General features: G+C 40.4%; 1 protein-coding gene across 1 annotated transcript; it reads left to right on the top strand.

Annotated features, from left to right (window-relative positions):
- The first annotated feature begins 46,044 nt into the window (after positions 1-46,044).
- SLC38A2 (solute carrier family 38 member 2) lies at positions 46,045-58,035 on the top strand. Its single transcript, XM_075209085.1, has 16 exons — positions 46,045-46,296; positions 48,004-48,245; positions 48,474-48,552; positions 48,663-48,778; positions 49,949-50,022; positions 50,131-50,223; positions 50,314-50,395; positions 51,264-51,346; positions 51,525-51,583; positions 51,689-51,865; positions 52,210-52,289; positions 52,379-52,479; positions 52,605-52,729; positions 53,277-53,421; positions 53,616-53,713; positions 55,106-58,035. Exons 2-16 carry the CDS (start codon positions 48,127-48,129, stop codon positions 55,202-55,204), a joined length of 1,530 nt encoding a protein of 509 aa, XP_075065186.1. The 5' UTR covers positions 46,045-46,296; positions 48,004-48,126; the 3' UTR covers positions 55,205-58,035.
- Positions 58,036-72,089: the final 14,054 nt, after the last annotated feature.

Here is a 72,089-nt window from a genome sequence, read left to right as displayed (position 1 = left end):
AATTTAAAATAAAGGATAGTAGTGGATATAGGGTAAAAATTGGATTGCAATATTGAGTCTGGGGGGATTTTTAAAATTGAAACAGATGGGCGGTTGCCTACTCTGGATTAAATTTCAAATATAAGTGCAGGATCGCAGGAGATCCAAAATAGGTTGAACTTGATGGACTGGTGTCTTTTTTCAACCTCATCAACTATGTTACTATGTTACTATGTATGGTGCGGAAAATATACATAAATTTGTATAACAACATCATTTTAAAAGCCGCTATGCGGCCCAGCCAGGAGATATCATGGTTAATCCAATTCTTGGCCAAAGTAGTGATGTGGAGGGAAATCGGAAATAAGTTTAAAATATTGTGGATAAGGTAGGTGGCATGTGTTTACCCATTTGGCAGAGATTCCTTTACCCACACAAAGGTGAATTGTTTTTGTAGAGTCCTCATGAGAGTTGAGGTTTATTGATAGGAAGGGCCTCAGATTTAGAGACATTTAGTTTATAGAAGGAGACCACACTATAACGGTCCAAGATGTGTTTCAAGGCTGACAACGAGGTCTCCAGGCTGGTAACAAATAAGAATACATTGTCTTTATTGGAGTGGAGAGTGATACCTGGAAAGTCGAGAGCCTGTCAAATTGTGTGGGCCAGAGGTTCTATGGCAAAAACAAACATCAGGGGGGAAAGGGAGCACCCCTGCCTAGTACCGTTGGTGATATGGAAAGGGGAAGATAGGAAGCCATTACTAAATATCTTCGCGGAAGGTCCTTGGTATAAAGCCAATATGGAATGTAGTATATTTTCTTGAATACCAAATTTAAGTAAGACCTATTTCCTGTAAAGCCAATGGTGCCTATCAAAGGCTTTTTCTGTGTCTAGCGAAAGCAAAACAAGCTCCTCTTGGGTCCCAGACAGGAGGTTCACAACATCCAGGATACAAAGTGTATTATCTGACGCCTAACGACCCAATATGAAGCCTACCTGGTCCGGGTGGATCAACTCTGGTAAAAGAGGGTTCAGACGATCAGCTATCAACCTTGTGTAGATTTTCAAATTGGTATTAAGTAACGCTACGGGTCTATAATTCTTACAGTCGTAATGGTCCTTGCCAGGTTTAGGAATAGTTATAATTTGTGCTTCCAGCAATTCAACTGGGAAGCTACCACCCGTCAATACATTGCTATACAGATTAGTAAGAAGTGTGGCCAACTCTGACCTAAACGTAGTATAAAAAGCATTAATAAAGCCATTCGGACCAGAGGCATTGTCTTTCAGGCATCTGATAACATCCTCGACCTCTCACTGGGACCAAAAGAGGTTAAGTAGTTCCAAGCTATTTGCATCTAATGAGGGGAGGTTCAGATGGTGGAGGACCGCAGATATGGAGGCTTCTGTTGGTTACACAGTATCTGTGTCGTCCTGCAAGTTATATAGTTTGGTATAATATTTAGTGAAGTGATTGTCTATCGCAGCGGGGTTGTAGATCTTGCTACCTTTAAAGTCATGGAGGGCTTTTACTTGATTTCTGGCTTGTTTACCTCTGAGTTTACAGGTCAGGTGCCAGATGGCTCTTTGCCCATGGAGTAAAATTTCTGTTACAGTTTGGTGAAGAATGATTTCATGCGGGATATAAAAGGGTGTTGAGCTGTTTCCTAATGTCATTTATTTCTCTTTGAAGGGTTTTAGAAGGGCACGTCTGGTTTTGTAGTTCTAGAGTAGCCAAGCTAGGCTCGAGGGTCCGTTGGTGGGAGAGGTACTATTTTTTAGGAGGCAGCCTATTTGGATGGTCAAACCATGGAGGGCTGCTTTCAGTGTGCACCAATGTGTGGAGAGAGAGGTGTCATCTGGGTTGTTGGTCTGAGTATATTGTGATAATGCTTACGAGAGGACGACCCTACGTTCCAAGGAGATAAAAGATTTGCCGGCATACGCCAAGGTCTCGGGGGTCTCTATTAAGGACCACTCTATCGGAGCATGGTCTGACCATGTGATGGGGGAGTATGTTCAGAGTGCCATTGTGCTGAAGTGTCGATTTGTCTGTCAGCACCATATCTATCCTAGAGTATGTGTTATGGACCATTGAGTAGGTATATTTCTGTGCACCTGGGGATTGGACCTGCCAGATATGATATAAATCGTGTTTCGCTAATAACTTATGAAAGGCAATAGAGGGGCTGAGGGTAGGGTCAGAGCCTGCTGGTCTCTGAGGTGCGGACCTGACTATTTTGGGAACTAGAGTCAGGTTGAAGTCGCCCATCATAACCAGGTGGTCCCTGTGAACTTTATGTATCTCATCACATAGCGTTTTAAGGAAGAGGACTTTGCGGGAGTTGGGGGCTTACAGCAAGCCTATAGTCAACCGTTTGTCCTCTAGAAGTCCAACCAGAATTATAAACCCACAAATTTTTTAATTAATTAACATAGTTATTATTGGCAGATATAATAAAGTAGAAGGTAAAGTATCCTCAGCTACATAAATTGAACAATACACTCATTTCTTCAAATTATTTTTCGAATCCAAAACACTTCTTGCTATAAGATATATTTTAATTCACCTTTTACTTTTAAAAATGCATTTTTATTCATTTAAATAGAAATCTTAACAAACAGACCATTACATAGTGAAGCAAGCTGTACTATCAGTTTTGTACATGTTTGATTTTTCAAGGATGAGAAAGGGCAGCTTGCTCTAGTGCTATAAGATATTAACAAAATAAAAAAGATCTGGAAACTTATGGCCATCTTTTGGTTCAAATACCCAGGTGAACTTTAGATCGAGTGAATTAATCATTTTCTTTTTGAGCTATTCATTCAGTGACCGAGCAGTGGCTCTCATAACACTCAGTAGAGCTACAGATCTTCACAGTGCCTTTAAAATACTGATTAGTTAATAGTTCCGTTTGTCAGATGGTTATCTTTATTTTTTGGCAACACCAGGCTACAACTTTATTCTGTCTATAAGGAAATGTGTTTCATGTAGCAAGATTCACCGTAAATTTCATAGTCTTGCTAGAAAACTTATCTAGAGTGAGTGTCAAGTTCTCCAATTTTACTTTATTACCCCATCCTCCAAGTTGTAGATTCTACTATACTACCATTCATATTAATTATCACATGGTATGTTGATGCTGGTGGAAAGAATACAGTGCTTGGAGATCCAAATTACTGCAATAAATACTGTGTTTATATTTAGAAATGCAATCCCTCTCCAGACGTCATCTCATTAACATGCAGGATATGTTAAACCATAGACATAATCAAATGAACAACTAAAAAAAACCTGAACTAGAATTTTAACTTCCCTGTTAGGATTTTTTCACTGGACACAGTCCAGAACCCCCATCTCTTTGGAGACCAAAAATTAATTATTTTTTTTTGCATTCTGCATCAGACTTAGCCAAGAGGTGAAGAAGATTTGGATTACAAGTCGTGAATAGGAATGTTTTTCAATTTGCAGTAAACTTGTGAAGTTTTGTGATATACCAGTCTGTTAAGTATTAGGTTCCCTTCATGAGACTCCATAAGGGTGCACTTGTTCCTGAAATACTATCCTACTATCCTTTACTGTTTTCTAACTGCACGCATTTCTCTTTGCTCTGTATAGGTGGTCCTCACAGCACACACTCTGGTCATGCACACATGCACTCACTTGTATCCTTCGGTGGTAGTCAGCATATCGATGACACTTACTCCGACATTTTCAGTCCGGGTGGCTGCTTCCCGACGAGGATCCATGACGACTGTTCTGTGAACCAACTTCAACCAATCCTGATGAAGGAAGACGTCTCCTTAACATCATCAGTGCTAATTATTACATTTTGTTCTGCTCCTTACCTGAGCAATAGGTATAATTGTGCTAAGTAAAGCCATGATTTTGTATACTGATTGGATTGTTCTGATTCAACTTTGCCCTGATTGCAATAACTCTAGTTGTTCTGACATGACATTGACTATATCATTTTTGAGTCTTTGCTATATGTTAATAGCTTTTTCCTATCCCAGACCTTGGCTATTATTCCTTCAAGTCAGCTGCTGCTTTGTGGGGCTGGCCTGTTTGCTTTGTCCTGTGATATTTAGCGGCAAATTCCAAGCTCCTTTAAGTGGGCTACTGGTGGTTAATGGTTTATCAATTAGACTTCACACCCCTGGTTAGCTGTTATAAATCACTAAATCCAAAGTAGCGTCCTCATCTGCTCCAGTTGCAATAACCATACTATGTGGTACATAAAGTGGTGATATAGGTGAATAAGTAAGCAGCAACACAAGCTAACCACAATAGAGGGGCCGATCAGTGGGCAGACATGGGAGATGGAGACAGATTGATGAACACCTTTTCTGTGGACTTCTCCCAAAAACAAAAAAAAATAGACCACTATATTTCTACACTATGGGGGAGATTCAATTGGCAGCAAAGTGGAGTGCGGACATCACCGCGTTGTCCAGCTGTGCACATTTCCAGCAATTACAGTAGGAATCTCCGTTCATTTTTCTTCGCCCTCTATGTGCGAGGTAAAAAGAGCAGAGATGTCAGCCATAACATCGGCACAAGGTGTCTCCGAGGAAATTCCGGAGACACCTCATGCCAAATTGAATCTCCCTTATATATGTTAAAATGAAAAGAAAAACACTATTTACAAAAGGTTCAATGTAAGTGTCTTCAAATTGGTTCCCCATTTGTTTTGTTCTTAACTATATCACCTATAATAAATGCCAAGTGCTTTCATTCATTTAGGGAACTTCTTATATGAAAATTCCTGATTATATAATTCAATATAATCTCCTTAAAAAAAAAAAAATCAAATAGAAAAACAGACTAGGATTTCAAATGTTTCCAGTATGTTTCCATTTCTGTATTATAATGTATGGTGGTATTAACTCTGTAAAGTTTATATTAGTACAAAAGTATAGGTAGTATGTAACTGTGTATACATACAAGACATGGACATGGAACAAAAATCATTAATGACTTAGAAACACACAAGGAAAATTGAAGTCCCTATTTCTTCACAGATTGCTGCATTATGAGAGTCAAAGGAGAGTAATTTCACAGGCACAAACATAGTCAACTTCCTCACTAAACATACACAATATCTATGTCACTGAAGCTGGGCCAACAGTAACATTCAGCATTGGGATAAGAACCAGGGAATGTCCTTCAACTTCCTTACAGGAGTGACAGAGTGCATCTCATCCTCTGTACAGCTTGTTTGCTGCATATTTCTATTAATAATCCATGGCCACTCCATACTGACAAAATTACATCACTCACCAGATATGTGGCTGCTATCCTTCCCATGCTCCACTTACCCACCTGAAGTAAGAGATATAATCTGATTAGATACAATGTGCATCTTAATAACACAATAAATTGTTTCAAAACAAAGGGTTAACATTTTTCATTTCGTACAGATAATAGATTATTGCCAAGATACTTTTTATCCCTTTATGTTCCCCAGATCCCTAGGATCACTGAGAAGCATATATCAGCATGTTCAAATAAATGTTAAGCCCGCTGGCAACTGCTCTCCTTCATACACCCCAATCCTGTTTGGTCTACATTAAAATGTTCAGTGTAATATGTTTTAGCTGTGTGTTCATATATATATCAAAACTATACATTTAATGAGCTGTAGCCACCCTGGGAAAAGACTGAGCCTACAAAAACTTGCAACATGCTTCATGGGTGTGTAGGGCACCGGCTAGAGTTTATTAGCCAGTGAAGGGGTTAAACCAGAGAGATTGTCATAGTTAATTATATATTCAGTGATTAGGCTGCTTTGTTTGATATCTATTGTGGAAACATGTTATCTGTAAATTGATTGTGGGGTGGCCTGCAGACGGCAGTTAGAGTTAGCTGCACTCTAGCTCAGCTCTATGCCCTACCTTCCACTTTTCCTGATTCTCACAAACATAAATCATAAAAGAGTTCTGAATACTTCAGGTAGTGCAGAGGATTGACAACACACCTACAACATGGCTGTTTTAAGATTTACTGGACTATAATCTCTATTCATCAGCTGGACCCACCAAGCTCAATTGTCATTGCTGTTACCAATTATGTTCAGCTGCTGGACCCACAGATCTCCACTTTCATTGCTGCTGTTCTATCTGTTTGTATTCTTTCAGGCTACACAGATCTAATCTTCAGGTCTCTTAATGTTCTCACTCCCCCTCCTTATACTCCCATCTCATAACAACTACATTTTATTTATCTTTTAATTTGCTGCATTTGATACTTTTGATCACCTTCCTTTTCTGCAAACCCTTCACTCCCCTGACCTTCATGGCACAGTTCTTTAGTGTTTCACTACGTACCTCTCGAGCCACTTCTTTAGTGTGCCCTCCTCTGGCACATCTTCCCATCCACTTTCCTCTCTTTATATCTATTGTTGTCCCTCTGTTCTTGGCTCTCTGTTTGTCTCACTGTACAACCCTTCTCTTCTGGAACTTTGCTCATTCGGTCTCCAGCACCACTTCTATGCTTATAACACCCACATCTAAATCCCTCATCAAATCCCTCATCAATAAAACAACTATTTCCTCAGACACCCAAAAACACTGCCTTGGTGTCAAGCTTGACTCAGCACTCTGCTTTATCCCTCACATACAGTCTCTCAACCAGTCCTCTCCTCCACCTTAGAATTATTGGCAGAATGCACCTTTTTCCTACTCACAATGCTACCAAAACTCTTATCCACTCTCTCATCATCTCCCGCCTTGACTACCACAATCTCCTCCATCTGGCAATTCCCTCACCCATATATCCTCTCTTCAATCCATCTTTAATGCTGCAGCAAGACTGATCTTCCTCTCTTACTGCTTTACATTTGCCAGACCACTTTGTAAATCCCTACACTGGCTTCTCGTGTCCTCCAGAATTTAATTTAAATTACTTACGGTCTCCGAAGAAACCCATAGTATCTCCACCCCTTCATACATTTCAAATCTCATCTCAACTTACTTCCCTTTAAACTTCTTCGATCTACCACTGACCTGTGTCTCCCCTGGTCTCTGGTAATCACTACCACCTACAAGAGCTCTGATATACTGCTACTCACTTATGGAATTCCCTACCATGCCCATTCAGATTCTCTCACAGACTTCAAATCTTTATATACTCTATGAAAATCCATCTCTTTATTAGAGCTTACCCTACTCCCACCTTTACTACCCACACTAAAACACCCTCACAGCTGTCCCAATCTACACTCTGGCCTACACTAGATTCATTTGTTTCAACTGTGCCCTCTCCAATAAGAATGTAATCCCTCTCACGAGCTGGACCCTTCCTACCTTTTCTGGAGATACAAGCTCGGTGTGGTCAAGATGAAGATTGTGAAGCTGAATGTCAGGCTCCAACAAAGTACTGCGAGGACCAGAAAAACTTTTTCCATTATCCTTGTTCTCCACAGGTCTTATGCATCTGAATACCAGTAAAAAACAAGTTGATATTAAAACAGGACCTGTGCAAAGCTGGCAGCTATGAGAAAGAAGCCTGGTATCATATTGCATTGTATTTATGTATTTGTGTTGTGTTACAACTGTTATAGTATGATTGATTTAACCTTTTCATAAAAGTGCGGTAATTTGTGCTAAATAAAGTTTAACATTCTTTATTCAAGTATTTGCCTGGTGTGAAAATATGTGCCTATGTCCACTGTATTGGAGGCAGGTGATAGGCTGTAAGATAGCCCAGGAAGGCCTGCCTGTGCCATAGAGGATATTCTAACTTATTAATCAGTAGATATTACTTAATTAATAATAATGCTAAGACTATATATAAAATATGCTATATATATACATTGGTATATTAAGATCAGTACACAGGCCACAATTGTATCACAGTCTTCTTCAAGTATCTATATGTACACTTTCAACAAATTTGTAACATGTATTAAATAAATCACATAAATCAGTCCATTTAAATATTTTTGCAAATATATAAATCATATAGATATACAGTTGCAGTGTCAAATGTTTCTTCTGGTTCTTGACTAACTTTTTCCACCTCAATGTAATCCTGTTATTGGAGCTAAAAGAAAGAGCAGCCATAGGATCTAACATTGTTTATTATTTTATATTTATTTATTATATGTTACAGTTTACAGGTTATACCACTACTTTCCTCTAATACTTCACTTCTACAAAGCTGTGATGGCCAGCAATAGTGACTATCACAGGGACAATGCAGCTTATTATAATTGAATGAGCTGCAGAGTCCCAGGATCCACCTATGCTCCTGTGCCATAGTGTGGAGTGAGACCAGGGTAACACCAAACATCCAGGCAGATTGGGAACTTAAAGTGGCCCTAGAAAAAATGACTGAAGTTTAGTCATGTGGGCAGGGCCGGATTAAGGGAATGGAGGCCCCTGGGCTAAGGGGGCCTCCATTCCCCCTTGAGGCCCCCCCCTGTGATCCGAGCCGCCCCCAAGGCACTTACCTTCTTCTCCTGGCGTTGCAGTCCTTCCCCGACGCGCTGTACGGTCTCGTGAGAGTGAGACTCACAAGATCTCCTCAGTAAGGAGACTACAGCGCGCCGGGGAAGCACTGCAGTAAAAGTGCTCAGCAGCATTGATTGCGCCGGGGGCGCCCCCGCCCCGACCGATCAATACTGCTGCTGAGCACTTTCAAGGGCCCCCTGGATGCCCGAGGCCCCTGGCCTGTAGCCCAGTTAGCCCTAGGGTTAATCCGCCCTGCATGTGGGCGGGACCAAAACAACTGTAGATGGGGCCAACACAAGAGTAGCATGAAGTGGAATTTAGAACTACTATGTTGAAGTTTAATAATTGGATGGAAGTGGTAATCAATATTTTCTGTACACTAATATTAGTTGCAATGCTATTAGTAGGCAATTGAATAATTAATAGCAAAGAACAACATGCAAATAAGTTTAATCTATTTATTTCAGTAAGTATAAAATACAATGTGGTAAAAAAAAAAATTACATCAAGTTTGGTCTCACTCTGTTCGCAATCTCATGAAAACATTTCCGGTGTTATTTATGTAGCGTTCGCAAGTTATAAATAATATCACTTTTTCATACACCTAATCACAAAAACCAGCTTATATATGTTTATAGGTGGGAATCTTAAGAAAAACACCTGGCAATCTCAATGAACAAAGACCAGAGGGATCCACCAATGCCACATCAAGTTCTTGGGAGGTCAAGACCCTTCGACCTCTAAATGAAGAATACTGTAACTGTGTATCTTTGTGATGTTAATGCTTTTTACAACTGTACAGTGTATAAATTGCTCACCTCTGGCTTTGGAAACTAGAGTGTTCTGATAGAAGTTTGTGTTAGTGCTAACAAGCACATGCGTATGCATACCAAACTTTTGTCTTATAATATTATTGTGAATAAAACTTTTGTACTTTGGAACCACATTGAACGCATCGGAGAATCTTTATTGCAATCAATACATACGGACGTAACAATTACAACTTGGTTGTAGTAACATTTAGGAAACCCTAGATCTGATGACTTCACTAAATCAATGCACGGCAAAAGCTGCCAGTCCTGTGGTATAAAATTACATGAATCCTTTTACATTATCTGCGACTGATTTATGCCTCTGCACTCCAACTTATTTAGTTGCCTACTAACACATCCTTCCAAAATTCCCTTCATAGAAACATATCTGACTTTGTTTACTAAGTTTAACTAATATAAAACATGTTGGCACAATCGTATTTGATCAGTCTGCCGGAGCAGCATATGAGCACCTCACTCACTGTTGCATCTTTTCTTGACATCATGAGCTGTAAACTACCAGTCAAATCTCTCTTTAATATATAAAAATGTGTACTGTGTGTTTCAAAAACTGCATTAAAAATAATCCTTATAATAAATGCCTGTCCAGGTGCGATCACCACAGAGGTGAAATGCTTCTAGCATCAGCAACAAAACACTTCTTGTATAACAATTGTGTATGAGGGGGTGGTTTGAAATAATAACAGGGCAGGGAGGGTTGGCAACGGGATCAGTACAGTGGGGTCTAACAATGGCATACGTGAAGGGGTTTGCTGGTGATATGGTAAGTGCAAAGGATGAAACGACATCTGTCGAGAAACGCGTCAAGCTTTTACATTTATAACTTTGAAAGGTTTTCTTGAAAATCTAGAGACCCCGGGGATCTCACTAGCGGATATCTGGTTTGTTTGTATCTCATGCGGACTGACGGACGAAACAACGGCTTTTCCATTCAAAGTTTTTTGCATCTATTTCCAACAATCGTCTGAGGACGCTCTGGAAGATGAAACTTTGAGGTTATATTACGCTAAGCTTCAGTGAGCCGCAATAACCGTCTGAGGACACTCTAGAGGGTGAGAGATCAAAACCACGCTACGAAAAGTGAGTTTCTTTTTTTCAAAAGAACATTTCCAAACTGCAGTTTGCTACATTGACTATACTAAGCGCTCTTCTTATACTGAAGATGGTGATCTAATTTTATCATATTTCACCAGAAGAGATCCAGCTGGTATTAAGATCAAGGGTGCACTGCCCCCTTTATTCTTTTCAAACCATTGATATTGTGTTTCTCTCCCTGGTGGTCTCTCATGTGGAGATGATGCCGGTTTGATAAATTATACCATTGCATAAACGGCAATGTGAGAACTCATATATGGTGTTTGCTATACCATCTGGACATATATTTCAGCAAGAGTCTAACATGATACTCTACACTATATGAGTTCCTAACAAATTGTGTCATCCCCACTATCATTCAATTCATCTATGGAGTTTATTGACTTTTATTAATATTGGCTGTCATTTCTAATAACTGTCCGAGTGCTCATAGCTGAGAGTGCTGTGATTTTTTACCTGCTCCACCCAAGGTATAGGAGCCTTTTGTTAAAATCCCTATTTAGGGAATATATGTTCCTGGTGTATGTTTATAACAATAAATGTCAATAATTTTTTAATCAAGGAATTACTAGCGCCTCTATATCTGTTTTATGTCTATTTGTCTTTTGGTCTAGGTTTGCATCCTAGCGTTCAGGGGCAGCTGTAATTATCTTACAGGTCCTATCTAGCGCCCTAATATTATTTGTACAATGATTAATAATAATGTCAGTGTAATGGGGGCTGGTCATATGTTCAACAAAGTGATCTGAGAATGGGACCAGTGCAAGGTAGAAATCAGGCAATGGAATTAATACAAGAAACACTAAAGTATCACCACAGCTGGAGCACCCACTTTTGCCCCCTAATCAGGTTAGGCATTAATATATATATTTTTTTAAAAAATACCCAAAAGACAGTCGGCAGGCCTCCTGTGGCCACCTGTCTACCAGGAAATGTAGGCTCTATGGCCAATCCACTCCTGCAAATATCCCTCATGACCTTGGTGGGAGTTTTCCAGACAATCTGAAGTGGTCTGAGACCTGGGCAAGTTAATAACACCAATCCAAGTACTGATGGACTCAAGCAATCCTGCTGGAGGTGATGGCAGAGTGACTCCTAGCCTAATATTGTGTGACCTACATTAGAGCTGGCAGCGCTTCTAGCATCATAAAAGGGGTATATGATTGTCACGGTACCAGAGAAGGTTAAACTGGATCCTGGTAGTTCAGCCGAGATTGGCGTGACTTCAGCTAGGGGCGCGGAGTCTAACAAGCGAAAGGTGTTCACCAGTGATTCCCGCAAGGGAATATGGGCTTCGCGGCTTCCACTTGCAGGTCACGGTCCCCTAGGGTAGTTCCCAGCGAACCACAACAGAAGGAGCGTAGAATCGGGTAGAAAGTAGACTTGCCACTCGATAGTGGCGATTAGCCGGGATGTTCTGCAGCGTTGCCACTTGGGAGTGGTAATTAGCAGGGGTGTTCTGCAACATTGCCACTGGGGAGGTGGTTGGCAGAAATAATAGTATCGCCACTTGGAAGTGCTTTTACCGGTAACTTCAGCACTCCTACTTGGATCACACCACACCAATTCAGGCCAGCTGGTCCACAAGCATACCAAGAGTGTTATTTATTTTATTAATGTATTGTTTTTATTATTATTAATACCTATTGCTGTCTAGCTGCTACAGCTGAAAGCATACGGAGACATCTTCTGGTTGGATAGAATTTTCACTTCTCTGGGTTTCTATAGCAACCGTTCATTCCTAACTGATTCTCCTGCTTATCAGTGTACTCTGCTGGGGTTAAATTCATCGCTGCTCACTCAGTAAGAGGGCAAAATAGGGGATCCATGTATGCTCTAATTATTATTATTTTTATTTTTTTAAAATCAGTTTGCCTATGCTTGAGTAGAGAGGAAATATTCAGTTAAAGAAAACTGCAAAGTCATTGAGAGCTTGAGAATTAGTACTGTGTCTTGCTGTCTGTTAAGCATGACACAGCAAGTCAGAATTCCTGAACTGATTAAGGCTTTGTGTCTGAACGGAGCATTTCTTACAAGTAGATTGAATTTCACTATATGCTGTTATGTAGTTGTAAAAATTAAAAGACTTAACTTATAAACATTATAGGGCACTAACAGAAAAGGACATAATGGGCAACTATGAATTATACATTTAGTTGAATCTAGATAAGATAATCATAAAACTAGCAGAGGGTAGTCCTGAAAGTTGCAGGGGGAGAAGTAATGTTATGTAACAGTCTTACAGACACCTTTCTCATCACATAAGGCCTTGAGGGATAGTATACTATATATATAGGTTATATACCAATACCAATCGCCCGCATCACTGTAAGCATAGGGTCTTGTTACTATAACTAGAGACAACTCGACTAGAAAGTCTTAAAAAATGTTTTTAAGACTTTCTATACAGTAATAGGAGGACAAATAATTACAGTAGTCGTAAAGAAAGCCTGTCAGCTTTGGGTGAAAAATGTTTTTACATAGTGCTCTATAAACTGTACATGTTTTCCTCTCTGGTGGTTGCAAACTACTGCAAATTAATTTTAGACATTTCAGAACTCTCTATAATTAACAGGAAATAGGTGGTTTATCATGGAGTTCTTCCATGGCCTTGAGTCTTATCAGTAAATATGTCAGTGATGACTTCTATTCTTGGAACAGTGCCAAAAGTGAAATTGCCAATATGAACTTGCATGATGCAACCAGAAGAGGGATTACACAAATCTCACATGGCACTTTTTTTTAGTTGAGTGTAAGGGAGAATAGAGTCAAATGTTTTAACTCAAAAAGAAAAATGATCACACAGTCTATAACCTTAAATGAATCACTGGGTGTAGTTGCAGGAACTGCACGTACTGTATAGTATGTATGTGTTAGGACTTGCAGTGCTAACTCTCACCCAACCATCTTTGGTGTTTTGTCTTTGCTTATATTATTTTATGTCATTCATGATATCTTTAGGTAATTTAGAACATAGTGCCATTAGGCCCAAGATGTGCAACCTGTGGATTAAAACCCAGACTGGAGTCACATAATTATTTTGGGAAGATACAGTCCAGCCACAGAAAACAAACTTGGCACAGAGTTTCCCATTTCCAGTGTGAGTGTGTAGCAATGGCCATAGCTATGCTCTGCTTATTGTCTGCAGCTAAGCTCTATTCAGTAGACACTTATAAAGGTAATTAATGAATTTGCATAAAAATGTGCCTTCCACGTGCTTTGCTCATTTTGTGATGTAATGTGCCTATTTTCCCACAAAGGCATCCATTTTTTATAGAGGGTACATGTCTAGAAGCCTCAAGATGTACAAATTTAGTACTGGGAATGCATTGACAGGCATAAGATTTGCTAGCTATGGGCTGAGGACAGTCGCATACATCAAAATTGCATGCACATGCAAAAACAATATTTTTGTAGAACAAGATATTTAAATGTGTTAAAGAGGTGGATAGGGTATATTTTGGGAGGTGTTTGTGGGTTAGCATGTTGCTGAAAAAAATATTTGCCCCTGAGGAGGGAGTGTTTTTTTATAGGTGATCAATAGATGATCATGATCATGATATTCATGATCATCCTATAGTTTTCAATGGCACTGTTTGTTACCATTCATGCACATTTGATACATATACATTTATATGGGCACAAATACACATACAATAAAATATTAAAAGCACAAAAAAGACCCACAAGGAATAAATCCCCTCTCTCTTGTGACTAATTTAATACACAAATAAAAGTGAAATTATTTTAGGAGACAAATCAAAATATTTAAAATGAATGGAGAGGTGGTCTTTAGGTGATAGCAAGCTGTTTTTTAAAGTAATGTATTTACTCTTTACATTGTGATTCCGCAAATAAAAGTTGTATGCATGTGACATGGGTTAGTTTTGAATGGTATGTAGAAATATCATTTAGTGGTCTGGATCCTGAAAACAGTTAAGCTACAATGAAGGTATATTTAATAGCTTGCTTAACTTTTTCTAAATTGTATTTGATCCATGCATTTAACAAGTATAGTACATGTACAGCATTATTGTGGAAAACAAAGTAATGTTGAAACGTCAAAAAAGCAAAATTGTTTTAATGCTGTTTTTTTATTTCTGCCACTCTTCATCTCTTCCTCTGTGCCTTCATCACCAATTGAATTTCATTCTAGATCAGTGCTTCTAAAATCCAGTGCATAGTTTACAGGTCTCCTTACAAAATCATAAATGAAATAATCAGTACCATCTGAGGATCTGTAAAAAATGAGTCATTCATTAATTAATACAACTGTACTCAAGATAGAATATAATAATACATGTATTGTTAGTGAGCTATGAGGACTGGATTTGAGAAACACTGCTCTAGAGATGTCTCTTTATCTTACTATTACTCTAGTTCGCCAGGTATGAGCTCTGATTTACTCCATGTGCCCGATTCAATTGGCCGTATTATTCGGGAGAAAAATGTGGCCTCCGCACTATTACGGATACTATGGTAATAGTGCTCACTATTAACGCTGTTTTTCACTTGCAGCCCTGCATTGGAACATGGTTTTGTCCAGGAGAAAACTTACTCATTTTATGCCTTACATTACTTAATGAATCAGGCTCACAGTGTATATTTGCTTTTGTTTGCTCTTATCACAAAGAAAACAAATCTTCAGTTCTATGTTTTGTGTCTTGACCTCATAAGCAAATAAAGGTCAATGATTACATAAGAGCATTCAGGAAAAAATGCACTTTAAATAAGTTGCTGATATTTTCACAGAAAATACTTATCCACGTGCAAATTTCACCATGAACAAATTTGTTAAGAGTGATCATCAGTTACAATCAACACTTCCTGTTGGGGTGTATTCTGTAACAGTGTAGTCTACTAGAATTAAGCTGGGTACACATTACAGACTTTTCAGCCAATTATTGTGCCAATCACACGATAAACGACCATTCGACCCGATATTGAATTAGTGTGTACACTGCAATGATGAACGATTGTTGTTCCAAAACACATTATATCGTTTCATTTGATTTTTAAACTGAACTAAAATTCTAGTTCAATGATGGAATGATGTTGTTACAATTTTGCGATGTGTATGCACAGTGTCCATAGATCTTTATGGAGTGTGCAGGGTCACAGACTTTTCAGCTGATGTTTATGACAGATGAAGAGCACAGATCTGAAAGTAAATCTTGTAAAACATGTATAGTGTGTTCTTGTTTTTTATTTAGTCACTGGTAAAAATCGTTAATGATATGGCATCAGGAGAAATTGTCTATAGTGTGTACTCAGCCTTAGATTAAAGTCAGACAGGTCCATCGCCATGGTAGCAGATGTGGTCCTGTCTACTCCCATTTCCTTAGTGCTCTCCCAACACATTCTACCAGCAGTGTGTTGTACAAGATTATGTCATCAGTACCCACAGGATTAACTGAGCTGTACCTGCTCCTACACAGTTATACCAACAGTACCCTCCACACCACTATCGCAGCAGAGCCCACATATGATTATAATAGGACTATGACATATTGGTATTCCATAATTGTTTTACAGATTTTGCCGTTTAGAGTCCCTTATAAGGTGTGACATTGAAAGTGGTACTGTAACCCACTGGTCAGTACAATTCCTGGAGATCATTGCATAATTATTGAGAGGATAGTAACGGCACTCTAAATAGGATGCATTGAATATATGTATTTAAAGTGAGCATATAGAAAAGAATAGGTATTTCAGGGTGACACACTTTACCAAGATTTCAAGGAGATTACCCTGAAATGTTGCTACTGCTCTAGATGTTCACTTTAAATGCCAATTTCCAAGTAATAAAAGTTCAAACCTAGCGCCTAAACATGTTAATTGGTTAAATTGGCATAAAGCGCAGTGGCGCATGCGCTTATTGCTCTCTGTACATGATGCATCTATCCACACAGACACATGAGAACATCAGTTGTCCTTGAGATTTGCCAGGATGAGTGACTCGCAACTTCACAATTCACAGTTTGTTTATAATTAGGAAACTGCACTGGACCGTTTAATGTTCAATGTTTACTCTAAGAATTAATTTCCTATTTTTTTTATTATTACAATGCTCATGCTTCTATAGATTCAACCGGTTTTGTTTTTATTAATACATTTTACAGTATCACTTTTTTCCGTGAACAACTGAACGCTTTTAAAGGTAAATTGCATGAATTAGATAACAGGGCTGTAACTTGGGTGGTGCGGCCGGTGCCATAGCGCCCTGGGGGCATAATGTCCAATTGCCGGGGGCACGTTGCAATGTTTTTATAAGTGGTGCTCCAAGGTCATTCTCTGCAGTCTCCTTCTGTCTCCCACTGGGCTGTCAGAACTGCAGAGGAGGAGAGGAGAGGGAGGGAGGGAGAGTGACGTCTGAACAAGGGGGCAGACCTAACATGGCTGGGAAATAAAATGGAGTATAAGCAATTCTACTTGAGCCACACATACAGCATTTTCTACAGCTATGGAAACCACACACTAAACTTGTGGGTGTTGACTGCACTGAATGCTGTAAGGAGGCAATTACTTACTTTGGAACTGTGCAACAAATGTGCAATATTTTCAGTCCCTTTTCACAAAGGTGGGAAAGTCTGAAAGAGCATCACCCGCTACGTCATAATATATTGACACATAGATGGTCTGCACACGTTGATTCTGCTAAACCAGTTGAACATCATTTGCATTCTTTGGGAAAGTCCTTATCAAATATTGAAATTCGCAATCTCGGTTGCACAAACTCGATCAGAAATTCAGTCCATTAAGAAGTGCTTGTTGAAGTTTTAAATTTTCTAATGTCATCTTTGTGGTGAAAACTACTTACAACGATCAGCCAAACTACCCTCCTTATTGAAGCACGCAATGCTACATTGAATGTTGTGCTGGACAACATCAAATGTCTTATCAAAGACATTGAACAGATGCGCGATAAATGGGGTGAGGTTGCCACAGAGTGTAAAATTTTAGCAAAAAACATTGAGATTCCAAACGAGTTGTCCGCCAGTTACCACCTTCCTACTCAATATGATGCCGAAAAGCACTATAGGGTCAACGTTTTCTATGTGATTGTAGACTCTGTAATTGTGCATTTTCCTCGGCTTGCCAGGATATGTTGCTTCTGGTGAATAAACATTCAGTGTGCTGAGGAACGTAAAAAACTATCATTGCTCAACTATGGAGCAAGAGCGATTGAATGGACTGGCCATGCTCAATATTAACTGTGACATGGCACAAAAGTTGGATTTTTCCAAATTGATTGCTGTATTTGCAGAAAAAAAAATAGAAAAGCACTTCTAATTTGAAATCTCAAATAATCCAGTACATCAGTATATGTATACAGTATTTTATTTGTACATTTTAATAAAGTTAAGCATTAAAAATCAATTTAAGATACATTTTAAACGCATTTTAATGTTTTGGTTTTTTTAAGAAAGAGTGGGTGGGGGCCTCTTAATTTGGGTTTTCCCAGGCCTCTATGAACCTCTGAAAGGGCCTGCATTTCATACTCATCAGTACTTAAGCGAGTACCTAGGGGTTCTGATTAGTAATCTGCCACTGGTATCATTTATATCTATACTATATATTGCTTCTTGACATAGCAGATACATCTAGGAAACATATATATTGGGAAGACAAACAAAGGCAGTGAATAGACAATAAAGAGAGATAAATACATAACTAGCTCATGAGTCATGTCATCTTTATGCAACAATGAATTTAAGCAAGGGATCAACAATGTAACAAACTGTATCTACATATTGGCACATTGTAGAATGAAATCCTCCAATTTCTAATAAAACAATATATTTTCCCTTATGCATTGACCTGAAGGAAGCCCAAAGCAAGCACAAGAGACCTTGAAAATAACACACAATGTTACCACTGTTTGCAGCAGATATTAAATAATTTACACCAACTTTGGGCTATTTGTATGAGATATACATAAAAATCTGAGATAGCTTTTTAAAACGTTCAACATTTAGTAATTTATACTGAATGTTATGATTTATAATGTTATCAAAGATATATTAAAGTCAAATAAATAATTCTTTTTACAAAACCTTTTATTATAATATGCTGTTAAATGATTGTACATTGTTATATTGTTAAGGTGAGATGGCAAAAAGTAAGTATTATAACTTCATATATTAGTCAGTGCCCTAACTCAGAGGGAGAATTATGGGGGGAGAGAGCACAAGAGGCACGTGCCCTGGGCTCCCCAACCAAGAGCTGCTAGCTAAAAAAAAAATGTTTTGCAATTAAAAAAAAAGGGTAGCTGGGCTCACTGTGACTGACCGGCCACGGTCTACTGGTGGTAAACCACAACATATGTCCCCTCTCCAGACACCAAACACCACATTATAAGCACCATACAGATCAGCCTTAGCCTCATCTGTCTGTCCCTTTCCTGCTGCTCACCGACTCTGCCTCCTGGCCAGATGTGCTGCTACCCCCTTCCCATTTGTGCCTCTAGATTTCCCCCCTCCTTGTGTGCTTGTGCAACTCTGTCTCCTTTTTTGTGTGTTTTCTCTCTGTTTCCCAAAACTGTGTGTATCTGTCTCCACATGATGGGTGTCTGTCCCTTTCCCAGTCCCTCTTGAGGGTAAATGTATCAAACTGTGATTTTTTTTCAGCGATTTAAAATCACAGCAAATCGCGACTGATTACCGTCGATTTGAGCCACCACGTCGCCATATGTATTAACTAGCAATTTGAATTCTCAATTAAGAAATTGATGTCAATCTTGAGCGAATTGCGGAAATTTTAAATCGCCCGTGTTTAGCTGTAAAATCACCATTTTCAAACCAATACTCATTTCTGATTGATTGGAAAATTTACATGCAAAACTTGAGTGATTTTGATCTCACCAACAGGATAAAAATAAAGATACTTCCTTCCTGAGTTGGTAGGGGTTTCAGGAGCATAGAAAAGAGCAGGTAACAGTGCAGGAGAGAGTTGAATTTGTGTTAAGGAGTGTGGAAAGTGATTTTTTATTTTGGTTTTTGTGTGTCTTATGTGATTTAGCTGCATTTGTTTGTCTTGTTCGCTGTGTGTTTAGCAATATTTGTTTTTTGGTGAGTGTTGTTTTTTTTTTGCTGTTTTCTGTATTTCCCCAGTGCTTGGTTTGTGAGAGTCTTTCCCCTGTGGGTTCTTTGTCTGTCATCATGGTGAGAGTAAGGAGAGGTGAAGAGACTAGTGCGGAGGAGGAGAGAGATAAGCCAGGAGGTGAGGAGGAGCAGGAGGAAGAGGTGTGTAGCTGCAGGGACTGCTGATGGTTCGGCCCTGGTAATGACATATACCTCCTATGAAGAGACATTTAAACAGCTTAGTTCCATAGAATGGAAATGTTCTATATGTTCAGGACATGGACAGGCCTCTGTCCCAACCTCAGGCTGGTGAGTAATATATAAATTAAATTATTTTATTGGTTTATGGTCAATCAATATTCCAGCATCATGTAAATGTTAAAATTTTCTGCACATTGAAAGCCTTTGTCTGAAATTGGTTATCTAATGTACTAATGACATTTCGGGGTTTTCTTTTTTTTTCCTTTTTCTTTTTAAACCATCCAAACCTAATACTTTGAGACATGTCCAATTTTCTAGCTCACAGCTCTCAAACACAGCTACCAGTATCAGTCGTCAGGACGGAGGATGATGACTCCTTGCAAAGGTAAATGCACCCATTTTTTCATTGTATATTATGTAACCACTGTTTTTTTAATTTTCAGGTTGAAGCAAATTCTGGTAAATGCATTTCTCCTGTTAATGATGATAAAAAAATGTTTTTGTTTATATTTTTAAAGGAACATTACAAGCCCAAGGATCAAGTGGCATAATTGCAGACACAGCACCAATTGAGGCACCAGACATCAAAAGTGATGTTTAGTACATTGATAACTGTATCGAACGTCACTCAAGTTGCACAGCATGCTCAGTCTGCACCACCAGCCTCATCATCAATATCATCATTTATTTAAATAGCGCCAGCAAATTCTGTAGCCCTTCACAATTGGGAACAAACATTAATAAAACAATACTGGGTAATCCATACAGACAGAGAGGTAAGAGGGCCCTGCTCGCAAGATTACAATCTGTGGGACAATGGGAGTTTGAAACACAAGGACACATGCTACATCATATTGCACATTGGTCCAGCTAGAATGCAAAGGTAAAAAGTATTGAGTGGGCTGTGTGATCAGTCACACAGCAATGTTGGTCAGAGGGTTGTTGTCTTGTGTTAGCTGTGTAGAGGGTGGTAATAGGGTAACCTAGGGAGATTAAGAGGGTGGCTGAGGAATATCATAAGCTTGTCTGAAGAGGTGGGTTTTCAGAGAACGCTGGAAGGTTTGAAGACTAGAAGAAAGTCTTATTGTGCGAGGGAGGGAATTCCACAAAGTAAGTGCAGCCCGAAAAAAGTGCTGTAACCGAATAGGAGAATGTGATGAGAGTAGAAGAGAGACGCAGATCTTGTGCAGAATGGAGGTGGTGAGTTGAGAAATATTTTGAGACAAGGGAGGAGATGTATGTTGGTGCAATTTTGTTGACGGCCTTGTATGTTAGTAGAAGAATTTTATATTGGATTCGTTGAAAAACAGGAAATCAATGTAGAGACTGAGAGAGTGGCTCAGCAGAGGAAGAACGGTTTTTCAAGTCTAGCCGCTGCGTGCAAAATAGATTCAAGTCTGATTTTGGGAAGACCAGTACAGAGGGAATTGTAATAGTCGATGCGGGAGATGGTGAGTGCATGAATTAAGGTTTTTGAAGTGTCTTGTGTGAGATATATGCCTATTCTGGAAATGTTCTTTAGATGTATGTAACATGATTTAGATATAGAGTCGATGTGGGGAAGAAAGGATAGTTGTGAGTCAAGGATTACACCTAGGCAGCGAGTTTACGGGTGGAATTTATGGTCATGTTATCAACAGAAATAGAAATGTAAGGCAGGAAGCTTCTGTTTTTGGGTGGGAATATTATTAATTTACTTTTTGAAAGATTGAGTTGGCGAGAAGACATCCAAGATGAAATAGCAGAAAGGCAGTCAGTAACGTGAGACAACACAGATGGTGAGAGATCAGGACAGGATAGATAGATTTGTGTATCATTCGCATAGAGATGATATTGAAATCCAAAGGAGCTTATTAGTTTACGTAGAGAAGTGGTGTAGATAGAGAATAGCAGAGGACCTAGGACTGAGCCTTGTGATACTCCAACTGATAAAGGAATCGGAGCAGAGGTGGAGAGAAATTAATACTGAAAGAGCGATTAGATAGGTAGGATGAGAAACAGGATAGGAGAGTGCCTTCAAGACCTAGGGATTGTAGTTTTTGTATGAGGAGAGAGTGGTCAACAGTCTCAAATGGAGCAGAGAGATCCAGGAGAATTAGAAGAGAGTAATGGCCTTCAGTTTTTGCTGTGATCAAATCACTGATAACCTTGGTCAGCTCAGTCTCTGTGGAGTGTTGAGAGCGAAAGCCTGACTGAAGGGAATTCAGTAGGTTGCTTGTTGTAAAAAAGTGTGTAAGGCGAGTGTAGGCAAGTCTCTGTAAATCCCCCACCAAGTCAAGGACAAGTGCCATCATGGCCGGATTAAGGGGGGGCACAGGGGGCATGTGCCCCGGGCCCCCCTCTCTCCGAGGGCCCCCCGCCACCCGCAATACCCTCTCTGCTGACAGCTCACCCCCGCCGCCCACATAACCCCCTCTGCTAATAGCATCCGCGGTGCTGCTGACACAGAGTGGGCGCATGCGTCAGTGTGGACCCCACTGACAGCCGCATCTGACAGCTGTCAGTTACAGTGTTTGCTGTCAGACAGCAACTGACAGCAGGCTGTCAGATGGCAGATACGGCAGCCGGCGGGGTCCACACTGACGCATGCGCCCACTCTGTGCATTTTACTAATAGAGATCCTCTGCTGCCGACTGGGTATTATTTAAAGAGTGTGTGGCATTAACATCGGAATCTTGACTTTAAATTACATTGTTACTACAAAATAATCCAATCCAGTTTGTCAGGCTTCAGGTAAGTAGTGTCCTATGCTTACCTGAAGCAACTTATACCTCCATACAAAATAATGTTATAAACTATTCACATCCCTCCTGTATAGCTGTATAGCTATGTACTGTTTGTATGAGACCGCAGTATGCACAGATGCCAACATATAGAGTGGGTAATTTTTTGGCTGCTTGCTATATACTGAAAGTAAATTAATATAATATTGGAAAGTTGTCTAGTGCTGGAGTTTAAAATCTGACTTATGCCTAGTCACACATGCACTATAAAATTAATAGCATGAAGATATGCAGTATGGATCTAGGCTGAATTGTATGCAGAGCCGCTGTATAGATCTAAGCTAAATAGTAGCAGACCTGCAGTATGAATCTAAGCTGAATAGTAGCTGACATGCAGTATGCCCCTGGACTGAATAGTAGCTGACATCAGTATGGACCTGGACTGAATAGTAGCTGACATGCAGTATGCCCCTGGACTGAATAGTAGCTGACATCAGTATGGACCTGGACTGAATAGTAGCTGACATGCAGTATGCCCCTGGATTGAATAGTAGCTGACATCAGTATGGACCTGGACTGAATAGTAGCAGACATCAGTATGGGCCTGAACTGAATAGTAGCTGACATCAGTATGGACCTGGACTGAATAGTAGCAGACATGCTGTATGGATCGATTTCTACAGTGTTCTATTTTTGTTACTTTTTTGCATAAAACACGTGGGGGTTTAATCGCTAGAACGGAAGACTCTAGGAGGTACATTTCCTAAACTACGGGTTTGAAAAAGTGGAGATGTTGCCTATAGCAACCAATCAGAAACTAGCTGTCATTTTGTAAAATGTACTAAATAAATGATAACTAGAATCTGATTGGTTGCTATAGGCAACATCTTCACTTTTCAAACCCGCAGTTCAGTAAATATACCCCTAGGATGGAAACTTACTAAAGAGCATTTTTATTGCAGTATTCAACATACAGTATATTAACAAGCGGTTTGAGGGTAAAAATTCAAGCCGCATGCGTGGTGTGGCTGTTTGCAAACACCTAAACCAAATGCAGTGTAAGAGAAACTGCCAGAAAAAAGTACAAATTTTTTAGGCACAGTTTTGATAAATGAAACAGCTCAAACAGCATGTTGTTTGAGCTACAGTATCTGACTTTTCAGAACAGAGAGGAGACAACACTTATTAATTATTGGGCGATAAATACTTATTAAGGAGGCAAAATTAATTTTCTATTTTTAGTAAGGGCAATACTTTATGATGGGGGCAACAATATATATATACATATATACACAGGTACATATATATATATATATATATATATATATATATATATATATATTTATTTATTTAAACATATTTATGTAATCTAATTAAAGCTTTAATATAAGTGGCAGGCTTTGACAATTACTTTAAAAATGATTAATAAAATAGAGGGTCCTGCATGATATATATATATATATCTATATATATATATATATATATATATATATATTTATATATATGTAGTGGATGCAGGGGCACAGAGTGTGTGGAGATGAAGGAGGGCACAGAGTGAGTTAGCTGTAAATTATTCTTTGACAGAAATATAATAGAAAAAAATATATAAAAATATTATTTTCACTTGGATTTATGAGTATTATTTTTGGAAACAACTTACTAAGTATTTCTGTCCTTACCTAAATACTTATTACGTTATTTTGACCCAACTACTTATAAAAAGGGACTGCTCAGTAATTATTTTGGAAGGGTGCCTTGAAAAAATGATGGAGACTCTAAAGGTGCCGCAAACTGCAAAAGTTTGGGAACCACTGCCTTAATTTTAGATCTTAGGGGCCCCCCTGTCTTAAGTGCCCCGGGCCCCCCAAAGCCTTAATCCAGCTCTGAGTGCCATATGTACCTAATTTGGCACAAGGCGTACAGCAGTTTAGTGAGGAGTAGGCTAAATTGGTTGCCTCCCACCAGGACTGTTTGAGGGCGATCCAAAGTTAGCTTACCAGAGGGTTTCACTATTTGTGAAACATTTAGGACAATCAAATGCGATTACGTACATCAATGGAAAGGATTGGCAATTCTTTGGTGCATATGTACACCAACAATCCTACTGGGACAGTCCGAGAGTTGTCCTTCAATTTATTGTCTATTTGTGGCCAAATGGCACAGCTACCACCATCGTCAGGTGGTAACAGCGGTGCCCCCATCATCAGGTGGTAGCAGCCAAAGCACTACCCCAACAACCTCAACCCTGTAAGCACTATTATTTGTATTTTTCTGCAATGAGATTTAACACTGGAGCTCTCCTGTGTGTTACCTATATAACACAGTAGAATTGGACTGCAGAATTACATCAACCCTGCCAGCACTAGTATTTGTATTTTTCTGCAATGAGATTTAACACTGGAGCTATGGAGCTCTCCTAATGTCACTGATTACTTTGTTTAATACTGCTACCACCCTAACTTTGCCTGCCCAACTGCTCTACACTCTATGCAACCCCTTCTGTATCCCTCTCTCAAATGGCGCTAGATTGCAGTGGAGGGCGATATTTATAGATTCCAAAAACTCCCGAGATCCGACGACGTCACAATGACGTTTTGCCTCGTTTTTCAATTCCGATAAAAGTGCGAAAGTACCAAGCCGAGTGAGCTCAGTACTCGGATCCCCTAAGTTCGGGTGTGTTTGGTTCCTGAGGAACCGAGCCTGAGCATCTCTAGTTATGTTAACATTGCCCAGCAGGGTAACAGTGATGTGTTTGCTAATCTCGTCTATAGAAATCAGCGTTTTGATTCTGGCAATTTTCAAACTCAGGTGAATTTGCAAAAATTGTAGCTTCATGCATTTAGCGACTTGTATTGGTAGAGCGGTAAAACGTCAGGACTGTGATTTGTAGCGATTTTGGAAATGGCGAATTTGAAAGAAACTATAATGGTGATTTTGCATCAACTCGCCCTTTAATACATTAGCGACTTAAAACTTGCCTGAGAAAATCCCTGAAAATGCCAAAGAGCAGCTTGATACATTTACCCCCTTGTGTGCATGTCCTATTTCTCCCAGCTGCCCCTCAGCCTACAGAACTCTTGTACTGCACCTCCTACCCCCCTGTCTTCCACTTCTCCTCTTTTCAAACCTTTCCTTCCTCTTTTTCTGCATGTAGTAGGAAGCACTGTTGTCTGTAGATCAAAAGTTATATAAATGAATAGGTGCACAACCAGGTCCAACACCACATAATTATAATTTTGCTTTAATAAATCGTATGAGCTTTTCTTCACTTTCGGGGATAATACTGGTATCGCCGGCAGTGAATCCTGCAGGCGGTAAGATTGCCTTTGCGTGGAGAAGCCTATTTCAGACAACATACTTGTTCTGTTCTAGCCATTTTTAAAAATGCTTTATCCTTGGAATAACCTTTAATCTTTTAATCTTTTCATTCATAAAATATTTTTCATCTATTTTTTAAGACATCCACCTCTGCCCTAACTAGAGGCTCATGAGCCCGGTCAAAGTTTCCACTTATGTGCCCTCTATTAGACCCCACAACTATTCCAACTATTATCGGCAACCTCCACCACCATTAGGTCTCCAGAAGATTTTATATATGTATGTATTATTATTTTATAATGTTAATAACTATTTAACTAGTGAAGTCTTTGAAGCGTCAAAGGACCTCTTAAGGGTCTTCAAGGTCATGTCACAGGATTACTACTAATAATGCAGAAGTGCCTGATGCTTTCATGTTCTGCACAAAAAACTTAGTTGAACATGGTGCAAAGCAATCACAGAGCCAAGTACCAAATATCATGCAGTTTTTCTTTAAGTGTCCCCAGTTGGTGAACAATGATAGGTGAAAGAGTTCACAACTAGATCTTTCATGTTTATATTTGCATAAGTTCCAGACTGTCTGTCATTGTCCCATATGAATTTCTGGATGAATCAAATTTTTTTGTCAATGGAGTTCATACATGCAAAGTAGGCACTAAACTTGGTAGTGATCATTATAGAGTGTGGCTGCAATCTTTGTAAATGTGGGCTTTTTAGCACAGGACCCCCATGGCCACTTGAGACCCAGCCTCCATCATGTGAAATTCCGTAACCTTGACCACATTTTTCTTTAGCTCAATTCATGTAAAAAATAATTAAAAGTTTCAACTAATAAACACCATTTATTTAATTTAAAATTGACATAGAAATATAGAAACATAGAACATAGAATTTGACGGCAGATAAGAACCGCTTGGCCCATCTAGTCTGCCCACTTTTTTTTATTAGCCTATGATAACCTCAAACCCTATTTGGTCCTTTAACCTTTGTAAAGATTTCCTTATGTCTATCCAAAGCATGTTTAAAACTGCTCTAATGTACTACTCTACTGCCTCAACCACCTCTCTACTCTACTACTGTCTCAACTGCTCTACTCTACTGCCTCAACCACCATTGAAGGGAGGCTATGCCACTTATCCACTACCCTTTCTGTACAGTAGTTTTTTCCTCAAATTTCCTCTGAATCTACTTCCCTCCAGTGTCAGTGCATGTCCTCGTGTTCTAGTACTTCTCTTCCTTTGCAGAATGTTTCCCTCCTGTACCTTGTTCAACAGGGATCAGTAGATCACTAAGAGAAACACGTGATCAACAATGATAACACTTTTCTGTTTCGTAACTGAAAAAGACACCATTAGTACTGGTCATGCAATTCTCATACAGATCTATTGATCGCTGTTTACAGATCTGCTCAAGCTTTGTTCGTCTCCCTGTGAACACATTGTAACATATAACTGATGGTTTTGGATGAAAACCATATGTGAGTATAGCCCAGTCACTGTCCGATCATGAAAAGTGTAACTTGTACCTGAGGGCAGGGCCGATGGGCCGATGGCCATCTTCTGCTCATCTCTGTCAGTCTAGGGGAGTGGTGCTGGCCTGTGACATCATAGCCCAGTGCCCATGTTCAGACGTTCAGCTCATCACCAACATGGAGGAACAGAAGCCAGCAAATAGCAGACAGTGGACTAATTAGTCATATATATTGGGCCAGATAAGAGAAAACAGACAAAGTAAACTTAATCAATGAAATGAGAAATTAGCAGTGAATAAATAGCAGACAGTTAACTAATTAGTATACATGAGTATTGTTAGAGAAATAACTAATATGGGGATATAAAAGAAACAATAAAGATCACAGAAAGAATTTAAGTGGAAAACTAGTTGTGACCAAAGATCAGACAGTGATTTAATCAATTACTATGCACAGAGGAATATAGTTGGAATAAACTTGTAAGGTAAATGAAAAAGTAAGATTGTGCATTAAAAGTGTGGCTTGCTAAAACTAAATATAATAGTCTGAATCAAATTTGTTTGTGACGTATAAAATGTAGATGCACATTAAATAGTAATATCAATTATTTCCTAATGTCAAAGAAAGGTATTAAATTGACCAAAAAAACTAATGAAAAGTTTACTTCACAGAAGATTTTAAAGATATCAGAGCTAGTTGTGTATTAAGCTAGAAATTTCTATGTTTGAAAAAATATCTTGTCTCCTGTGCAAACTAGTCTGTTAATTAGGTTCTCTATAAAAAAAATCCTGATTTTTTTACAGAATGATTTAACAAGCAGAGAGGTTTTGTAACAAGTTCCTACTTGTTGTCTTGCTGTATATAGAGTGAGTTGTTAAGACAATGAGTAAAGAACAATGATTAACATAAACAAATTTGGCAAGCATCATGGACCGACACAATCAGTTTCCTGTTAGGTCACAGCATATGTTTCGTTTCCGTAAAGTCAGTTCAGTTGTACCTTTTCTACTCATCCTCTTTTGTTCTGTTTAATTTAAAAATCATAAACCTCTATTACCAACTAATAGACAGAAAATATGAGACATGACCTATAATTGGCTGACAGGGACAAGTAAACACAATACCTGTGCTTTCTTGTCAGGAGTGCAGATAATAAAAGAGCACCTGGTAATGGAAAAATCCAATACACCTTGTGGGAAAAGGCAATTATTAAATGGATTAAATTATATGCAGATGAAGGAAAGAAAATATGTTTATTCCTTGCTTGTAAAGGCTTAGCATTGTACATCTCCCTTGCAGCTGCACCTTGTAATAAGTTTACATGCACATTTACAATTTTTCCCCAAGGATTGAGCACTGAACTTTTATATATATATATACTAGATTAATGTTATATTATCTCAAGAAGAAAAGCATAGGGCTCTCTTTTCTGATAAGATTACAATGTAATATAAACAGGGCTTTAAATTACATCAATGGTAACCAACTGATATTAACTTTAAAGCCACATTTTTTCAAGATTAACATATGTAGTGCTAACTTTAGATAAGACCCCTTACCCAAGTGTAATATGATACCACTGACTGTCTGTTCCAAGATTTTTATTAAGGGCTTTTCATGAAGGATGCCACATACAAAATCAATAAATAAACAATACCAGACTATTACCTGCAACTACCCCTATATGACCCAGCGTCATTAAAGTTAATCAACATTAAAAGCAGTATGTACGTGCTACCATATGTAGTAGAATTGTCTGAAAACAGTAGCTCTCTGGGAAACGGTCATAGATTTAATAACGAACGTCACAGGAACCAGACCAAATATAGACTCTATTTAATTCTTCTAGGCAACCCTGTAGAACATATAGACAACTCAACATATAAATAATATCACACATAACTAGCATGGTTAGCCTATTATTGAAAATGGTCTGAATACCCTTCACTTCTCTAAATTTTTAAAACATTTGGTTTGTATCCATCATATTACTAGTTTGCAGCTTAATTCAATAAAGACGTGCCTGAAGGTGTGGGAACCCTGGCAGTCCTATCATTTGGTATCTTTACCCTCTCATTTTTAATAATGAATCCCTTTCCCGCTGCCCCTCCATCCCATCCCCAATATAAATCCCCTTAAAACCACCAGAGGCCTTACAAGTGAAATGTAAGAATGTATTATGTTGCAAATATTGATATATCATTGTAAAATTCAAAATATAGGGTTTGAAATAACCCTAATCATCATTAAGTAAGGAAATACTCATGTATTTGATGTTCATCATCAACACCATTTATTTATATAGCGCCACTTATTCCGCAGCGCTGTACAGAGAACACACTCATATCAGTCACTGCTCCATTGGAGCTTACAGTCTAAATTCCCTAACATACACACACACAGACTGAAAGAGTATAGGGTCAAGTTTTTACAGCAGGCAATTAACCTACTGGTATGTTTTTGGAGTGTGGGAGGAAACCGGAGCACCCAGAGGAAACCCACGCAAACACAGGGAGAACTTTGACTTTTAATACATCAAGGTCTCTTGCAGCAGCTGGAAGCACCCACAAAAGAGACCTATCTGTGGTTGCTTTCAACTCAAAATAGCATGCAATGAGTGTGAACACACCTTTACATTGCTAGGATCCCCCACTACCTCTCTAAGCACAGAGAGGTGCAACGGGGAGATCCATTTCAGTCGGAGTGCAAACTGAGACGGATCTTTGTCCTTGAACAGAAGGACTTGCGTCCGACTCTAAATCAGACCCTATGTCTTCCTCTGAAAATGCTTATTTGTGTTGCCAACATACAGACTTATCTATCACAGAAGCATTCCAGATTCTTCGTAAAACAGACTTTAATGAAAAACAAACTATCTCACTACCACCTATACAACCAAAGGGAGGAAAAGTGTTTCTATACTCGCCCTTTTCTAGCCATGATCAGAAATTTTACTTTTGTTTTGATCAGTATAGATAGATATCTAAAGCTTCAAATTTTTATGCCAATGGCCCAAATCCTCCAATTGTACTGAAGAGATATTACTATTAAGAGGACCCAAAAGGAAATAAGAAAGACTCCCTTCATGGCTTTTGTAAACATGTATATTGCTTAACGGAATGCAAAGAATAAAATAAGCTTTTCATTTTATATTATTTGGAAGATTAAACACTGTACCATCCTGCTTGCCATGGAAATAGTAAAAATACAGTGGTAAGAAGCCATTACAATGAAACTGCTATCAAAGATATAAAAGAGTCTGTTGAATTAAAGAAAGGACCAATGAAAACCTACAAATGTCTGCATAGTGTACACCTGCGGTTCCCAAAGTGTGCGCCGCGGCTCCCAGGGTCACTGGGGTGCCGCGACCAGCCAGAAGAAAAAGAAAAAAAAAAAGAAAAAAAACTTACCAATCCGAGCGGCGCCGTGACACAGCATCCTCCTCTCTCCTGCAGCGCGCCCGACAATCAGTGACAGCTGCGGGAGAGAGGAGGGTGCTGGGTCCCGGCGCCGCGCGGATTGGTAATTTTTTTATTTATTTTTTTCTCTGGCTGGCTGCGGCGGAGGGGGGCAGTGTGGCGGAGGGGGGCAGAGTGGCTGCAGAGTGAGAGAGGGTGGCAGAGAGTGGCAGATAGAGAGAGGCAGAGGGGCAGATTGAGAGGGGCAGAGTGAAAGTGGCAGAGAGAGTGGCAAAGTGAGAGGGTGGCAGAGTGAGAGGGGGGTGGCGGGGACAGCGTGAGAGGGGGCAGAGGGGACAGCGTGAAAGGGCAGAGTGAGAGGAGGCAGCATGAGAGAGGGCAGAGTGAGAGGAGGCAGCATGAGAGAGGGCAGAGTGGCAGCGTGAGAGAGGGCAGAGTGGCAGCGTGAGAGAGGGCAGAGTGGCAGCATGAGAGATGGCAGAGGGCAGCGTGAGAGAGGGCACAGGGGCAGCATGAGAGAGGGCAGAGGGGCAGAGTGAGAGGAGGCAACGTGAGAGAGAGCAGAGGGGCAGAATGAGAGGAGGCAGCGTGAGAGAGGGCAGAGGGGCAGAGTGAGTGGAGGCTGCGTGAGAGAGAGCAGAGTGGCAGCGTAAGAGAGGGCAGAGTGGCAGCATGAGAGAGGGCAGAGTGAGAGGAGGCAGCATGAGAGAGGGCAGAGTGAGAGGCGGCAGCGTGAGAGAGGGCAGAGGGGCAGACTGAGAGGAGGCAGCGTGAGAGAGGGCAGCGGGGCAGAGTGAGAGGAGGCAGCATGAGAGAGGGCAGCGAGGCAGAGTGAGAGAAGGCAGCGTGAGAGAGGGCAGAGTGGCAGCGTGAGAGAGGGCAGAGTGGCAGTGTGAGAGAGGGCAGAGTGGCAGCATGAGAGAGGGCAGAGGGCAGCACTGAGAGAGGGCAGAAGGCAGCGCTGAGAGAGGGCAGAGTGAGAGGGTAGATGGGGCAGCGTGAGAGGGCAGATGGGGCAGCGTAAGAGGGGGCAGAGGGGCAGCGTGACTGGATGCAGAGGGGGCAGAGTATGTTGCGATGAAGGAGGTCACAGTGTGAGTTAGTTGTCAATTATTCTTTGACAGAAATATAATTAAAAAAATATATAAAAATATTATTGTTTCCTTGGATCTATGCGTATTATTTTTGCATACAACTAAATAAGTATTTCTGTCCTGACCTAAATACTTATTACGTTTTTTTGACCCAACTACTTCTAAAACAGGACTGCTCAGTAATTATTTTGGAGGGATGCCTTGAAAAAATTATGGAGACTCTAAGGGTGCCGAGAACTGCAAAAGTTTGGGAACCACTGGTGTACACTGTTGATCGTACAAGGAACCTAAAACGGGTACAAAATATTTCTTATCAAGAGCGTAAGAAAAAATGCATCAGAAGTGATTATTTCTTTGGTCTATTTGAGCTATCATCCCCCCTTACAGGATACACAACACATGTTGTTCTTATGCCGGATCTTGTAGTTTCATTTGGGCATCCAGATATCATTAAAAAGGCACATGGACTTATCTGCATATCAAATAAATATACAACATTACCCTAGCTACTATCCTATAATACTACTTTCAATATTGGCGATTTTTGCTTATCTACATTTGTAATGAGAATTATGAAATTATGTAATAATCCAATATTCTCAGTAGTTTTTCTTCTCCATTAAAGAAAATTAAAATTTTACCATCAAGACTTTTTATGTAAAGTTCTTAAGTGTTTGGATGGGCATAAGATCACACAAGTTCCCATTGTCACAGACAGGGAGTGGGGTATTGTGAAGCCTGTGCGGACTTACTGTCCTAAAATGCCACACATCTTCTGCACTAACCATATTTTATTAGATGTTGGAGTCTGGATAAGGCTAGGTACACACTTGAGAATTTTCCAACTGACGTGTTATCTACAACGATTGTACATGCGACTGAAGGTCTGATTCATGTGAACACACTAGACAGATTTACCCTTATATCTGTGCAGATCATCTGGTCCTCTAGTCGTTTACAAAATGACAGCACAATATTCATTCACTCATTCATTCCTGTCAGACTGATTAAAGCAGCCTTGTTATAGCTATCCACAAGTCATAACGAATATCGTTAGCTTCTGTGACTCTGAAACAAAATATTCAGTCTCAGAATGAACAAACAAATTATTCCATCTACAGTACTCTCTACATTTCATCACCGGGACATGTTCATTGCCGGCATTGGCTGAAAAGAGCACGACTCTGTAAACTCTATGGAGATCGTGATCATGAGTGCATACATACTACATGATCAGAAGGTGATTGGAACGAGATTATTAATCAATAAGACCAACCTAATGAGCCGACAATGGGCACTTTGGGATGACTTTCGTCCATTGTGTCAGTATACACACTAACGTGACATCTACTAAACGGTCGTATGTCAGCTGTTTGGCCCGATTATCGGATGATAAACCTCCAGTGTGTACCCAGCCTTAGAAAACATGGGGGGGGGGGAGGATTACTTAAAAGTTTGAAAGACTCACGTTGCTCAATTGCTAAATACAGACAGTCCTGAATTATTTCACAAGACATACAAAAAATTTAGCCTGAAATGGAGTGAAACTTTCAAAAGCTGCTTTGATTCACAATTAAAGGGCTGCATTGTAAAAATTCAGCAAAGTTTAATACTTCCAAATATGCTGTGCTTCAAAATGACGCAAAGACAACAAATAACATCAGTAAGAGCATCAGGAAAGTCATAAAAGATGAGCTTGCATGGAAAGAAGTCCCTATTGATGCTGTCGTCCTTGCAATGTTCTACATGCAGTGCTATTATCTGTATGAATTTAAACAGACATACTGTGGACTTCACCTCTTAGAAAATCAGTAATACCACTTTCATTCTGCCGCCCCTGCAATATCCCGGGTTTTTGAAGCCGGGTTTTTGCCGGGGCTCGGAGCGTCCCAGCTCAGAAACACCATTCATACTGCACCTTGGAACCGGGAATTTCCCGGGTTGACCCCATTCATACTGCACAAGTCTGTGCCCTGGCAATTTGTGGGAGTCATCACCAGAGCACTTTTCATTGGCTGAAAGACCCGGGTTTTTAGACCCGGGATTTTTCACTTGTACCATTCATACTGCACCAAGACCCGGGTCGTTTCAGCTCCACCCAGGAAAAACCCGGGATTTTGGTGCAGTATGAATGGGTACTGAATTAACATTTCCAGAGTTTTTCCCACTTGAATCTATTGTTGATAAGATTAAGGCTGGGTACACACTACAGGAAAATTTTATCAATACGATTGTTGAAGCAATTTTAACAAGGACAGGAAAAAAAGTCCTGATCAGCATGCCGATTCATGAGTACACACTATACATGATTTACCTTCAGATCTGTGCTCTTCTGGTGTAAGAGCAGTGTAGTCATCAGGGGGAGGGGGGCTGTCAAATTTTAGCCAGGGGGACAAGACTCGACTCGACAGCCTATTAAGACCATTTTAAAGGAAAAAAATGCAGGTGGCCCAGTGACTCAGCCCAAGCTAGCCCACTATGAGACTGGCCCGGGGTGAAGATGCACCCCTGCCGCCCCCAGCTCAGCCTGCCTCTGGTAATCATTTAGAGAATGTTATGATACTGATACAGAACCCACAGCCTGTATCAGATGCTTGATGTGCTTGAGGGTGCCCCTAAACTTGTTTACACATATAAACCTGTTAGGATATGAGCAGACTGTGCATCCTACATTGTATGTAGCTGGTGCACATTAGTTCCTGACTGCAGGTATCCAAACCTCCCTCACTGCCAGTTCCCTGCAGTCAGCTTCATCTGAGCTCACACTAAAGTTATTTCTAGTCAAAAATATTATGACAGTAAAAAACAAAATGTTGGTATTGCGGAGGGAGGGGACCTCTGTAATGTAGTGTGCGGCTAGAGAATGTCCACCACACAGTGCTGACTAGCTGCAGACTCAGCCAGTACAAAGTAGGAGTGTTCCCAGAGTCGCTGGAGAGTTGGCTAATGTGAGGGTGGTACTAAGCCAAAACTTCACTCAACGTTCTGTGGCATGATGGCAGGATGTAGACTTGGAGTAGACAACCTGTGGTTTTCCAGTGCCTGATCTATAACTTCCAGCGTAACATCTGCTCTTTTTGCCATAACGCCCACATGCTGCACCCGATGGTTTTTGCGCACAGGACTCGGGTGTTGGGAGTGTGCTCCGAGGCTAATTGTTTCCTAGTTTAAATTTCCCTGTAGGGGAAATGCATGCACCCAGCAGACACATGTAACCAGTGACCTCAATGTTTTAAAATAACTGTTCACGGTCCTCAGTGACTGGTAGATATTCTATAAGCTCTAATAAGCTGGCAAATAGATATACCAGCTTGTGTAATACTATGTTGTTTTATCAAATCTGTGCTATATGTAATATGTTTATTGTGTGGTGGCTGTCCGGGCTGATACAGGGAGCAGGTAATCCTCTTCTCACTTCCTCAGTGACAGCAGGGGCTCTGGAGTCTGCATGCACTCAAAGTCGTGAGTGCATACATACTGCATTGTTGGAACGACATTGTTCCATTGATGAATGAGATTTTTAATTCAATTTAAAAATCTCATTAAGCGATACAATGGATTTTAGAACAATAATTGTTCATTGTCCCAGGATACACACTACTGTGATATCAGCCCAACCTGTCGTTTATCATCAGATTGGCCTGATAATCAGCTGAAAACACAGTAGTGTGTACCCAGCCTAAGGGGCTACAAGTCCACTTCCAGTTAAAGGAATGGAAAAAAATAAACAGTATAGAATAAGCCAAATGTCTTTGTCAATATATTGTATAGAAACTGGTGGGGTTTCCCTTTGTCCTCAATCATCCCTATTTGTGGTAAGAAATGTTCACAGACCACAGTTTGAGGCAGTAAGACTAGAACCCACTCTTTGCTCCTGCCCGAGTACAGGGAAATGTTATCATATTAAAGAAGCGCAATTGTCAATTGGATACAAAGGGGTATATTTACTAAACTGCGGGTTTGAAAAAGTGGAGATGTTGCCTATAGCAACCAATCAGATTCTAGTTGTCATTTGTTTAGTACATGATACAAAATGACAGCTAGAATCTGATTGGTTGCTATAGGCAACATCTCCACTTTTTCAAACCCGCAGTTTAGTAAATTTAGCCCAAAGAGTCTGTGGATAAACAAACATATGCATTGTCAAGACTCTGAAAGAGGAGGTGTGGGAAATGACAAAAATCTTAGAGCAAAAGGTCCAGAATTGATGATATTGATTACAAATGTACACCGGCACTAGACTCAATTCTGTGCTCCTCACTAGAAAGAGGCACCCGTCTTCTTGAAAATCCCAAGATCAGCCCATCAACAGAAAAAGATGATACAACCATAGATCTAGAGGAGGAATACAATAATGTGCCAAAACATTCTACACCAATAAAGTCACAGTGAAAACTGATACAAGTTATACATCTCCTTGGAATATAGAAGGAATATTGTGTGAAACAGAGCTGTTGAGTACCATGGACCAGGAGATTCCGAAGACGTTGGAACCTGGTAAATGGCTTTGTGATAAAGTTATAGAAGAGGCTATTTTGAACTTCATATGTAAGAAAAATCTGAATGAACAAATACTGACATCCCAATATATATATATACCTGAGTGTTGTAAGAGGACGCACTGATCTTTTCTACAGACACCTAGAATGAAACAGTGCTTTAAACATGGACTCTTAGTCCCTTTCAACACTAATGCCTGCGGACTTGTTGGGGCATTGTTGTCTTAGTGTCATTATTATTACAACCAGGGAAGTCATCATAGTAGATTTCGAGAAGCAAAAAACAGAGTCAAGGAACATGGTGAGATTCTTTTGTCCATTGCAGCAGCCTGTCATAGGTCGGCGCATGTATTTTTTATCCAAGATAAATGGAAGGTGTGTATTTATGTGAAGGTGCTATACAGCAAAATAATTCCTATGTCTGTGGTGTATACGCAGTGTTAAAATGCATATTGTATTATTTCTGCAGAGGAATACGAAGACATAGAAAGTCAGCGAATTGTAAAATGGATAGAGAAAAATGGGGTTTAGCATAAACAGTGCAGATGTAAGTAAAGAAAATTAAAGTCATGCAATCAAAATGGATGTAAAGGTATAGGAAAAACTACTCGTTAAATACTAAGCATCACTCGTTAACAAGGATAGCAGTCAATGGTCAACATGTGAAGAAAATGCTTGCACGGGAAACTACTCCCCAGACGACTGCATGATTCTCTGCTGTTACTGACGAAATTTGTATTATGTAGCCTGCCTTTCTATAATCAGAAAAAAGCACCCAACCTACTACAAGGGTCAAAAGGGCTCTGTTACAACTTATTGGAAATTCACAACAAATATTATATATCTTTACTTTACCATGTAACACTGGACACTGTAATATGATGTTGTTACCTGTGTGATATATAGGCTCAACATGTGAACGATGTAGAAACATCTCTAAAAGTAAACTGTATCAAAGCATTTCAGAGCTCTTTTTTAAAAAAATTTAGACATAAAAAAGAAAATCTCTCAGGAACGGTGGTCTCAGACATGCGCTGGTGAAAGTAGTTGTTGCTGCTGCTGTGGGGCAAATGATTATTAATTTTATATGCGGCCAGTCCTGACCTTTGCCAGACTCAGACTATTCCTTGGATTGATGCCTGTCTTAACCTTTCGATTGGATCTAACCATTCTCTGGATGGCCACTGACCCTGATGTTTAAACTGGATATTCACTATTTATGGTTTGCTGCCAACTAGAACTCTTCTTAAACAATGGACCTTATGTCAGTCTGTCCATGGTGTGCAACAAGTAGGTCAGAATGTGTCTGTCTATGCAAAGTGTGTAGCACACAGCAGAGCCGTTACTAAGCAGGTGTGGGTAGTGCCGTCACCGAGGGTGCAAGCCCAAGGGGGCCGCAGCAGTCACCCGCTACTTGCTTCTGTGACAGCAGGCTGCAGATTGTCAGAGAGCCCATGCAATATAAAGGCTGGACATCAGAGACTCAGGTTCCATGCATGGGCACTAAGTCTGTGAGCATCTCTTTCTCCTATCCTCTCCTGGGACAGCCTTTCTTCACTCAGCCTCACCCCATCTCTGTGTGTGACAGTTCATACCTCACAATTCATGGACTTCAGAGGGGCGGGGCTTGTCCAAAAGTGGGTGGAGCTTTACCCAAATGTTCTTCTGCCCCCTCCCTCTGTGTGTGTATGTCAGCCTCTGCCTCCCTCTCTGTGTGTGTGTGTGTGTGTGTGTGTGTGTGTGTGTGTGTCAGCCTCTGTCCCCTCCCTCTGTGTGTGTGTGTATGTCAGCCTCTGCCTCCCTCTCTGTGTGTGTGTGTGTGTGTGTGTGTGTGTGTGTCAGCCTCTGTCCCCTCCCTCTGTGTGTGTGTGTATGTCAGCCTCTGCCTCCCTCTCTGTGTGTGTGTGTGTGTGTGTGTGTGTATGTCAGCCTCTGCCTCCCTCTGTGTGTGTGTGTGTGTGTGTGTCAGCCTCTGTCCCCTCCCTCTGTGTGTGTGTGTATGTCAGCCTCTGCCTCCCTCTCTGTGTGTGTGTGTGTGTGTGTGTGTGTGTGTGTGTGTATGTCAGCCTCTGCCTCCCTCTGTGTGTGTGTGTGTGTGTGTGTCAGCCTCTGTCCCCTCCCTCTTTGTGTGTGAAGGGATATAGGCCGACCAACCGGCGTCCCACAAAGTGAGCTAACAAAGAAAGACTCTGAGACAAGGCTCTGGCAAACTTATTTTGATCACAGCTTTAGTAAACACTTCCAATCTTGTATTTGGCAGACAAGCAGCGTGCAAGGCTAATAAAATTTACCACATTTTTCCAGTTCCATCTGGAAAAATAGGGCGTATTTAGCCCACCATGTAGGCACCACAACAACGTCAGTCCTGAGACCAGTCCATTGGCATAAATCACCCTCCAATTGCTGAAACTTGACACGCCGTCCGTATTGGCCTAACCGTTGAAGCTGGAACCAGGCATTCACCCCCATCTATCGGGGTGATACTGTCCGGCCCTGCTGGCTCCCCCCTTTCTATGCCTTGCTCGCCGTTTTCCCTCCAAGCAAGGTCCTCATGACCCTGTCCATGGGGACTAAAGCCCCCCGCCGCTATGACCTTCTGTAAAAACAACCTCCTAATCATTGTTAAACATATCAAGTGCAACCACTTAAAGGTGCACCCATCACTCCTTTAAAAACCTGCACAATTGAACCCCGATTTTTGCTTCTGCTGCTGCCACAGGAGGTAATAAACTTGGCAATAGCAGATTTCACTTTATTTCTCACCCTATCAATGCCTGCCCCTGACATGTCTGACCCTACAGATCCAACACTCAAAATCCTTTAGCACATTCTCCAACACTCACAGCCAGTTCTTACATTGTCAGACTCCTTGGCCCTGCCACCAAAAAGTCATCCAGGAAATGCACCACTATTTTGCATCCTGTGCTTGAGTCAAAAACAGCACTGCATAAAGAAGATAAAGGCTTCGAAAAAATGCACATGATACTGAACAGCCCATAGGCAAACACTGAAATATGAAATAATACCCATCAGACTGAAAAACCCATCAACCTAAAGCTTTCAGGGTGCAGCAGCAACATTCGATAGGTAGACTTTATGTCTAATTTTGCCATTAGTGCCCCTTTTCCGTGCTTTTTGACCATTTTTACAGCCCTGACAAAGGATTGATATTGGACCTAACACTTCTCCCTGTCCAGAGCATCGCCAACCGATAAGATAAGATAAGTGCTGGATCAGCCTGAAATTTTTACCAGAAGCGAAATGACTAAATTGTAAATGGCAGGTTCCTGAAATGGGCCAGTCATTTGGTCCAACATCAGCTCCTTGACAATCTTATCCCTGACTATTGCAGATTGCATGTTAATTGACTTCAAATACTTGTGAATTCCCCCCTGGGGGGATGCTTCTTGTAACAGTAATCCTAAAACCATCCATAGAAACCTGCCTGAAACAACTTGGATTCTTCCCTTTTTGGATACCTAGCCCGCCACTCTAGCATCCTGCTCACCTTTACTGGACTATTTGCCCTCTCCAGGCACAATCGCTCCGGGAAGCTTTTGTGCTTGAATGCCTTCCTTCTTGCGCAATCTTTGGCAGAATGTTTTCCGCCACAGAATGCACACGCATGTCTGAATCTACAGTGTGCCCTTGCGCAATGAGATTAGTTAAAACTCAGCACTTGAATTTTTCCTGCCAGGCCTCCCTGCTCCAAACCTTATCACTGCACCATCTGTGATCTTAGTCAAATTGTCACGGTTGTCAGGTTTGGATCCTGGGTTTGCCCAGATAGCACTACTCCAGTAAGACGCAGAGTCTAACGGGGAGACGGTGTTCACCAGGGACCGCCGCAAGGTGGTTTGGTCTTTACCACTGTGAGATGATGCACAGGCTGCTGCGCTAGGCACGGCGTCAGCTATCCACTGTGCTGGACGGGGCTTGCACTCTGTAATGTCCATCAACAGCTTCTGCTGCCATTGCTTTACACCTTGAAGACCAGATCTTGGTATGAGTGTGTTGGGTGGCTCAGAAATGAGGTTTTGCAGACTTGTGTACTTTTTGCCACAAGTTGTGCTAAACTCTCCAATCAGCAGGACTTCTGAAAAAGATACTGTAATAATTTTCAGTTATCAGACAACTTTAATGGTACAGGGTGTGGAATATTAACTTATTAGTGCTATACATCATCATCATCATTATTTATTTATATAGCGCCACTGATTCCGCAGCGCTGTACAGAGAAGTCATTCACATCAGTCCCTGCCCCATTGGAGCTTACAGTCTAAATTCCCTAACACACACACACACAGACAGACAGACAGAGAGAGAGAGACTAGGGTCAATTTTGATAGCAGCCAATTAACCTACCAGTATGTTTTTGGAGTGTGGGAGGAAACCGGAGCACCCGGAGGAAACCCACGCAAACATGGGGAGAACATACAAACTCCACACAGATAAGGCCATGGACGGGAATTGAACTCATGACCCCAGTGCTGTGAGGCAGAAGTGCTAACCACTACGCCACCGTGCTGCCCACATACAATCCTATACAATCCTTTAGCAGATAATGTGCATATTCAGTAAGAATAGCACTTGAAATTAGATGTAATATGACATCTCCCAGTACTATATCCTTGTCCCCATATTCTTGTATAGCCATAAACCTCCCAGATGAATAAACAAACATATAGCAAGCTTATAAGTGATTACATCAATGCTGCTTATGATATATTTTAAAGGAATCTAACCACATAATAAATTAGCCTGTGCAGCATAAATATATTTTGCATTTACCTTGTAATGAAAATGCATTTGGTTGAGGAACGTTGAATACATTTAATAGCCTTACAGTATAATATTAAATAATATATGTATGCAGACCTGTACATAATGTCTGTAATATAATAATTGTCAGTAAGGTAGTATCCTATACCGACAAGCAGTAATTTAAGGTAGTGTATCTATAAGACTACATCAGCACAGGACAGACATGTGACCAGGACGTGGAAGGAATAGATAAAGGAAAGAAATCCCAGCATGTATATATTCTGAGTGACTACAAATCTTACTACTAAGAAATAAATGTTTATAATAACATACATGATGATTCTTTACTGTAATTGTAACCACTGCCTGGATATAACCTTGTCCCCTCCTGGTAATCAGCCCGATCAACATACAGCTTCACTCCCTGTTTCCTAAACTAATCATGTCAAACAAAAGAATGTCTGGGAAAGGGGGTGACTAATTGTTAGTACCGTCAGCATGCTTGTTTATGCACAAAGTAGATCAATGTAAACATTGTCTCATAAAAAACAAAAACAAAAATATAAAACAAGTCCAAATTACATCCTTGAACTAAGCAATTGTGCCTCTGTCTTGTCCCACCTTAGATAGTATTATTTTGTTACATACATTAACTTGCAAGTATCCTAACCCAGACATCTCTGCTTAACAATTGCTACCTAGATATATCTGAGTGCAGTACAATTCCACTAACATTTATATTTTAGTTCACACTTCATAGTTTTCTTATTTACCTATTTTAATGTGTTTACTTTGTAGCATTAAAAAGATATAAAATGTTCAAGTAATCAAAATAAAATGAATGCTTTTAGTTTTGTTTTTTTAAGAGTTCATCATTTAAAATTTCTTTATCTTTCTTTTGAATTTATGAATTCATATTTACCAGCCCCAGAGCTGATGCCCTAGAGCATCCTGGTCTCCGCTGTGAATTTAAAACCTTTGGAGGTCCAGAGGGTTGTTCAGAGTCCTTGCAAGACTGAAAAACTATGTATAATTGTTAGGGCCTAAGACCACCAGGATGAGCTTTTAGAACAGTAGCGTAGAGATCTTCACCTTTAGCAGCCGCCATTCCCGTAGAGCTTTATAGCCTCACAGGTACTCAGAAGCCCCCAGGACTTAGGCTCAGAGTAGTAAAAGTTCATCTAAGATGGCCGCAGCGCAGATGGAACCGGGGGCGTAAGCTCAGACTGGAGCGGGTGGTCAGAGGTAGGCTGAGGTCAGAGGTCCGCAGCAAACAGCGAAGTCTAGAATACAAGCCAAAAGGTAAGGGTCACAGGCAAACAGGCGAGGTCCAAGGTACAGGCAAGGGTCACAACAGCAGATCAGGCAAATAGATATCTAAGAGGAGGTCAGCACAGCACAGGACTGGAACGCTATAACCGGCAGGGAGGCTAAACCTTCCCTGCCTCAAATACTGAAAGTAGCCAATCAGGGCCTAGCCCTGAAACTATCCCCAGACACTGCCTAATTACTTAATACAATAATTACTTAGCCCGGCTGTCCTGTATTGTCGGCAGGGGCGGATCTAGAAAAATTTTCTACCCCAGGCGATTTAGGGGGGGCGATTTAGGCCCCGCCCACTTTCTGACTTCTAAGGCTGCCGGCGGCTGCACACTATGTGCAGGTCCGCTCGGCAGTGACAGGCAGGGACAGTGTGCTGCCCGGCTGCTCTGATTGTGTTTAAAACACAATCAGAGCAGCCGGGCAGCACATTGTCACTGCCGAGCGGACGTGCACATAGTGTGCAGCCGTGATTCACCGGGAATTGCAGCGTTTGGGACCTAATTCTGCCCACTTCACTAGGAAGTGGGCACTTCCTGGTGAAGTGGGCAGATCCGGGAGATTGCCACACTCTCCCGGGATTCCGTGAAACTCTCACAAAATGCGGGAGTCTCCCGGACATTCCGGGAGAGTTGGCAAGTATGGTGTTTGTGTAGGTTAGGATCTGTCCCCCTCTGTGTGTGTGTGTGTGTGTGTGTGTCAGCCTCTGTCTCCCCTTCCTCTGTGTGTGTGTCAGCCTCTGCCCCCCTCCCCTCCCCTCTGAAATCAACTTTTGTCTCCCCTTTACCCCCTATGTAAGTGAAAGCCTTTGTCTCCCCTCCTCCCCCCTGCATGTCACCGTATGGCTGGCATTGGTGTAGTGTGAGAGGGGGTTACTTTGGTGAAGTGTGGGTAGAGGGTGGCATTGGTGCTTTGTGGGGACAATGCTGGCATTGGTGTAGTGTGGGGATAGAGCTGGCATTGGTGTAAAGGTGGTGGCATTGGTGCAGTGTGGGGACAGGTCTGACATTAGTGCAGGGTGGGGACATGGGTCGTACTGGTGCAGGATAAGGTTGGTACAACCAGTTGCTGTATTGTGGACAGTTTTGCTGATTTCAGTACTGTGGAGCAGAGCCATAACTAGGCCGGTGCGGATGGTGCTAAGAGGGTGCAGCGGCTGCTAACTACTTGCCTCTGTGACCAGAGACTACAGATTACCAGCGCTGGGCACTTAGTGGCCCAGCACTTCCAAAATGGCGCCCCACACTCGGCTCCTTCTGGCTTGTGAACTCTGCCCTCTGTCCCCGCAGCATTTGACGTCACAACGCTGCTGGTGGGTTTAGAGGAGCCAAGAAGAGCCAGGAGCTACAGCACATCGGTGGCTGGACTGGGAAGGTAGAAGAGAACTGTGTTCAGACAGCAGAGCACAGAAGAAGGATAATAAAGAAGAATATAGAAGTATAGAAGAGAAGTTGAAAAGATAAACATGAAGCAATAAATTGTCCAGTCACATTTGCAAAATCTGGAAGATTTACTATACTATATAGTATTCATATTAAGAGCTTTTAGTCTTGTGAGAGTAATACGTATATGAAAAATCTACACTGTTTGGGATTGCTATATTATTTTTATTTTTGTTTTAAGCCAATTTTTTGGGGAACCCCTCTCTAGAACTGCTTAAGACAGTGCCCCAGACCAACACCAGGTACAACAAGAAACACACCACCTGACCTGTCTCAGGGCACAGTGGACAGACCAGTTTTTTAATTTGCACCCCATCACTGAGAGAGGGACGGTATGTCAAATTCTCATATATAACACATATTTACACCAAGACAGAGTTTATTAGTTTGTGTGTATATCTATCTATCTATCTATCTATCTATCTATCTATATCAAGTTGACCCTAGTGTGTGTGTGTGTGTGTGTGTTAGGGAATTTAGACTGTAAGCTCCAATGGGGCAGGGACTGATGTGAATGACTTCTCTGTACAGTGCTGCGGAATCAGTGGCGCTATATAAATAAATCGCGATGATGATGATATCTATCTATATATTGCGTGGTGTGTATGGGTTTTCTTATAGATACAAGCTTTTTCACCATCATTGGTCTTCTTTACAGCTTTCAGGAATATCAGTGAGATATATAGAAGAAAAAATTCTAGCCACACCACCACAGTAACTTGGCCACACCCACTCAAAAATGTCACTCCCACTAAGGTGGGGGGCGCGGGTGCTCTGTCTCGCACAGTGCACTAAAATGTCTAGTTACTGCACTGACACACAGATCAGGCTGTGTCATTCAATGAAAAGTAGGCTCACATAGTTTGGGGTGCAAGTAAACTTGTTCCAGTCTATCTATAATATGTTAGATGCAGGTCAGATTGTATCAGGCTATCCAGTGAGTATCATGCAGGGCAGGCTGCATCATTCTGTCCATAGTGTGTGAGGTAAGGTGCAGATCAGGTTGCGTCAGTCTGCTCATATAGTTTCAGTGGCGCACGCAGGGGGGGTTTCTGAGTCTCCAGAAAACCCCCCCTGCGCTAAGTGGCCACTATAGCTGCACTGTCCTATACAGCAGCCACGGCGCTGTCAAAGAAGCGTCCACGGCGGTGCTGTAGTGTATACAGCACCGCCGCGGACGCTTCTTAGACAGCGCCGCGGCTGCTGTATAGGACAGCGCTGAGGAAACAAAAATGGCTGCCAAGCAGCCCCGGTGCACAGCCCGCTCGCCGGGGACTTAAACTCGACTGGCCCCTAGCAGGAGGCGGGACAATCCTCCGTTCGCCCCTGAGTTTTATGTGCAGGTTAACTTGTGCCAGTCTGTCCATAGTATGTGAGATGCAGGACAGGTTGTATCAGGCTATCCAGTGTGTAATATGCAGGACTGTGTCAGTCTGTCCATAGTGTAGGTGAAGGCATCAGTCTCAAATTACAGCGCTGCAGATAGAAAGTCCAGTCTGTGTCTCGCTCTGCTTTGATTTATGTGATAGAATGTAGGAATATTTATGTCAGCATCACAAGAATTGTGACTGTAATTCAGCACTGTAGTAAGTACTTAGCAGAGAACTGTTCAATGTCATGTTACTTTATTTTTGCAACTGCTGGGTGCTGGAAGGGTTAATGCTGCCCTGTGTGCTGATCCCATAGTCGCCATTGTGATTGTACTAATGTGCTGTGCACCACTTTACACATCCTTATGTTGTTTTTAGGGGGAGAGGAGGGGATCTAACCTTGACTTTTTATCTCTAGTCCCACAATAGACCCAAGGAGGAGGCTGCTCCAGGAGGGAGCAAGGAGAGACATGTCAATGCAGGGAATCCTCTCATTCTCGCACTCAATGCACTATCAGAGCCAAGCAACTTTACTCAGCAGGGGTTCATTCTCTAAACAACTACAACTACACTGCTTTTGGACCAGATTAAGAGCACAGATCTGAAGGTAAATCTTGTGGTGTATAGTGTATATACATAAATCAGCATGCTGATCAGTATTTTAATTTTTCATGTCCTTGATAAAATAGCTTCAACTATTGTATCGTTAGCATTTGCCTGTAGTGTGTACCAACCCTTAGGTGAAAAGTGTCCTAGGCAGCGCGTACAACAAACACAGTACATAGTGGAATCTTGCTCTAGAGGCCAATGCTAGGAAGGACCCATAGGCGTGGCTGACACTGTTGGTACACAAAGGAAAAAAGACACGATGCTTTTTGTTGATACGATAAAATAAATGACGCACGTCCACCCCACCTCACCAATTCCTCAGTGACTCCGCCTTGTGTTCCGCTAATAAGAGAGAGCATACCGGATTGCCATCATTCAATGAGCTGCCACCTCCAAGGACGGATTGTTACAGATCCAGTTTAATTATATTATATTTATACACACAGCTATATCTGTTGCTGCATCATCTGCTGGCTGTGTTGTGTCTTTGGATCGCGGTGCATCATAGTTTATTTATTTCAAGTGATAAGTGTTAATTATTTATCTACTGAACATTTATTATTCGGGCATCCTCATTGTATATAACCTGCCAAGTGACCCGGAGCTTGTGAATCAGGTAAGAAGGGCTGGTGGGTTTGTGGGGCAGACGCGTTGTCACAAGGCTGAGAGTCTGCCTTGTGTATGTTTATAGAGCTGTCAGTGCGGGGGAAGTGTCTGCATATTGAATATGCGTTCTATAGCACAAGGCTGTCGGTTACATTATTTTATCATTGGGTATAAGTCTGGGATTGGTCTTTTGGCCAAGTTGTCTTTCTGTCATACAAATACTACATGTATTTAGCTGCAGACTTTTATGTAACACTTGTGAGATATATACAAATGATTGCTCGTATAGAGCAACCAATTTCCCTTGTTCCAATATTGATTTGAAAATGCCTTAATATTGAAGGCCCAATGAATATTTAACTGTTCTATTAACCTTTGTTTAATAAAAAAGCTACCCAATAGAGAACATTTTTATTGCAATCGTTATGTATTTACTTAAGCATTTATTAACATAATGCTATTCTTTGTAATCATACCTGCTTTGGTACTATTAAGCAGTATTTATTTTGAATTGCTGGCTGCTTTGATTTTTTTAATTTTTTTTTTGCATCTATTTGGGTTTATGAGTGTGCTCAGAGGATGTTCAGTTATGTTAGAGTCTGTTTCAATAACGTGTGGCTGTTGCATCAGATTCTTCTCTCTGCCTATAGAGCAGAGGTTAGGGTGAGGATGCAAGGGAGGAGCAACAAGGAGTGGCTGTATAAGGCTTATCCTGTTTCTATGTAGTGCCGCACTGGCTGGGTATTGATAGTAATTTTTTTTTTTTTCTGTTAACTCAGCCCTGTAGAGAATTTTCTAGACACAAGAGCCTGCTTGAAATGCAGGCTGTCTAGGCTACTCTACATTAGGTATAGCATTTTTTTTCTAGAAGCAAATGATGGATATATGTTTTAAGCAAGTCCTCCACTTTATACAGAAGTCAATCTACACTCTGTATTTAAAAGGTTATTAAGTAAAAGACTTTAGAGTTATAGTGCTACTTAAACAATACTGTTAGGTACTGTTCTACCTTGTAATGTGTTATTGTTGGTATCCTATACGCTGCTGCGGAAATCTTGTGGCGCCTTATACATAAAATTTAATAATAATTATAATAATGATAAAAAAAACAATTTCTGTCCATGTGTTTGAATATTTCCTTTTCCCACCATTATATTTTATGTACTGCTGCTGCCTACATACTGTAGATACATTATTACTGTTTTGTGTAGACACATTGTTACTATTTTGTAATATATTGTGTAACACCACATAGTGTCTGTAAATGTTACTTATATAATGTGGCTTGAACATAATCATATAGCTATTAAATTTTTTACAGCATTGGGCCCTCCCAATATTTCATCATCTGAGGACTGAATTATTTAAATAATAAAATCCCTTTTAAGGAATAAGTGTAAGAATATATATATATATATATATATATTAGTTGGAGGGCCCACACAATACAATACCATTTATTTGGAGGGATTAAATATCAGCTCATGGCCTTGGAATGTATGATTGACAAATGAGGGTGGAGAGGGATGAGGGGAGGGGGGAATGATGAGATCCTTGGTGCTTGGAATTTGCTGTGTGCTGGATGAGAATAGCTAGTACTTTTCCACTCTCCCCACTTCCCCCCCCTTCCCACCTCCCTCTCCAGCTAACTCGTGACCATCAAGCATCACGTGGCTCAAGTTGCACACTGCAGTATTGACGTTTTCCATCCTTGCAGGCAGAGAGCCAAGCGCAGCAGTAGGATCATCTGCAGCCACACCGACTACATCAGCGGAACTAGTGGACACATTATTTCAACATCCTCCTGGATTTCAGCTTTATTGCAAGGAAAGCCGCCAGAATGAACATACAAGAGATGGGAAAATTCAACATTTCTCCTTATGAAGACAGCAATAGCTCCAACAGCAACGATGACTTCAATTATTCAGAATATCCAACAAAAACACTAGCAAATAAAGGGTTAGTTCTGCCTTTCGTTTATACGCATGTCTATAAATTTTATTAAACATATGTGAAATATTCTAACACCTTTCAAAATATTGATTTGAATTGACATTATATATTGTATAATCACATCCTTGTGCATTATTCAGTGATTGTGTGTGTTTGTATAATGCTTTGCTATAATACTGAATCTTAGATTTAGCCATAAACAACTGAATTAATGACATGTTAATTTCATTGCAGTCATTATGACATGGATCCAGAAAACCAAAATTTCCTGCTGGATCCTACTTCGGCAAAGAAGAAACCTGAGACAGAATATGTAAGTACATCCCCAAAAGTGTACATTTAAATTTCACATTAATGGTGGGCAGATTTAATTTATTTTCTGTATTTCTAACGTAAGGTTAAGCTGTCCCTATCTTTTCCTAGCTTCCAGGAACCACGTCATTTGGTATGTCAGTTTTTAACCTCAGTAACGCCATCGTTGGAAGTGGAATCCTAGGTCTTTCATATGCTATGGCTAACACTGGAATAGCTCTTTTTATGTAAGTATGGCATTGTATTCTTCTAAATTCCCACATTAGGATTATTTAGACTGCAGCAATTAGGTTGTTTTGCTTTAGAATGATTACAAATTGAGGGGGTTTTTTTTGTAGCGATTGCTTGTTTCTATTCGTCAGTATTTTTTGTTAAGTCACCACAAGAGGCAGTGTGTCCAGTATTTATGTTAGAAGACCATTTTATTTTTCTCTTTTTAATAAAGAACAATAAAGCACATTGTTTCTATTGTGCAGTGTTGAAACTGTTTTGGCACTACTATGTGTTCTCAGTAAGGCATAGAGGGACAATGGTTTTTGTTAAAGAAAAATTGCTTTAAAAATGTACTTATTACAAAAGGAAAATCTACACTTTTTTGCTACACTTTTTGTAATTAAGTTGGATAGCTTGCATTACCATTCGTTCCAATAATGTATATTGGGTCTGTGTAGCCTATTGGCTCTATTGTTTTTGTGTATCCACAATCCTGCATTTCAGAACAAAGGATACTGCCCAGTGCTACTTCCACAGAACCCAGGCACCTCTCATTTCTGAGTAATGGCATAATATTGCTAAAATGCAGGTTTCTCTCAAACGGAAGAATAAATATTTGACATAAATGAAAAAAAAAACAAAGAGGAATTTCTATTACCTCCATTGTATTACTTTGTTTATTTTTCTGTTGTGGCATTGTGTAAAAGTTTCCACATCATGATAAAATGTAATAGTTTGGTTAGCCGCAGGCCAAACACTGTTTCCTGTTTCCCTTCCTGATTAAGATATTAAATAAACTACTAGACAAGACAGAGAAGAAGGAATTCCTTTGAAATATTTTGAACTCCGTAAACAGTGACTTTGGCTTTTAAATCATTTAATAATAAACCCCAGCTGAGGAATGAATGAGATCTGGCTTATAGTAAAAAGTAATAATTAGAAAATGAGTATATAATGGCCAATAGGATATTGTATTTGTCCACATATATCTTGTTTCTGCAACTGGTTTATATTAATACATGGCAAGTGTGAAAACTCACAGCTTTTAAAAACAGTACAACGATAAAATGAATCCTGCAGTGCTGCATTCTTGTGAAATTTTGGGTGTACTTCAATGCAACATATAATTGAATATGCATTATTTGTATATATTCACTCATATTCATTTCTGTTTTAATCTGTAGGATATTATTGACATTTGTGTCAGTATTTTCTCTCTATTCCATTCACCTTTTACTGAAGACGGCTAATGAAGGAGGTAAAACTTTCTATTTTTTGTAATTCATTTAGAAAAAAATTAATATTCTAGAATGCTCCTTTTTTTTTCTATGATGTTAATGTTTTTTTTTCTTTTTTTTCTTTTTAGGTTCTTTATTATATGAGCAGCTAGGATTTAAAGCATTCGGTTTATTTGGCAAAATTGCAGCTTCTGGATCTATTACAATGCAAAATATCGGAGGTACATTTATTTATTACTATTTGCTATTAAGATCACTTTTAACTACATGCGTGAGAGACCTGTTTTCTAATCTGCTGTTTTATTTTGCAGCAATGTCAAGCTACCTCTACATAGTGAAATATGAATTGCCCCTTGTAATCAAGGAACTTTCCGGTCCGACTATCGCTCAGGAGTATGTATTTTTTTTTTTTTTTTCTATCAACTATAAGAATAATCTCAAACAGATTCATGTATGACCTTGAATCCATTGCCAAACAGGAACATGATTTATGATCCCACAAGCGTGTGTGTGTGTGTGTGTGTGTGTGTGTGTGTGTGTGTGTGTGTGTGTATGTGTGTATAATATATATATATATATATATATATATATATATATATATATATATATATATTTATATATTTCAATCACTGCAGGCTACTGACCTTTAATATTTGTTGTCTTTATATTGTGACACATGCAATTTATTTTGCTTGCGTCATCTAAGCAAAAAATTGTATAAGCCAGAGGGCAGTGTCTGTAGACATTCAATAATTATACCACTAGAAAATATGTTACAAATTAATCTCTAGGCCAAACTGCTTAGAACATTTCCTACAGATTCTTGAGCACACCACAGACCATGCCTAAAGCATTCCACTACTATAAATATATATGGAGGAATGTAATTGCCCAGTTGTGTACAGAAGCTTCACTTTTACTCAAAGAAATGGTTAAAGAAAATATGTAGCAAGTCCTTGTACACACATAATGCAGAAGTCAGTCTAGAGATTTATCTTACTATGATCATCAAAAAAGTAGGGGTAGTGGTTGTTTGTTTCCCTCTAAAACATGCCACTGTATTTATTTACATCACAAATCCCAGGCTTATAACTTAAAAACTTGGACAATTATTTAGTTGTTGCTATTTAATTCTGCTTTTTGGTGCACATAAAAGATAAGGTTTTATTTTTTTTGCAATATATGTAACACAACAAAATTACTTTAAAAAAGCTGTTTTTCCTTTATCTAACCATTCATTTTGTTTGTTTGTTTTGTTTAGTGCATGGTACTTAAATGGAGATTATTTGGTCGTGTTAGTCTCTCTGTTCCTCATACTTCCTTTGTCACTACTGAAAACCTTGGGTAAGTTCTATTAATATGAATCCTGAATATACAGTTATCAACCAGACTCTCCCATGATCATTGGTTATATCCAATTATGTACTTTCTTGACATGAATGTAAAAGACAGTACATTTCAGAAACTTTTTGTGCTTTGATCTATTTATTCCATTCTTAAATCCTATTTATTTCTATTTCAGGATACTTGGGCTACACAAGTGGATTTTCTCTGTTGTGTATGGTGTTTTTTCTCATTGTTGTAAGTACATTTAAAATTTGTGCTACTATCGTGTATTCTATCTATATTCAGAAGCGGACATCATCATACGCTTTTGATTCTTAAATATTTTTGTTTGCATTTTAGGTCATCTACAAGAAATTTCAGATCTCATGTCCCGCTTGGCTAGATAATGATGCCTTAAACATGACTTTAAACAACACATTGTCTTACCTGACCACACAAGCCCCTATGGACATTGCAGAGCTCAATAGTACACAGGATGAGCTATGCAAACCAAAATACTTTGTCTTCAACTCGCAGGTAATTATACTTCCAGAAACACTTAACCAGTCACTTAACTTGCTTAACAGTGTTTAACCTTAAATATGAATTTAAAAAACAATTGTTAAAAAAAAATGAAATAACTTTAATAAAGTTTTTAATTGCTACGAAGGAGTAGGTCAGTGATGGCTAACCTGTAACACTCCGGGTGTTTTTGAAACTACAAGACCCAGCATGCTTTGCCAGCTATCAGCTAGTTATCTACTGGCAAAGCATGTTGGGGCTTGTAGTTTCACAACACCTGGAGTGTCACAGGTTAGCCATCACTGGTGTAGGTGATAGATAGATATATATATAAAAATATTTTTTATTTTTTTTTGTAGACTGTGTATGCTGTGCCAATCCTGACGTTCTCCTTTGTGTGTCACCCAGCTGTCCTTCCCATCTACCAAGAACTTAAAGGGTATGTTCTGTTCTATGTTAGTCCAGCAAAATAACCGTGACCACTGCCAATAAATGTGTGCTAAAAGTATTCTATTCTCTTTTCTGCAGCCGCAGCCGTAAAAGGATGATGAACGTTTCAAATGTTTCATTTTCTGCCATGTTTATTATGTATCTCCTGGCTGCTCTCTTTGGATACTTGACTTTTTATGGTAATTTTTTTTTTTCTTTTTATATCTTGCTGTTTTACTTACACACACACACACACACCACACCTGTTTATTTTATTTACATTACTGTATTGGTAATATATATATATATATTTTTTTCATTTTAGGTAAGGTTGAACCAGAATTGCTCCACACATATTCAAAGGTCGCCGGAGCTGGAATAGTATTTGTTGTTGTGCGTCTGGCAGTTCTTGTTGCCGTCACCTTAACTGTTCCCATTGTAATATTCCCAGTAAGTAATGGCTTTACTTAATTTTGCTCTTTAGCATAATTGTTGTGTATAAACATATATATTTAAACATACTTGATGTTATGACCTCGGTATAATACAATTGTTGGCGTTAGATGTTGGCCATGTGTTAGGAAATATATTGCTGGAAACCCTTAATGTAAAACTATCCCACCAACTATAAAAAGTAATATTTTATTACATTTGGTGGAAGGTTATATCAAAACATTACAATTAGTAAAATAGCAGACGTGGGATTTGACTATCCAGCACAAGTTAAACAAATAAATGAAATGTCTGTTTGCTCTGGGCCATAAGTCATTTGCTATTTACACCATATGATACTAAATAAACTTTAACACATGGCAGTAATTGAATATTTTGATTGTGACCTTTACATGTGATCAGAATTTACAGAGCAAAGTGTAAGCAGTGAAATGGATCACATTACTGTAGTGATCTAGATTAGTAATAATAATTCCTTATTACAGAACTTATTTACCTATAATTTCTTGTCTTGTTTTCTAATTTGTCCCTTTTCTTCCTTCAGATCCGCAGCTCCATTACTCAGTTGTTGTTTGCAGGAAAGGATTTTGCATGGTGGCGCCACGGTCTGATCACATTTGTAATTCTGATATTCACCAACGCACTAGTCATCTTTGTTCCTACCATAAGAGATATCTTTGGCTTTATCGGTGAGTTGATGTTACTCTGCAGACTCGAATATAAGAACATTTGCGCTTTTAATATAATGTTTTTTTCTATATACAATTGCTAATTTACCATTTTTTTTTTTTTTTTTTTTTTTTTTTCAATTTTTTTTTTTTATAATATAACTTTTATATGTAGGAATACAAGGTCTAATGTAACTTTCTGGTTTGTGGCCTAGGTTCCTCTGCTGCTGCTATGTTGGTGTTTATCCTGCCCTCAGCTTTTTATATCAAACTAGTAAAAAAGGAATCCATGAAATCAGTTCAAAAGATTGGGGTAAGTGTATTTCTTAAAATGTATCTAGTTTGCTCTATAAGTAAAGCTAATATTGAATCAGTTTATACTTTAGATTAACCTGATCATTGACAAATCTCTATTGCAACTACTGCGTTAACAAATTACATTTGAAGCATGTATGTGTGTGGTGCTGGCCTGGATCTTTGTATCGTCACATTAACTTGTTGACGGCAGACAATTTGAAACCGCAGCCTGCGGTCCTTGTGCCGAGGTACAGTTTGTAAATAGCACCTCAGTACGGCAGCCACATGCTGCAGAGCTCATACTTGCCAACTCTCCCGGAATGTCCGGGAGACTCCCGCATTTTGCGAGAGACTCCCGGGCGAGTGTGGCAATCTCCCGAATTCTGCCCACTTCACTAGGAATTGGGGCACTTCCTAGTAAAGTGGGCAAAATTAGATCCCAAACGCCACGATTCCTGGTGAATCGCGGCGTTTGACCTCGCCCCCGCTGTCAAATGACGCATTTGCGTCATGACGTCACAGGGGGTGGGGCGAAAATGATGTCATTTTGGCCGTCCCGCCCCCCTCACGCCCCCTCCACTGGCTGGCTTCTGGAAGGGAGCTGAAGAAAGTGGGCAAGTATGGCAGTGCTAGGACCCAGTTCTAAAACCCATCTGTCAATGACAGCCTTGTGTTCCAATGAAATGTCCAGGAATTGTTCCTGGCCACCTGATAGCTATACATAGCAGTCAAAGTGAATGCTATGTACAGCTCAGTTTGGATTTCAGCACAGGAAATCCTGCTGCCTTGATTAAAAATACATTAAGAAAACTAAAATTTGAAAAATTATAACAAAGATGTTCCTTACAAAATTGGTATCCCTATGGTGAAGAGAAATTGACAATTTTTTTTGGTGCAGTAACTGGGTAAAAGTAACTATGGAATAGTTAATAGAAAAAAAATTCTTACACTATACAAAGTAAAAATCATAACCTAACTGTCAAATGTGGTTTGATCATGAAGGTTTTTAAGGAAGAGGCATACCACTAAATTTAATGTGGTGTGTGTGCTCCTTAATATACCAGCACATAACTATGTATAAATTCCTCTGTCCACTGCATTGACCACACGTTTACGTTACACACCCATTATTACACTTTTTTTTTTTTTTTTTTTTTACTTTTCCCAAGAACAGGGGGATGTCTTAACGCTCTCTATTTTCCAGAACCAAAAAACATATGTATTGATATTTTACCATTTCATACAAACACAATATTTGCTGTAGAGATTCCAATACTGGGGATTGTGACCTCAATTTTGCTAGTGGAGTCAATTCCTTATGGGTTAAATTACTATTAATGTTTGTTTTGTGTATGAAATAATCATAACTTAACAACTTAAGTAACAATGTATGTTTCTCTCTTTCTAGGCTATGCTGTTTTTTGTCAGTGGCATTGTAGTTATGATTGGCAGCATGACCCTAATTATTATGGACTGGGTGCACAATGCTTCCTCTGATGGACACTAAAGTACTTGGTGAGGAACTTGGCACTTTGCTTGAAGTGGAACTGTTCACTCCCAAGCTTTCTACTGAGAATGAATATTCACCTTTGCTTGCAGTTTTACTTCCTTCAAGATACCGATTATTGTAGAACTAGAGAACTCTTAAGAAATTAGTTCTACACCGCAACAAGGACAATAACATCTTTAATCCTAAGGTTCTGACAAAAGGAAGTAATTTTATTCCATTCTGGAGAATGGTCAAAAATATCTAAATGTTATTGAAGCCACATGGTTGGCCGTTGTCAATATACTTGTATTTGTATGTTAATACTTGAATGTGCCTACAGGAACCATTTGATGTGAGTAAATGTTACTGATAAAGTATGAACTTGGTGGAGGGACAAAAAAAACCCTCTCTTTGTACCAAAAATACTCATCAAATTCAAAGCACTTCTAAGTGGAGGGATACAGATATCATGCTTATGTTAAAGAACCCAATGATGGTTTGGTACAGTATCTTAAAACATAATCAGTATTTTAATAAATATTTATTTTGTCACTTGAGCAAGGGCATGGTAGAAAATAAGAACGTCTCTTCTGGAAAAACACTGAACGCGGTTCTTACTTGACAGTCAGCGGTGTACTGCTTTGGAAAGTGCATGGTACCTTCAGCACTGAAGCAGCCTTTCTGAACATGGAAGACATAAAAGCTTTATTTTACCTTTTAGGCAATACAGGAAGTACACCATTGGTTTTTTTAAAAAAAAAAAAAAAAACTTCAGAGCCTAATGTCGATCAAGCCTATAATGTTACTGCTGGTATACTCTAAGCATGGTACATACGTGAGATATTTAAATGGCTATTTATTGCAGCCCGTGGCAGTTTACATCATGTATAATATTTCTCAATATTTAAACCTTAATTTATAAAATACTGAATTACTTGAGGAACATTTTTTTTTTTCTCTTTAGAACCAAAAGATCTAATTTGTATTCTTTCTCATAAAATGTTTACTGTGTACATTTAGCAAAGTGTTTGCTACCATTCTGTAGGCTACAGTGATTTCTGCTGCCAATGTACCAACTTGTTTAACTGACAAGTATCCAAAAAAAACTACAAAGTGATTATGTGTAATAACTTATTCTTATGGCATTGTGGATGTTGGCTAGAGAGGCTTATGTCAAGGGTTTTATGTGAGGGATAGGATAGTATTATTTATTAAAGTGTACCTGTCACCTATTCACAAATGATGCAGCCTAGTCTAATTATTTACTAGAAACTATTGATATCACTGGGATATAAGGCACAAATGGCCTCATGATTCCATATATTGCTAGTTTCTATTGAATTCCTAAGCTGAATATTGGTTCAGTACAGAAATGACAGCTCCACTTCATGTTAGGGGAGAGGAACACTTTAAGAGTTGACGCAATATCTCGCTAGTTCTCACACATGGTCTATAGGACAACAAGTTCATCACATATTTGAATAAATAAGTCACATCATTTTACAATGCAGTTTTAGTCATCCAGCTGGTTACATATGTGAATCATATAAAACTATTTTTGTTTATATGTACACTATATTTCTGTTTGTTAGCGGTGATACAGGTATATGACCTGTGCACTGTGTTATAGTCCAGATATTCACTAAGAGCAAGCAACAGGAAAGTTATGTTAAAAAATACACCTTCTCAACATAAGAATTGTTAGTTTTTCCACTTTTTATCATCTCATTGTCTTCCACAGACGAACATAGACTCTAATGTACTGTTTATACATCATTGACTCATTGAAAGGCAACCTATTTTTCAATATTTATGATGTTTGTATAATAGAAATATGTAAATATGTAAATATTTCATTTGTAGATAAACATACATATATTTTTTATTTATGTACATTTTTATTATGATCATTGTCCGCACAACATAAGGTTTACCTAGTATTCAAGTGAACATCTAATCCTACAAACAAGGAGAAAGGTTTATATGTGTTATTAGAGCGATCAATTGTGGTTTTTACAGTGGTTTGTTTCATTTCCTTTACACAGCTGTAGATTTACATAGCTTTGTCTACTATAATACATTTGTATGTGCAATGTGAAGATGTTCCCTTTTTCCTCATCATAGGGAGGTCAAATCATTTAAATAATTCTTTGATCATACAGGGAATTATTTTGAAGGTAGAAATAACTGATTTATTTTCTTATGTCATTTAAAACTGCCTATCAAATATTTTCATCTCTTGACTGTGGGAGTGCAAACAACCTGCTGGTAAATACCATTCTGGATATTTCATTTTGTGTTCAGTAGCACAAGTTATAATGCCTAATTGATATGTTATTGATAATATTTAAGTACCTAAGACCCTCTTAATTTTATATGGTTTCTTTTTAAAGATACTAAACATGTCTTCATCTTATACAATGACATCATTATATAAACAAATTAGTAGCTGCTTTTTAAAATTACGATTTGTTTATTTTACAATACCGCTTCATATTTATGTTTTTATAAATATCTTCCTTTTACTATATTACATTAGTTTCAAAATTGCTCTAACAATGCTTACGCCCACAAATAAGGGTCCATCTATGTAAATAAATTAGTGATGTCATTTTACATTTGGCTTTTTATTTTTGGGGATTAGAGTTAGTGTTTGAATTTTGGTTTTTACTGTTGTGATGTACACCCTAGTGAATCATGCAATACATGCTTCAATATCTACTGTATAAATGTAAAATACAACTATTGTTAAAGCCAGCAGCTCTGTTAGAGGTGTTGGTGAAATCGTTGAGTTTCAATGAAACATTGTATGCTTTTAATTGAACTAAAATAAAAAATATAATAACATACCTGGTTTTGCCTCTATTTTATTTGCTCCCCTCCTCTGACTCCCTTTGTGCCAACTGTCTGTTTCCCCTCCCTTTAGGATGTAAGCTCTTATGAGCAGGGCCCTTCTCCCTCCTGTGTCTACCTTCTCTTCTGCTCCAACTCCATTATATTTGCTTTGCCTGGAGCATCTGAAGTCTTGGTATTACTCGTTTATTGTCTGTACTGTTATTCCCTGTACTGTTCATTGTTTGTACTGTGTTCGGCGCTGCGGAAACCTTGTGGCGTCTTATAAATAATAATAATCTATGGATATAAAATCTGCTGGTATTTCCACTAGAAATTATGCAGATGGATAATCCAAATTCTGAAAATGCTATCATTCTAGGCCAGTGAGGGGCAACATGAAGCAGCTACAGGGCGGCAAAAGCGGCCCTCCAGCCTTCACAGGGGCCACACAGAGGAAGGAGGTATGCCAAGTGACCGCCATGCACTGTGCAGAGAAGATTTAGCAAGCAATATATTGCTTTTGAATTTCACTACAGATAGGCTTAGGTCTGTGTGTTACCATGTCTAAAGGCTATGGAAAAAAGCAAATTTGCTTTGACAATGTCATTCTTTCTAGATAAAGTTCCCTTTTTAAATTATTCAAAATTAGCTGGTAATTACTTACGTTGCTATATAATAAGTGCATTACTATTCAATCTCGGGTCCTGTAGTTCTCTGGGCATACTGTTCACAGCTCTTCAGAGTAGATAAATGCACTGCCCCCTCTATCCAACAGTGTGGGTTGAAGTCTAGGAATTGGTTCATATTTGGCATTTAGGATGCATGCCCTGAAAATTCATAAAAAAGTAGATCTTTATGACACTCTTGGTAGACAGTTGCAACATAAAAAAATGTGTTTACTATCTAAATGTAGACCATCAATGTGATGACTAAATTCATTCAAAATTTAAGGGCTGTTATACATGATGCATTCTAAAAAGTGTTCTATCTTGAAACCTTGCAGTTGAGCTTTGATCTTGTGGATTTAAATGATCATCATATATATATATTCAATGAGAAGCACATAGATTGGTTTCATTTCTAGGCTACAGGCATCCTGCTTACTGGCCTGGAAACAGAACCACACTATCAATGTGCTAGTACAACAGCAAGTTTGTTCTCGCCACTGGAAAAAAAAACACATTACTTACATAGACCATACAAGCTTCTTGAAATTTGTTTGAATGCTATGTTTGATAGGTGAGCTAAATACAGTATTTACTGGTATTTAACGTTACATTTACATCACATTAGAATAGTACCATTTTTGTTGTTGCAGAATCTAATGCAAGTTACTATAACCATCTTGCAACTCCTATCTAGCAGCTAATTCCTTTTTCTAATTTTGACATGTTCTTTATTTAATATTGTTAACTGATCTTTATTAACAGTAAATAAAAGACAAAGAAACATAAAACAAATGTGACAGAAAAACATCCAAAAGTAGCTATAAACAGAAATGTTAAGCATGCTATTCACATATTGGAAAGCAAGATATTAAGGGTCACCTATGAATTGAAAAAAGTGCGTATCTGTATTTCTTCATTATATGTAATGGTGAAACTTTAGAAGTGGTGGTATGAAAAATGAGAATGTAAGTAAATAGAATTTGATAGTTTTTCAATGGCAACAGTAGGAGAAGTTGGGGTATGGCATACCACTGTATACCAGCCCACTTCAACCACTGAATATATGCGTGTAGCACTCGCTTCTTGGAGGTAGATAGAGTAGTGTGTGTAAAAATAACGTGTAATGTACTTCCTTTACCTTAGAAAAATCTTCCAGTGTCTCCACCTGAGTCTTGACCTTGACGTCTAGGACTAGTGGTCAGGATGTGAACACCAGAGAAAGGACATTCCATGCCCCATGCAAGAAATCACAGCACTTGGTGTGGTTATTTAAATATGAAATTATGAGTGGCTGTCAATGTTTTATAAAAGAATATACTTTGTGCCAGATAAGTTATTTTTGAAAACAATGCAATAAATAGATACATTATATACTCAATAATTATTAAGTCAACTACTGCAATTAATAAATATCTTGTGCAATAGATTACAGTGACCAAGGTGCACTAACAAAACAATAATATTCTCACTGGATGTGATAGGTTCTACACCAAAATACTTTCTATACAAAGTTGTAAAGAAATATTGAATTCTATAACAGCAATACAATGACAGTGGCAGAATGGAACAGACTGCATCAACAGAATTTAGCTAGGCTGGCAAATGTAACTTTAAATGATTATATACCTAAGTTCACTCCATCTTATGAAATACAAACACACAGGAACGTAAGGAGTAAAACCTGTACGCAAATGCACAGTGTTCTTCATTTTATGTACCAATGAGCTTTAGGGTTGACATCTGAATCAGGAGCAATCCTCAAGCTTAATATATCTTGAGTGAATCTGTTATGTTGGGTTCCTGGATATCACTAAATATAGCTATGGGCTACCGACCCTACAAATTTCAGCTACTATTGGAAAGTCAAATGACAAGAACTCAGTCTGACCCCATTTTGTTTACGTTCAGACACCTAGATATTTATAAAGTAAAATTTGTATGAATCTGCGCTGATATTAGACTGCAGCCACTTATTGACCTACATACATTCCATCCAAGTATGTTAAAACATCAACTACACCCAATTTGGACAATAAGTACGGCGCTAACTATACAGATTATAGTTCAATATTCCTATAACAGGTAAATGGATCTTAATGCACAATATAAGTTCATGAGTTCCAAAAGCCAAAGATGATATTTTCCTTAGGACTGATTGAAAAACAATGTTGAATGCTGGGTTTCCACAGTACATAGAATAATATGTCTCTGCCCTCTTCCAAAAAGCTCAGAGGGAAAGTGTTTTTCTCTCGCAAATTTTTATGTACACAGGAGAGATCATAAGAGAAAGCACATCTTAGTGTTATCTAAAACAATGCAGAAGCTCCATACACCGGCAACTATCAATGTAAGTGGTTTTTATGGTTGATATTGTCACCACGTGAATAATGGGCACCCACTCGGGGAATACACTTATATAAAGTAGTTTTCCAGCAGTTGCCCACAAATGTATCAGGGATACACTGAAACGTCTTTATAGTGTGTCATATGAATCCTCTCGGGATATCACCTCATTATGAATGCCAAATAGAAAAAATAAAAGCAATATGGTGCATTATCCCAATATAAATCACGTATTTAATGACAACCAGTAAAACATAAAAACATAAAAGTTGCTTCTCCTTCATATAAAACAAACTGCAGGACACCTCTCTGTGAGGTTGGACTCTTACCCCATTCAGAAAAAAAACAGGCACATACGGATAGACTTTTACACACTCTCAAAAATGATCAGGCGCCAGCTGAGAAAATCCACGCACCGCTGATATGTGAACTAAGTCCAAACACTTGCAGATGAGTGTCTCTTTGTTAGTAACCGCCCCTAAGTTGTGCTTTCTCTTATGATCTCTCCTGTGTACATGAAAATTTGCGAGAGAAAAACACTTTCCCTCTGAGCTTTTTGGAAGAGGGCAGAGACATATTATTCTATGTACTGTGGAAACCCAGCATTCAACATTGTTTTTCAATCTAAGGAAAATATCATCTTTGGCTTTTGGAACTCATCAACTTATTTTATGCATTAAGATCCATTTACCTGGTATAGGAATATTTAACTATAATCTGTATAGTCAGCGCCGTACTTATTGTCCAAATTGTGTGTACCTAGATATTTACATTGCTTACCACAAACTCTGTTTAGACGGCTAAAAAATACAGTGCCCTGATTAACTCGAACCCTGTAAATAAAATACAAAACAGGAATGCAATAATCTTATAACTATGGATAAACAATAATACTTTACTGTGTAAATGCAATTTATCCCAATAGTAACACCTTAAATAGGATATGTGGTCATTAGAACACCCTGTGTTAATGGGCAAGTCCATTATAATTGGAGAAACGTAGTAAGGGCCGCCAAGCGGAATATTGGGCCCCGGTACAGCAACACCTTGGGACCCCTTCCATAGCTGCAGAAAGGGATGTGGCCACACCAGCTTGATGGCTCCTCTAACAACACAGGCAGGCCAGGTCCCCAGAACTTTAAACCTGCCCACCCAACTTGGTGCTTCAACCCCTTAAAGTCCTCTACTATCCACTGCTGCAGAAATGTTTGAGATCATTGACAAAATGACATTTGTAACCCTCATGTGTAGAACTGAAAAGCTAAATGGTGTGCTCAGCTATGAGTGGTCGTCTGCTGAGGACAAACACATAATACTGGATTTATTTCTGTTCTCTAAGAATACCATACCAATAGTATGACAGAGGCGGAGAGAATAGGAAATGAATCATCTAGGTTTTCAGCAAGTACCATATGAGACATTATTATGTGGGAACTTCAAAATTCTTTGGAGGACTCCTCGTTCATCCTTCCACTTCAATACCAAGCACATTGGCAGTGGTCATGTCATATTACAGCGTGCCTCTAAGTTACATGGAACAATTGTTACCTAAAATATATTACATTATGGTAACCGCTACTGATGGGACAGAATACGGTGCATAACACCATTAAAGAGGATGTCTGGAAAATGCAAAATTCTACATCTGAGGGTAATGCCACCATAGAGCAAGTAAATTCTATACTATACTTAACTGAGCCTGAAAACAAACTACACCTTCCATTTAGCATGGGGGAACTAAAACTGCCAGTTCTGACATTGTGTATGATACATATTTTGACGAAACGTTTTCAAAAATATCATCCAGACCAGGGTTTTTATGGAGATTTTGGAAATTATCAAGCCACTGTATAAATCTAGTGATTCCAATAATAAAATGACTAGTGCCATAATTTCATCATGCTTAATGGCAAACCCACATTGCATTTCGGAGGAATTCTACGATATCTGTCACGCCTGAGAATCTGTCTGTACCTAGTTTGGGTTGTGTCTCTGGAGCTGGACTGGTGACTATGTGGACAAAGCTGGATAGCCTGATAATGATCCTCTGTATGTAGTGAAATGACTGGTGCCGATGGTTGATTACACTAGCAGAGGAGAGCAAACAGGAACTGGATTGCTGGACCGGACCTGCAACTGGAATGCTGGACTGGACTGTAAACAAAATGTTGTAACCGGAATGCTGAAAGAGGAATGCTGGAACCAGAATGCTGGAAGCGGATTGCTGTAACTGGACTGGAACCAGAATGCTGTAACCGGAATGCTAGAAGTGGCTCGCTGGAAGTGGACTGGAACTGGAATTCTGTAACCAGATTGCTGGAAGTTAATCACTGTAACCAGAATGCTGTAACCAGACTGGAACTGGAATGCAAAAACTGGAATGGAACCAGAATGGATAGAACCAGAGTGCTGAAATCAGACTGCAATGTCAGAGCTGGATTAGTAGCAAGACTGTAGCAAGGTAGATAGCAAGACTGCAAACTGCAGGGAACTAGGTTGGTGGCTGAAATATAACGTTGTACTGGCAACAGGTAATGGCTCTAGGAAGTCCTTTTATTGTTGTTGTTGATTCCTGATTGGAGACTGCAGTCAGCTGGGCAGAAGCAACACTCTGAGTTGCTGAAATGGATCAGGTGACTATATCCATGATGGCAGCTCCCAGGAACTGGTGTTGAACGGAATCTGGAATGGAGGCTGCTATCACCTGATTGGCTGAGAGGAATCATGTGACTGAATCTAAGATGGCCATGCCCATACTCTGATTCTGAAGGGATCTTTGGAGTGGATACAGACTGGATAGCATCTTACAGAGAAGTCTGAAACCAGCAGAGCCCGAGGACCACACGGACAACTTGGTAAGGCAGCGAAGAGGTAAGTGACAGAATCTGAGAGCCTGGTGTGTGACAATATCATTATGAATGAAATACTAACCATGCAGGATGATAAAGATGAAAACATTCTCCTCCAAGCTCTTTAGAGGGTCAGAAACTCGATAATGGCCTCAAGAAACCAGGCCAGGGGGATAACACATGTATTCATAAAGACACTGCTGGGAAAAATTAAAATGAAAACCCAGGAATTACTCCACATGTTCCTGAAATCTTTACTGTAAGTAGTGCAGATGCACACAAATAAAACATGGCACAAAGATGATGAACTACTCCATCATATCCTAAGGTACTTGAAATATTGTTTGATGAACTAGCATGCAGCCATAGGGTATATCCGTGCAGCCATGTCACCACCATAGTCAAAGAGTAGCGCCCAACATTGATGGTAATGCTGCAGAGCACCAACTCAGAAATTTCATTAGCTGCAGCTGTCTGCCTCGCCCAGTGCATCCGTCACCTAGGCTGCAAGGCTACCACACAGGATGGAGGCTGCGATTGGAAAGATGCCATCTTTATTGCCTTGGCCAGAAAATAACAACTTAAACCCCTGTTTATTGAAACAGGAAGGGGGCTGACTGTATTTATGGATAACTGGGCACTTGTTAGGTACATAATAGCTGTACAGGATTACATCCGTGATATTTAGCTGAATACAGCAGACTCACTAACAAATAGAAGAGTCTAGATGTATACAGACCTGCTAAGAAATCATCAATGTACCTGGAGAGAAAGAGGATGTGCCTGAGGGCAGCAGTTGAGACAACAGTAAGGGTCTTTGGCAGAAGAGCAACAAGGTGATTAACGTGGAGAGTTCCCAACTTCCCAAAAAGAGACTGGAAAAAGCAAAGAACGTGATAAAACAGATCTCTTATGTAAGATGGCAATTCGAACAAGACTATTACTTCAATCATTGCTTCTATTCACAATAAAGTTTTAATAAAGCATTTAAATTAGAATATGATGACTTCTTAATTTTGTTTTGAAAACCTAGATAACATTTACATAATAAGGCTTTAGTGCATAACTGCAATCACTGTGGGATTCGCTGTAAACAGTGAAATAGATTGGTCGGCTATTCAGGTAATGGGTTTTGATGCTGATGGAGACATTTGCAATACATATTTTCTGCTAAGTAAGAGTAGTAATATACAAAGCAAGATGTCATATGGTCAGTAATAATACACAGCAAGATGTCATATGGTCAGTAATAATGGCAGCAAATTGTCATATGGCCAGTAATAACAGCCAACAATATGTAAAATGGGCAGTAATAATGGGCAGCAAGGTATAATATGACCAGTAATAATGCCCAGCAAGGTGTTATATGAACAGGAATAATGCCCAACAAGGTGTAATATGACCAGTAATAATGGCCAGCAAGGTGTTATATGATCAGGAATAATGCCCAACAAGATGTAATATGGGCGGTAATAATGTCATAATGTGGCCATTTTAAGAATGAGAAATTACTATACTGCCAGTCATGGATTACAAAGTGCCTCCAACAACAGAAACCTCCCCCCCCCCCCTTCTATCTAGACAATATTGACAATTGTTCTGGCAGTACACGCCCTCTAGGATTAGAAATATAAAATAATAATAATAATAGGCAAAAACCACAGTAGCAACATCAGAGCTTTGATGTCGACTTTAAATAAGAACTTGAGCTGACTTTTCTCTCCCTATCCAACTGTATTAAATGCCTTTAACACCGCACACAGACTGAAATACGGAGTTCACAGGAGTGAGGAAACTTTTGCAGTGAATACTCATCCATTCAGACAGGTGGGCAGGGCCGGACTGGGACTAAAAATCAGCCCTGGCATTTAAAGTACACAGGCCCACCTCAGTCCCAGCATAAAATGTACCGGGCGCCACCGCAAAGGGCGTGCCCACATTGTGTTTTGGGTGTGGCCAACATGTGGCATTGATACATATATTATAATAAAACATTACATTTATCACGCCCTCCCAGTCACATCACGCCATCCCCAGCCCACTGGGGATGCTTCTGGTGCTGCTGACATCCATCAGGGTGGGAACTTCCTGTAGAGTGAGCAGGGAAGCTCTTTGTCTCACAAGATTACCAAATCTTGTGATACTTGGAGCTCCTAGGCTTCCTCTGCAGACTGTGTCCTGTCCGGGAACTGAGAGCAGCTATCAGTTCCCTTCCCCTAACATGCTGCATTAAGGCTCAGGGGGCCCAGGGTATTTAAGACAGCTGGGCCCCTATTATGTAACATGGTTATCAATTTAGACAAATACACAGGCAATACTGTGTGCACTACTGTTAGATGCACACAGCTTTGCCTTCACAAGCAGTACGTTGTGAAGCGGGACATACCTCCCAACTGTCCTTGCAGTTAAACCAAATTCTGACTAATTGAGACAGTCACCCAAATTCAGGACTGCCCCACCAGATTCAGGACAGTTGGCAGACTGTCCTGCTCTCTCCTACCTGTCTTGGTCACTTTCACCGCTTGTAGCAGCTGGTTTCTTTAGCTCAGTTCTTTCTTGTCTTTATCCTGGAATATTAGATCCCCAATTCTGAAAAAAATGGGGTACATGAGATTTAGAAAACTCCAACTCACGTTTTATAATTAGGCCTCCCTCCAGTCCCCACAATAATAATATTCACATTTAATAAGTATACCTATTTCCCTTCAACCAGCCCCAACATTAAATTAACAATATACCCATTTACTCAAAACATATTTCCCTCCCTGCAGACAGTCTAAGCAATAAATTTAAATAAATAGAATTTAAATAAATAGAATAGAATAAAATTAAATAAATAGCATTAAAGTTTAATAAATATAGCCATTTTCCACAACCATCGCCAGCAATAAATAATTTATATTCACATTTAATAAATAGCCCTCCACCCCAAAATCAGCACCATATTCAATTGATAGCCCTAAACCACCCAAGCATGAAATTAAAGATTCCTTCACCTCAACTTAAATAGTTAGCCCCCACCTACACTCCACCATTAAATAGCCTACCTCCCACACTATGTTAAGATCCTCCCTTCCCTCACATATTATATTAAAATACTGCGCGCACAAACACACTAATATATACATGGCCCCACACACACTAATATATACATGGCCCCACACACATACACACTAATAAATATATATATATATATATATATATATATATATGTCCAGACTTCACACAATGTACTGATACACACACAATTGCCAGCCAGACACACCCCCCCAGGGAGAGACACAGCCAGCCCCTCACCAGTGAGAGACGCAGCAACAGCCAGCCCCCCTAGTCAGAGACTCAGTGACAGCGACAGCCAGCCCCCCCCAAGTCAGAGACATAGTGACAGCGACAGCCAGCCCCCCCCCCTAAGTCAGAGACATAGTGACAGCGACAGCCAGCCCCCCCAAGTCAGAGACATAGTGACAGTGACAGCCAGCCCCCCCTAAGTCAGAGACATAGTGACAGCGACAGCCAGCCCCCCCCCCAAGTCAGAGACATAGTGACAGCCAGCCCCCCCCCAAGTCAGAGACATAGTGACAGTGACAGAAAGCCCCCCCCAAGTCAGAGACATAGTGACAGTGCCAGCCAGCCCCCCAAGTCAGAGACATAGTGACAGTGACAGCCAGCCACCCCCAAGTCAGAGACATAGTGACAGTGACAGCCAGCCCCCCCCAAGTCAGAGACATAGTGACAGTGCCAGCCAGCCCCCCCAAGTCAGAGACATAGTGACAGTGACAGCCAGCCCCCCCCAGTCAGAGACATAGTGACAGTGACAGCCAGCCCCCTCCCCCAAGTCAGAGACATAGTGACAGTGACAGCCAGCCCCCTCCCCCAAGTCAGAGACATAGTGACAGCGACAGCCAGCCCCCCCCAAGTCAGAGACATGGTGACAGCCAGCCCCCCCCCCCCCCCAAGTCAGAGACATAGTGACAGTGCCAGCCAGCCCCCTCCCCCAGTCAGAGACACACTTACCTTATCACCTCGCTGCTCGGCGGACAGTGTCAATGCGATGCGCGGCGCACCAGTAATCACATGGGACGCGCATCATGTGACAGGTGCTGTTTGCCAGAAGTGCCCAATGGCCAGTCCGGCCCTGCAGGTGGGTAATATCTTTATGAAGTCTATGGTACTTATAGGAGGTTATTATAGATGTTGCTGTACAGCAGACTGCCCAACTAGAAGACCCTTGTGTCCCAAAAGCTTGCAGTATCTATGGTTGCATGTAGCTATTACAATAGGCTGGGCTGCAAAAATCACAGGAGCCAGGTAGCCAATGTTAGCTGTCACCTGAGATTTGAGAATCATTTCTGTCAAGGTTATTGGATGCACATCTTCTAGCTACATAAAAAAGTCATGACTGACTGGAAGGAACTTGAATTCTGCATTATTTTGTATACCTCTGTTACAAGCAGGACCAAGATGAGGAATTTTGGTACAGCAATTTCTTGGGGCCCCTTCCATAGCTGCAGAAAGGGGCATGGTTACACTAGGCTGGTGTCTCCTCCCACTACACAGGCAGACCAGGGCCCTGGTACTTTGTAGCTGCTCCTGCCACCTTCTCGGCGCCCCTGATTATGGCCTCTGGTTATTATCCCACTTTATATTATCCCACTTTACCCTTACTATATTTTCTCTGCTAAAATGTAAGAGGTACCTCTTACTAACACATGTGGAGTGTTTGCAAATATCCCTCACCATTTGCAACCCCCACATTAAACTGGTTTAATTACAATATCCTGTGCTCACTCTCACTCACTCATCCCACAATCACTGAATAATTGATAACAGTTTTATATAATAGCCATGGAGTAATGCTTCATGGTTTTCTGAAACAACTATGCTTTGACACAAAACTGAGGAGCTGTAATTCCTGTACTATTGATCTCTGATCCCTTATCAACTCTGCTCTCAGGTGATGCTGTCTTAATCTCACACATTCTAATATTTTTCCAGTCAGACAAGCAAAATTGGTTGAACACACCTCTGCTCTAAATATAGTCTCACTGCTCATCTTGAAAATATTACATATATTGTTATTTACAGGCCTAATAATGATCCCTGGCTCCTGTCACTGCTATGTACTTCAGGTAGTCTTTTGTATATCATGAACACTGATGATGTTTTATAAAGTGATACATTTTCCTGTTGTAAATTGCCTCTACAAGTGTCTCTTCTGATGTACCAGACAAAACATTTATGTATGGCGTTTTCTCCTCTGTACCCCCGTCCTCCTCAAGCTTTTCCAAATTGCTTTTCCTCACACACTACCGATATGACCTCTCTCCCTCTCTAACTTCTCTCTCTTAACCTTCCACAGCTGTGTAACGCCTGCGGGGAACAGGACAGACGCACACAGAAGAACTTACTTTATAAACGATGGTCACCTCCTGTCCGCTTCTGATGCCCCAGCCGCTGTCCGATCCCAGCAGATCAGCAACCGCAACCCTTGTGACCTCCAACCACGTCCCTCTAAGAAAGAGACAGAGATTACGGCCGTGCCTACCAGAAAAGGGCTGTCTGAGACCACGGCAATGAGCAAAGACACTCTTAGTCAAGCTCACTTGCCGCCTCCTCGCTTTGCTCTTGCCAAGGCGCGGGGGACTACAGGCACTTGAGACCAGGAACAGTCCTGCCTCAAGTACCTTGCACACCTCTCGGTGAGGGCCTAACCGAAATAGGGAATTGAGCGTTATACTCACCGGGACACTCCCACTTCCGGTCCTGTTCTCCTGCTCCTCCACGACACCTGCGGATGACAAGGAACCCACAGCCTCCCTCTGCGCTATCAGTGAGGCTAAGGTGTACACCCACAACACTAAACTTACTACAACAAGCGACCCACCCCTAAAAACTCTCTAATGGCCGGCAACGAAACTAGAATACACAACTATAACACTAACTGGGTGTGGTGTACTAAATTGGAACTACTCACTATACTCTACGGGGAACACCAGCCGGTGTTCACGGACCATTCCAGAGGGCGGTTCCTAACCCCCTCACCCAGGTCGTACCAAGAAGACTGTCTTCTTGCTATGGGGTCACCCACGGATCCTAAGGACCAGCTGCACAAGGCCCGACTGAGGCTCACTGGAACAGCACACCAACCTGGGAGTCGACTGCCGCATGGAACAGCCGATCGTAACTGAACCGAACCGACTGCCTCCACCCAGGTATCGTAACAAGTGTCCCACTCCGGAACCGCCAGAGAACCTGCACGGAACTTAGGACTGGGACACTCAACCAGAACCACTGGCCGCCCCTGGAACTCAATTGAGCTGTGCTGCACTGCCACTGACTCACTCAATCACCCCCTCTGGAAACCAACGTAACCCCAGGGACCTATGGGACGGGAAAACTACATATGTTCTTCCCTGACTATGTGTAAGCTGGTAACTACACTTGTCCCCATAGTACGGGTTAGTACAGGACAACAACAGGAAACAAGAGCCTACCTTTAATGAGGGCCTGACATCTTGCACCTGGAAACAAATATGTAGCACACCAAAAATACAGTTTACAAAGCAATACTCGCCGCACAGACAGAATAATACAATATACAGTATATGGCAAGCTACTACACTAGAGTACACAGCTGCTAGCCAACCAGCCAGTTGCTACAGCACCAACAGGAGACTTCTGCTCCACTGTTACCTTCTACTCTCAGTGTACTCACCTCTTACACAGGACTGCACCCTACACTCACAGGGCTCTCATGCCTCTGATACACCAGGGCCTTACGCCCTACACCATGGGCCTCTCTCTGCCCAGCTTCCAACAGAGCCTTGTGCTCTGGCTATGGGCCTTAGGCCCCTCTCTACCTCAGGGCTCTGAGCCCACTGACTAGGGCCTTGTGCCCTCCTGCTTCTGGGCTTCTAGCCCCTAACTAGGGCCTTGTGCCCTGCCTCCCAGGGACACTAGCCCCTGCCTAACTAGGCCTTGTGGCCTTCCTCACTATGGCCTCTGGGCCACTAACTAACTATAAGGGCCTTGTGCCCTTATTCACCTTGGGCTATCAGCCCACTACCTAACTAACTAAACTAAGGCCTTGTGCCCTTTTAATACTCTTGGGCTAGCAGCCCACTACCTTATAGGGGCCTAGTACCCAGTTGCCTGGGCCTTGTGCCCCTATCTGGTGCCCACGGGACTAGCGCCCAACAGTAGCCAGGGGCCTAGTGCCAGACCTAACGCTGAATATACTTACCTGCTATGCCCAGGATACTCAGCTTGACTCACAGCCTTCTTTCTTCTTTTCCGGGTCTTCCAGACCCTCCAGCCGGCGGCGCCTCTTCTCCTGTTCAGTGCTCTTAGCCCTTACAAGGGCTCCCCGCCGACGTCTTCTGCGGTGAGTGACAGTGGCAGGGTCGCTCTTAGCCCTTACAAGGGCTCCCTGCCACTTCCGGCATTCTGTTGCATGCAGATCTCTTCTTCCGCAGCTCCGGACGTCCCACGACATCCTCACTCTTCTTTGCCGACGGACTTCTGGTAAAATGGCGCTGGCCGGCGGATTATATACTCGCCTGTGCAGCGTCATCACCAGGCGTCTTCGCGAGCGCTGATTTGCTCGCTGCGGTGCCAATCTTTCAAACGGCCGGAGGTGAGCCGCGATTGGCTCACCTAGCCGGCCGTTGATTGGCCAGCGGAGAAAGGTGAGCCCTGATTGGCTCATCATTCCTCCGCTGCCCAGACCTGGAAGAAAGAAGCTATACTCACCGCTGGATTGGTAAGGAGAATCTCTCTCTACAGCTGCCGCTCCTATCACCTGACCCCAGCCTTCCATTGCTAGGGAACCAGACTGACAGCTGTCTGTAACTCTTCAGGGCTCTCCCTCCATGGGGAATGTGCTGTGGCAGGGACATCGCTGTGTTATATGCAGAAGTGCACCTACTTATTCACCTAGCATGTTTCAAGAAGCACACCCAATTCTCAATACATGGAACTGACCTGTGCCTTGCAGTTATGCAGACCAATCTGAAAATGTATACGGTGGTAACAGTGTAAAGACGCTTGAAAGGCGAACCCACTTGCACATTTGCACTACTTTCGTTCAATTACATTTTCTCCTAAAATACTAATCTGGTTACTCATATTTATGCCTCAAATTAATCTTGAGAGTAAGGTGACAGTGGTACTCTTTTAATTATTTGTATCATTTTTGTGTGTTTGAAT

Source organism: Mixophyes fleayi, chromosome 4 (assembly GCF_038048845.1).
Source record: "Mixophyes fleayi isolate aMixFle1 chromosome 4, aMixFle1.hap1, whole genome shotgun sequence".
Taxonomy (NCBI): Eukaryota; Metazoa; Chordata; class Amphibia; order Anura; family Limnodynastidae; genus Mixophyes; species Mixophyes fleayi.
This window is presented reverse-complemented; position numbering and strand designations above follow the sequence as displayed.

What these genes read in the sequence shown, in the direction of transcription:
- SLC38A2 (XM_075209085.1), top strand. Translation starts at nt 48,127, where the DNA reads ATGAACATACAAGAGATGGGAAAATTCAACATTTCTCCTTATGAAGAC. An exon ending in TACAATGCAAAATATCGGAG is followed by an intron (nt 50,224 to 50,313) that starts GTACATTTATTT and finishes TTTATTTTGCAG; the next exon opens with CAATGTCAAGCTACCTCTAC. An exon ending in ACTTTGTCTTCAACTCGCAG is followed by an intron (nt 51,866 to 52,209) that starts GTAATTATACTT and finishes TTTTTTTTGTAG; the next exon opens with ACTGTGTATGCTGTGCCAAT.